The 60948-nt window shown below is 53.5% G+C and overlaps 3 protein-coding genes across 3 annotated transcripts in view; 2 read left to right on the top strand and 1 right to left on the bottom strand.

Moving 5' to 3' along the window:
- The window catches only part of CCR7 (C-C motif chemokine receptor 7), a 2913-nt gene extending 1560 nt beyond the window's left edge, over positions 1-1353 (top strand). Inside the window, exon 2 of the mRNA XM_062595821.1 lies at positions 277-1353. Coding sequence (XP_062451805.1) covers positions 277-1341 — 1065 coding nt within the window. The 3' untranslated portion in view covers positions 1342-1353. The remainder of the gene's footprint in view (positions 1-276) is intronic.
- A 33573-nt stretch (positions 1354-34926) lies between these two features.
- TNS4 (tensin 4) lies at positions 34927-46917 on the top strand. Its single transcript, XM_062595723.1, has 12 exons — positions 34927-35434; positions 40161-40608; positions 40841-41271; positions 42032-42118; positions 42765-42884; positions 43227-43319; positions 43506-43583; positions 44082-44153; positions 45061-45229; positions 45778-45846; positions 46184-46210; positions 46779-46917. The coding sequence occupies exons 1-12, from the start codon at positions 34927-34929 to the stop codon at positions 46906-46908; spliced, it is 2232 nt and encodes a 743-aa protein (XP_062451707.1). The 3' UTR covers positions 46909-46917.
- Positions 46918-52513: 5596 nt separating this feature from the next.
- On the bottom strand, positions 52514-59589 carry IGFBP4 (insulin like growth factor binding protein 4). The gene is made up of 5 exons (XM_062595343.1): positions 59507-59589; positions 56721-57055; positions 53661-53809; positions 53430-53564; positions 52514-53343 (listed from the first exon to the last, which is right to left on the bottom strand). The coding sequence occupies exons 1-5, from the start codon at positions 59587-59589 to the stop codon at positions 53215-53217; spliced, it is 831 nt and encodes a 276-aa protein (XP_062451327.1). The 3' UTR covers positions 52514-53214.
- Between the last annotated feature and the right edge of the window lie 1359 nt (positions 59590-60948).

A 60948-nucleotide genomic window follows, 5' to 3' on the forward strand; every position in this document is an offset into this window, starting at 1 on the left:
GCACTAATATTTCTTTTGGAATTTCCACTTTGACCCCCAAACCCTACATACTTATGGCAAAAGTTTTCAGCCATGAGACCCAGCCAACTCTATTGATGATATCTGCATGAGGAAATGCTTGGAAAATCCCTGGGATTTCTCTGCTGTTTGTTGGTTGGACGCTCCTGCTTGTTTTTATGTCAACTTCAGTTCACTTCCTGAAGCAATTCATGGAAGGGCAAAGGCTGTGCATGCAGAATAGCTGTCTCAATGCACTTTTTTTCTTCCCTGTTCTAGATCTGCACTGGAAACAATGTCACTGATAACTATGACTCCAACACCACCATTGACTACACCCTGTTCGAGACCCTGTGTGAGAAAGACGAGGTCCGTAACTTCCGTGCTGCTTTCCTCCCAGCCATGTATTCCCTCATCTGCTTCATTGGGCTGGTGGGGAATGGGCTTGTGATGCTGACCTACATCTACTTTAAGAGGCTTAAGACCATGACAGACATCTATTTGCTGAACCTGGCCTTGGCGGACATCCTCTTTCTGTTGACTCTCCCCTTCTGGGCCACAAGTGCAGCCATGTACTGGCTTTTTGGGGAGTTTGCCTGCAAAGCTGTCTATTGCATCTGCAAGATGAGCTTTTTCAGTGGAATGCTGCTTCTCCTGTCTATCAGCATTGACAGGTACTTTGCTATTGTTCAGGCTGCCTCTGCCCACCGTTTCCGTCCCCGGATGATGTTCATAAGCAAGGTCACATGCATCCTCATCTGGCTCCTTGCTTTCATCCTGTCAATCCCTGAGCTGGTTCACAGTGGCATAAATAACTCAGCCAGCCAACCCCGTTGCTCTATCATTGCTACTGACTTGCAGACATTTAACACCGGCATCAAGGTCTCCCAAATGGTTTTTGGTTTCTTATTTCCCCTGCTGGTCATGTCTGTCTGTTACCTCATCATTATCAAAACATTACTCCAGGCCCGCAACTTTGAGAAGAATAAAGCTATTAAGGTCATCATTGCTGTGGTAGTAGTCTTCATTGTCTTCCAGTTGCCCTACAATGGCGTCATGCTGGCCAAGACCATCTCTGCTTTCAACCACACCAGCTCATGTGAGGAGAGCAAGCAGCTTGACGTGGCAGATGATGTGACCTACACTCTGGCCTGCTTCCGATGTTGCCTCAATCCTTTCCTTTATGCCTTCATTGGTGTTAAATTCCGCAATGACCTCTTCAAGCTTCTCAAGGAACTTGGCTGCCTGAGTCAAGAGCGCCTCTGGCAGCTGTCTGCCTGCCGTGAGAGCAAGAGGTTTTCCATTGCCATGGAGACGGAGACAACAACCACTTTCTCACCGTGAGGGGAGTTCTCCAGGCAGGCTTTGACTGAGCTGAAGGCTGGCACAGTTTTGTACACTGCCACTATTTTGAATCTGTGATAGAGTAGGACCTGTCACTACTTTAGGAAAGGCAGCTGTAGGCAGGAAATCCAAGAGCCTCCCCACATCTCAAGCAATAAGCATTGCTATCCAACACTCTCACAAATAGACTTCAATAAAGCTGTAACTAATACTTAAGCATGGGAGAGGGACACTGGTGAGTCTAAAATTTATCGTGCCATTTGACCTTTACTTTAGACTTTCCTAGGTGAAATAAGAAATGCTCAAAATAGAACAGTTTTCTTAACAAATATCAAGACAGCAAGTCATCTGTGCCACACAATTGCTTGTTTTAGAACTGAACTCCCAAGAGCATCATCCTTGAATTCAGTGTCGTATTTAACAAGAATGCCTACTGCTCTTTCATATGTACACAAATGATGCCTGCCACACTGACCCAGCCTTCAAGACAAAACAGCCTCAGGCTCCAAGCTTAACATAGTATGCAATATAAGCTATGGAAGTACCCTAGCATGCAACTCAGCTCTGCTTTCCCCCCCAAAAGCTAGAAATTTGCATAATTAATCCTAAATGCATATATGATATGCATAGTTTCCATAATTATGCATACTGTTGTGGCATCTCAAATTTTTCAGGAAAAGAACAACTTCCAATTCACTTCTCTGTAATGATGGTATCTATAAAGATGTATCCTAAGGAACAGAAGTCATTGCATCTCCCTGTGCAGGGCCTGATGCAAGGGTAGCTAGCACATTTTAAACTCAAACTTCCTGCATGAAGACAAGCCCTCAGTGATCTGAGTTACAAATCTGACATTACTGAGACCTTTTCAACCACCAGACATACAAACTTGAATGAAGAAACTGGTATTCCTTCACAAATCCAGACAGATGCTTACAATACATTTTTACTGCTTAGCCATCCACCCTGTCCCAATATCACTCTTATTCTTGACATGGCGAGAGATTGTCTACTTGTATGCCTGATATTAAAGCACGTGTTTTGGTCATGAGCACCAGAATGTTCAACATTTTCCAGAATTAAGGCCAGGACAAGTCTGTATCAGTTTCTATGAGCAAGGCTCTCAATTTCAGGATATACTGGCAAACTAAAGTGGTTGGACGATGGGCACAAGCATCTGAAACATGCTTATGTCAAGCTTTATCAGTTACTGCGGACACAGTCTGCTGATTTTCACATATGTGTGGGGGCTTTCTGTGCTATTGCTTGCTGACCTCAGAAATGAATGTGGTTTTTTTTCTCCCTTCCCCATCAACATGATTTTTTCTAGAAGGACTTTAACAGCTGGCTTTTTACAAGTCAGATATGTATTTCACTTATAAGCTACTGAAAATGTGTTTTGCATTCATATTGTCACTGCTAATAAAGACACCATTCATCATGGCTTGATTTACACACAGGAGACAGTCACATGTTGAAGATTACTGCCAGGGTCACATACTTGAAAGGAACACGGCAGCTGAACAACAGATTATTGTCATGTAAAATAAGACCCTGAAAAGAAGTCCAGAATGTAATGCCAGTTGGTGCGTTTACTAAAAGAATGACGATTCCTCCTGATGGATGAATACCCTGGGAACTGCTGTCATGGGACATCTGAATGCCAACTGGGGAGGAGCTGCTGCAATTATACATCTGTTATTGACTAGCATACCACAGTCCCCATACCACACAGCTCTCCCTGGAGTCAGACACCAATGACCAAAGGTCTTGGCCATGAATTCCGTTGGTGCTAGGCTGTAGCAGTCTAGGTCAGTGCATGTATCCAACCCTACCTTCCAGGGTAGCATTTGAACAGCTCTGATTTGTGGAACCTGTAAGCATGTTTTAGTGGAGACCAGAGCCATGCAGAGCAAAGCATAAACTTCCAAAAGAGACACTTACACTTTTTTGTTACCACTCATGGACCCATCAGAAGTAATCTAAAACTCTATGGACCATAGGTTGAAAAATCATTGTTCTATAGACATGAGAATGTCTAACTGGATTCTTTCCTCAGAAGGTCAGTTTTCAGTTTTGAGACATTGCCATCACCTATACTGCTGGCTACCATCATTAAAAAGTAAAGGATTCTGCTGTGAGCTAAAAGTGAGTAAGAAAATACATTTTGCTCTGCATTACTTGTCTAAATTGAATAATAATCCTAGCCAATCATTTAAAGCATTTTGTTTTATAATGCTCCTGTAAACATGTAACATGTAAAATAAATGTTGTTTCTTTGTCATATGAAATGGGGAGTTAAGACTGACACGTGGAATAGTCATTTGTTCTTGTTTTCCTCCTATAGTCGTTACTCAGATAAGACAAAGCTAATGAGAACGTAGCAAGAGTGAGGAAAACCTATAATAAAACTGAAAAGATCCTATGTTAATTAACGTATATTCAGATATGTAAAGCTGCTTTTCATAGACAATAGAGTTAAGTATGTACACAAATATATACTGGAAATACATTGCTTTAACTAAACATTTTCATGCAAAATACATTCACCTAACTTACTCCAACAAGGAAATCTGCTTCACCAAAATGTGCAATTGTGCTTGTATCCTGTTTGATAAAAGCCCCCTCTGCAAACTGAGAATGCTTTAGGTCTTTATCAACTACATGTATTATTCATAGGAAAAAAAAATGCCACTGCTTACATAAGAATGAGATACTAAAGCACAAGGCTTAGATATTTGGAAAAAAAGAGCAACTTTGAAATTGGTACAATGCCTTCTATTACTCGTCGAGAAAAATTAGATTGTGTAAAAGCATTAGTGCCTCCTAAACAAGACTGTGGTGACTTCAGAGTGAAAGTTCTTCTCAAAGCAAAAGATTAAAAGCCAAAACAAACCTGCCAGTTACTTAAGTCAATGTTAATATGTTTTACCTAAGATCCTAACTTGAGATTCCTCACTGAAATCTCAAAACTATGTTTTGCTATTTCTAGAAAATAAATCAATTTAAAAATACCTTCATTTTTCCCCTTGCATTTTCTCCATAAGATGCAGCTTGCACATATCCTTATAGTTTGTATAATATCCTTCTGGTCCTGTCAAGAGATGTTTGCTGATCAACCTAGCTTCATATCAGTACTGCCCTGCAGGAAAAAAAAAAAGTGTAATACATTCTAATTTAAAAAAAAATTTTTATTTTCCTTATCTGTCAACAAATTATACAGTAACCAGGTCATCAATGAATTTAAAATAGTGGTATTTTTCTTTATTCTAACCCTTAACCTAATTGCCTTAATGCTGCTCCAGTAACAGACGTATCTGATGGCTTCCTATCAATGTTTACATGAAAAACATTTGTACTGTAACATTTTATTGTTCACTTTTAATTAAAAAAAATCAGTAATGGAAATATATCATTGTGCAAATTGTTCACAGCGGGAGGCACTGACCACAATTCTCATGGCTAGAACATCTACATGTAAAGGAATAGTAGCAGTCACCATGCTAGTTCAGACAAGCTCTCTATCTAATACAGCTCTGGAACTCAAACAGGCCAGCATCACATGATTAACATACACAGAACATATCTTCCTGACCATGGCTGATTTATGCTTCAAAGCACAGGGATGGTCACTATCCTTTATAAAAATTTACCTATAATTGCAATCATGCTCATCTTAACAACTTCACCATAGTTCAGTAAATAAACAAACAAGCAAGCAGAGATCTCTTTGTAAAATAATACTAGTGTAACAAACCAAAAACATAACACAGGAGTTTTTTCAGTTCCAGATCTTTTATTCTATCATTGAAAAATGACACATTTTGAAAAGCCAATATTACTGTAGAAAATATTCAGCCGCACACACCTCACTACAAGGATGCAAGTTACACAGACATTTTAAAACAAAATGGTTGTGAACGAAGCCAAATTTGACCATGTTAAATACTTTTTTTTTTCCCTTTCTTTCTTTTAAGTAGAAGAATGCTCACTTCACACTAGCAAAGAATACAAATGTTTTGTGGGGGGAATTTGTCACCAATAACAGCAATATGAAGCGTTTTCCAGGAACGCTTTATACTTGTAGAGGCTGAGCTAACTCAGGTCTCTGATACACTGTATAACCACAGTGTGTTTGGAACCTGTCAGCAAAAACAAAGGAATGGAGTGTGTCATTTTTAAGACAGCTTATACTCCTTGCCCAGTCTAAGACACAAAAATCTGACCCAATAATAGATTCAAAGCAAGCAGGTATGTCCCTACATAAAGCACATACTTTGCTGATGAGGAACTATTCCCGTCAAACAAATATGATGCAAGGTCTCTCCCTATGCCAGAGAGACACCACGGAAATACTGGAAAAAAATCAGAAGTTACCAACTAGCAGTCAGGTTTATTTCATGCCACATTCAAGTGGCCACAGTGACTTAGAAGCATAGCTATGGCAAAGCTGTATGCATTCTGTATCAGTGAGGAGGAAACCCCAGTTAGAAAAAAGGGCCACCTAAAAGCTGTGAGCTACAGCTTAATTTCCAGCCACAGAGCATGCTAAGTCCCTTCCAGAGAATCCTTTGCTTTGGTGAAAAACCACAAGAATGAGAAGCAGCTTCTGTTATTTCATACCTAGAAAGATATATTTGCATCTAAATCCCATGAAAATAAACCATCTTGCCACTTTCTCCTGGGCTGCTAGAATAAACCAAGGCCTCCTGTTTGTCTAACAAAGGAAGGCCATGAGCCACATACTGAGCACCTTGGAATCCAGAGAAAGGAATCTCAGGCAACACCAGAAGACAAGACAAACATGCAGTTTCACGTTCGAATGTCAAAGCAACAAGGATCATTACTGCTTTCGCTAAGTAGTGTGCATCAGTCATGGTTTCTCCCTAGAGAGAAAGTATTAGGCTAGTTTCAGCATCCGGCCCAGAGGCTCAAACAGTGATACAGAGCATCTCAAGACCACGACACCACAATGCTACTCAAGAAAATAAAAGTCTAACCCCAAAACTCCTTGAATAAACATTAGACCTCACTTACCACAACTAGGTCAGAAAGCTCAAATGCACTGAAGTCCATTAAGCTCATTTGTGTAACAGACGTAGCCTGGTGAAACAGGTGCTCTAAGCTACAGCACCACAGAACAAAATTCTGGCTTTGCAGAAAGCTGCCATACTCATTTAACGAGTTCCCTATGCTTCTCAGAGACAACTGTAAACTAAACTTTTAAACAGGAAAATTGCTGAATTTTTAAGTAGCACAGGTTCCAACATACAACTCTGATTCAAACTGGTACAACACACTCCACCGAATAACCAAAGCTCACACCTCAAAAGGCACTGTAAATATCCCAGCCAAACCATGCAGGATCTGTTACTGAAAACAGGTGCATTTCCAAAACAGATATAACTCAATTTAGTATCTCTCATCAGCAAGACAGAGAAAGAGAAAATTTGTTTTATATAGTTCACTGGAGGACTGTGACCAATTTCAGTTTTAAATCTTTAAAAAGTCAGTTCAAATCCTTGTTACAGAAAGGGGTCACTGCTCTGCAACAAACTACACCAAAAGCAAGAGAGAGCTATCTCCTAGTCACAGCCATCTGGACTCCAGGCTGTTTCTGCAATCCCTTCTCCAAGCCATTTTGGGAACTAGTAGAAACCTTTTCATTGCTCAGAAGCAGTGGACTCCTCATTGCTCCAGATACAGGATGACTGCTAAACATTTCTCTCTCCCTTTAAATTTTTCACCTGTGTACATGTGCTTGTTATAAACATGTATTAAATTGCAGTTTAAAAGCTCTAGATACCAAACAGATTGGGAGGGAGAGGTAAACCGGAATCAGGCCTCACTAAATGCAGTTGCTCCCATGCATTTCGTGCAGGCCTGTCTTCTCCCGTTGCATGCTGTCCCAGACACTGCTTCTCACAAGTCATTTGCAAGATCGGTGAATGAACTGATTAATCAAAGGTGAAAGCGAAGCTTCTCCAGGCATGGCTGTGGTGTCTGATGTGCCACCTGCGCAGCTATGGAAGGGAAGTCCTTGTCACCCTAAGAAAGACTGAGCTGGAGTTAAATGAGGCAAAGAAACCCTAAAAATAATGCACGTGGGTGATGAGGAAGGGTGGTGGCACTCTACAGCAATCAGAAAAGCTGACAGTGGGCTACAGTTTCCTCTCCCCATATCTTCTTTTGTATGGAAAAAGAACCCAGCCTTCTGTTCTTGGGTTGGAGGTGTCAGATCTCAGGGGAGAACTCATCCCACAGCCAGTGATTTCCCTCCCCAGTTTGTCAGCTGAGCCACCTTGCCCAGGTGGCCACCTGCCACACAGGAATCAATCTCCTCCAAAGTGACAGGTGAAGGGTTTTGTCACAGCATTTTCTACACCAGGGGATTTCTCCCCTTCCGGCTCAGCAACCCTTGTGTAGTTTTGGGGAAACGTAAATCAGCCCAGGCAGCAGCAATCCTACCAGCACAAGCAGCTGCATGACCTCAAAGTGAATAAATCAACGAACGTGACCAGACTGAAAATCAGAGACTTTTGATGGGCTACAGTACGGCAGGACCAGCTCAGGTCCTATTGCTGGCACAAGAGACAGGACAAGAACATGTAATTACAGGGAAAAAAAATTGGATAACCAAACAGCACCATGCTGCATTTAATGATAGCAGCAAAATCTCCTGTCAGGCTATCTTACCTTCATTAGAGCGCCTGATATGAGTTTGCTTTGGAGGGCTGAAAAAGAAAGCAGAACAACATTCTACATTAGAATGCAAATGACAAACCAAAGACACGTAAAGAGATGGGAAATCTAACAGGGTTTTGTTGAGTTCTTCTTAGACGCACTGTCCAAAACTGTCAGTTTGTTCCTCGTGGAGATCCCTGTTAACAGCAAAATTCACAGTATCAGAAGGTAAGAACGACAGGTGAAAGAAGATGAAAAGAAAAAGTTTTCTGACTAGAGAAAAAAAATATATTACTTAGTATCTGCTCACTAAGAAGCCTTTTCCTTCTTGTATGCCCTTTGTGCTGGCATGAACCTCCAGACTGGCATTGAGCCATTCTATTCAAACAAGATACAGTCAAGTAGCTTCAGTTTTTCCATGTTTCTGCAATGTTTTAAGTAGTGGTACTGCAAAGACAGAAGCAGCTCAATCTGATGCAATGGTCAAAACGTTGGATGAGCATTATAAGTGGGTTCTGTCCCTAGCTTTGCTATCCAGGAATCCAAGTCAAGCCTCCACCTCTGCCTCAAACACTAAAACAGAGACAAAATGTTACTTTGCATACATAATAATGGGAGTACCTAGATATTACTATTAGTACATACAGGAACCTTCCCACCTCCTTGTTGAAATAAAAAAGCAGATCTAATTTATTTAGATTTCACAGAGATTACAAGTCTCCAAAGTGCACAATCCAAGCAACAAGTTAGCTTACTTTCAAGCTGAACAGAAAGTTACTTTTCACTTTCATCTTTCAGTAAGACCCCAATTCTTCAGAGCTAAGATTATTAACCAAAGGAGTAAAATCTTTCGGATATTAAACAAAAACTTGCCACTGCCACAGCTCGTTACAAACACTTATTCAGGTTTGGACAAGTAAGGAGACCTTCAGTTCACCTTTACCACATGCATGGCAGATGCATAGCCAGTCTAGGTATGATCTCACATATTTGTCATTGCTAAACCCATGCAAATCTGCAGTTTGCAGGAACTGAAACTCTAACTTCCCTTCCTGTTGCTTTGTTTTTTAATTCAATTGTCTAAAATAAGATAGTGAGCAGTTATTTACTTTCCTTTCTTTGCTGACAAGCACTGTTGCACAAAACCCTAATTTTTATGAGTAATTATGTGCTTGATTGGGAAATTTCTGAAAACTGAAGATAAATTCTAATGTTTAAGATCTCCTACATTTCAATCTCCAATGCAACATACAGTCCAGTGAGCCACCCAAGATTCAAAGTCTGCATATACCATCCTTCATCAAAATGAGAGCTTTTCCCATTGATTCTGGTTCTTGCCTCTTTTACTCTCTTACCCCTCTTTTATACCTTGGCATAAAATCTGCTGAAACCAACAGGAACCTTCACAAATAGTCCTTGTATTACTTTGGAGTTTTTTGTACTATGCAACAGGAAAAAGAAGAGGTAAAATCCCAAAGAATATATGCAGGCAACTAAGTGAACTTCTGGAAAGGGAAAAAATAAAATAAAATAAAATAAAAGGAGAAGCCACTTAATATGTTTTTTTCCCAGGTGATAAGAATTTTATTGGTCTTAAAACAAAACTAGGAGGATTTCGTACAAGTATCTGCAAGGCTTGAAGAATCCCATGCAATAACAAGAATGCAACAAGTACACTTGCTCCTTCCATATTTTATAGCCATCTCGAACGCTAGCACAAAACTCAAAAGCTGTGCTCTTCTGGGACAAAGTCATGGTTTATACATTAGAATAAAAAGACCAAGAACTTAAAGTGGATGAATGCTCCAGAGAAGGAAAAAAGGTGGTCTTGAAAAAAGGCTCTTAACCAACCTTGCAGTAAAAAAATAAAATGTTCACAACCACAAGTGACTCATAGGTCAAAACGCCTTTTTCCAGAGACTGTTTCAGGCCAGTGTTTCCAAGAGACACCAGCGCTTTCACATTAAATAATGTAAATAAAAAAACCCTCATCAGATTATATGCGAAGACGGTTAACAGAAGGCACTCTCACAACAACATACTCCACACACTAGCAACCTGCTCCAGGCCCTAGAAATTAACACCTATAGAGGTATGAAGCAAGGCTCAGGTGGACTGCAAGTGACCCACAGAGTATACAGAACAAGTCCAATGGCCACAACTGCCCTTTAGTTGTAGTCATACTTACATCTCATACAGCACTAATAACCAACATGAAGTTGAGTTAGACAACTCTGATTTTTAGGAGTGCCTGGGCGTTATCTCCTCCACATCCTTCCATCTAAGCAGCTCTCCCCTCCTCTTGCTTTCAGTAACACAGAAGATGAAAAAGCATACTCTTAACAGAAGATTTTTTCTTCTTCAGCAAGCAGACAGAATCAACAACAGCCACCTCTCTGAGGGATGCTGACACCATGTGGGAAATGTTAAGAAATGTTCAATAGTCCCCCTCTACTTCCAAGGGGGTCACAGGACTCTAGGAGAACACTCAAGAAAATTTGTCTCATTAACCAAAGATATGGGTTGAAAAAGTATTAGTTAAATCACATTAGAGTTGCCTGTGGGCAATCAAGCTAACATTTGAGTCATTTTAGTTTGGTTTCATTTAAATATATTGGAAATTGTTTCAGAACAGCTTTGCTTCAGTTTATTTTACCTCCTAAATCAGTCTCCATGCCCTTTCCACATACTTTCAATAATCCACTTTGAATACTAAATCTGACTATCTTTTCCATGTCTTTCCATAAAGATGAGACCTTCTATGCATCATCTTTAATTAACTTTGTACCCAATTTCTTAAACAACTTTGAAAAACATAAGGAATCTTTTTCAGTATTGACTGACCACTAAATAACCTGCTGGAAACTGCACTGTAGCTGCTAAAGAGCTTATTGGCACTGGCAGCATTTTCACTGAAAGCAGTCCTTTCCCAAATGATGGAGTTCAGATTTTTCAGGCAACTGAAGAAAGCAGGTTTTGACTTCAAAGAGTGAGTGAACATCACAAACTGAAGTTCCTGTTTTTACAGTGAGCATTATAAAAGCAGGTTTTTCCTCTTGAGGTTCTGTTCTGATTTTTAATAACTCCCTGATCAAACCTGAGGAGAGCTCTATTTCTTTTTTAGTACCACATGTTTGCTCTACAACCTGTTTCAACAGCAGCTCTTTGAAAAAAAGGCTATCTTGAACATAACCACAAGTTTTCATTCTACAAAATCCCACAGTGAGCTAAATTCCTCAAGCCCTGCACTGCTTTCCCTGCTCATTATGAAATAAAGCCTCTGTTTCCAAGCTCTTACAAATGAACCGGGAAGAAAACCCTGCCATTTAAACCAAAGTCCTGTTTGATGACTCAAAGAACTAGATATTTTTAAACAGATGAGAACCAAACCTCTTAGACGCCATTCAAGTAAAGGTTACATTTCTATGCTCTTTCAAGATGCGCAAGGTTTAACTTAACTGCATATGCTATTTTTTAATGGAGACTAACATTGTGGCAATTGCCACTTTCAATCCCCTCCATCTGGGCAAGTTTCCAACACTCCCTCTCAGAAGAGGCCTTGCCATGTGCCATCCCTTCTGTCTACAGAGGGGCTCCACCATTCAAGAAATCAGAATGGTGTGTTGCATTGCATCGTGGGGCTCTAAAACATAATTGGCAGTAGAATTCACTGCCTCTATTTCCCTTTCAAATATGTTCATTGCAAACTGAAACCTCCCTTACTCCATGTGGGTTGACCCTAGTAATGCTTCTTTCTCCTGTTTGCATAGAAAAGAAGTCCTTTTCTTGTGGCTTTCTGCAGAACAGAACAAAAACAACCAAGATTGCTCCACCTATGCAAATAGCTTTTACCTGAAAGGGATACAGCCCACACTCCACCCACCAAAACCTTAAAAAAAGTATAGTGATATAAAATCTGTTATCAAGGAAAGTTTCCCCACACTCCCCTACAAAAACATTTCAATATTTTGTTCTACAAGATGCTGCCAACCCGCTTCTTCCTACGCAAACCAAAGTGTGTGTGCACAACAGATAAGGAATCAGACATCCCTTTTCAGCCCTAAAGACGTTTTGCTAAACAGTTTCCAAAGATCTCTAAGAAATGGGATATGTGCAAGCTGCAAGGAATTGCTGCCACTTTCTAAAAGATGTCCAAGCAGACTTCACATTGATTTTTTTTTTTTAAGTGATAGAATAGCTTGTTTCTGCACCAGGCTGCTGCTAGTAAGAAAGAATAGCTCACAGTAACCGAACAAGCACAAATCCTTTGAGGGTTATGCTAGATCTGCCAGTAGAGCAGCCAAGGTCACATTCTGAGATGAGTCCTATCACCACTCAAGAAATGTGGGATTTTTATCACTGATGTCAGTAAAACATCTAGGTACAGGCACTACAAGGTAAACTATTAAGACAACAGAACTTCTATGGGTTGGCAGCAGAGACATGATCCCATTTGCCTTTTCCGTGCTCTTCTTCCAGTTGTATACACACTATAACCAGTTTCCACAGTTTTCACTTCAGTCACAGTGATCACTCACACAGCTTCTGACCTCGTGAGCAAACACAGTGATGCTGAAGGACTCGAGCAAAAGGTTATTCCACTTCTTACCCACTACACTCCCATCCTCTGGAGTCTTTGCTCTTCTTCTGGGTGAAGTGCACTCTGCTGCAGTGCTCCTGGACAATGCACATCCCACGAGCTTTCATGACAAAGCCAACATGCTTTTCGAAGCATGTCCATTGTTCACTCTGCACAGAAAAGACTGCCAACACTTGAAAGCACACAGCCAGTGCATCAAAGGGCATGCAGAAAAAACTTCCCAAATATCAGTTCCAGCTTTAGCTTTTTGGCACTTATTTTATGCTTTTGCCCCCTTCTTGTGACTCAGTTCCCTGAGCAGAGGGCTTAGACTGGGGTGGCTTTTGGAACCAAAGGACTCCATTTCAAGGAGTCTTGATTGCTTCTTCAGCACAGACTCCAAGAATGCGTCAGCATAAAGACAAGAGGAAGACTTATGAGATCTTGTTCCACTCCCAGCTTGCCTACACACTCCCTGCAGGATCCTAGACCAAATACTGAGGAACAGCAGGTCTCAATTCCCATGCTATAAAATGAAGCCATTAACATTTAATTTCTCTCATCCATTGTCTGCCTAGATTGTAAACTCAGTGGGAAAGAGACTATGTATTTGTACAGCCTAGCATGAGAAAGCCTCCAGACATAAATGAAAGATAAAATAATAAAAATAATTTAAAACCCCAGTAGGCAGTTGAAGAAGTAGCAGGATAGAAGAGAAACACATGCTTGCCTTCTAATGATAAAAATAAACACCCTACAGGCAGTCAAGAGACTGCTGTGCTACATAGTAGCAAGGCTTCTCATTGCTTTTCTGGGAAGAGCTTGCTAATCCACAGCTCCAAGGAGACCATGCCAAATACCACCAAGCAGGTTGAGATCCCATTAATACCTGATCAACATCATCCTCTCATTACATTCTCACCAGTATCTCACACAATCAGTGGGTGAAGCTTACTAGACTTAGGGTAACTCTTCCAAGTGACACATTACACCATCAGTACTGCAAGAGCAGCAAATTTCAATCCCGTTTCCAATAAAAGGCAGAATGAAAGAAAATCCAGCTATGCAATTTAACACTGTTTCTGCTGTGGGAAGTAGTTGATGGATTTTGCCTGATTTAAGCCAACAGCGACCAGCCACAAAAACATGCCTAACCTTTCATTTTAAGATTTAAAAGTCTGCAAATTCCACATGAGCTTGGCTTTGCCTTAGTGAGTCAGGAACACTTTCTCTGCAGAGCTAAAGGGCTGCCAAGAGTCCAGTGCTCAACAGCAATTCTACAACAGTACATGAGCACGTGCACACAGAAAGGATGTTAGTAGGGGAACGCACGTTAGGGAGCAAATAGAGACAGATTAATCGGTGAGACAAACGCTTTGAAAAACATCTCCACAAAGAACATTTTTAAGAGCTCAACACAAAACCCAGGAAAGGCAGCACCCACTTTAGCCTCCCACTGCCAATATCAGTACATTTAATACTGATAAGCAGTTCAAGGGTTGCACTTATGAAAAGAATGTGGACTGCTATTATTGTTAGTGCTCCAGCCACCCTTTCAATGTCAGGGTCCCCCCATACAGCAGGAGACAGGGCATATCTCAAAGACCTTGCAGCCTGGGTAGCCAAAACAAGCAGTGTGGCAGGGAAGGGGGAGCACTAACTGGGGCTGCTGAAGCTAACATATGAAGTCTGGGGGAAAGCCAGGAACCAGGCCCAGATTTATCAAATCTCAGGGCAGTGCATGGGTCACTAGAGCATCTGCTCCCATGTCCTGCTCACAGAGAGGCCACCACCTAACACCCAGTGTCAAAGTCTGACCCCAAAACCCAGCCAGGCCCCAGAGCTGCTCCAGGCCTGGTCCCAAAACCCCCATCCCCGGCCCCAGCGCTGCCCTGGCCCCAGCCCCCACACCTCCTTCTCCACCGTAGCGCCATCCTGGCCCAACAACCCTCCTGACCTTGGCCTCAGGCTGCCCCAGCCCCAAAACCCCCACAGCCCCAGTGCCACCCCAGCTCCAGAGCCACATCAGCCCCCAAACCCTCACAGTCCTGACCCTAAAGCCCCAAACACAGAGCTCCTGACTCCAGCTCCGAAGATGGAGCTCCAGGCCCGAGAGTCCCAAACACAGAGCTCCTCACCCCAGAGCCACCACAGCCTTTACACAAGAGCCCCCCTGGCCGCAGAGCTTCCTCAGCCAGGACCCAGAGCCCCCCGGCAGCCATGTCAGACGCTCACCGTCATGGCGCCGCTCCCGCCCTCGCACCCGAGGGGGGGGGGGGGGGGTTGGGGGGGATCACTCGCGCATGCGCGCCATCGCAGGTGTGAGCGTAGGGCTCTTGCACCGGGGCGTGCACGTGGGGGCACGTCACCGCGCCTGCGCGCCCCTCTTGCTGCGCGTGCGCGCACGTGATTCCGGTCACGCGCGTTCCACGTGCACCCCCTCCCCTCCGCGTGCGCACGCGCAGCCCCCCCCCCCCCCCACCTCGCTCGCCCCCTCCCCCCCGCCACGTGCTGGCGCGGGCCGCGCCTCGCTCTGCCCCGCCGGCTGCCGCCGCAGCGCCCCCTGCCGGCCGCTCGCGGGAACCGGCCGCGCGGGAGCCAGGCCACGTGACCGGGCCTCACCATTCGCGCCCTGCGGGGCGGGGGTGGGGGGGGAAGGGCCGGAGACCCCCCCCCAGCCTTTCGCGTGTCGAAAAGGAGAGGGAGGGTGCGGCACCCCCGCGGCATTGGAACGCTCCGCGGGGAGGGGAGGGGCGCGGGGCTATAAAGAGCGAGCTCGGGCGGGGCTGAGGGGATCTGTGTGGCGATGGTGGGCTGGCGGCTGGCGGCGCTGAGGGCGGGTGGTGAATGTGGCGGGAGCCCAGTGCTGGCCCTGCTCTTCCCTCAGCGTTGCCTGAGCGGGCCCGTGCCCTGCTGGCAGGGCCCAGTCGGCACCCACCATGGCGGCCCCGGCCCCTCACAGGGCCCTGGCGCCGCACCCGCGCGTGAGCGCAGCCTGCGGGGTGCCAGGGCTCTCCGAAGACCCTGGAGGCCCCTTAGCACCTGTGGCCTTGCCCGCCTCGGGGCTGGCAGTGGCTTGTGGCTAGGCTGTGCTGCCTCCTCTTCTGTGCTGTGGGGTGCTGGGCTGTGGGCGTGCGCTGGACATGACCAATTTGTAGTGCTGTGCTCAAGCCTCGGGTTGCCGTGCAGTGCTGGGACTGCAGGGGAAGGGAGCTACTTAAAACAGACAAAAAGGAGCGTTAGGAAATCAAAGAGGGCAGGCGGGAGGAGCGTGCTGTCCAGGCTAGCGCTGGAGGTGCCCTCGCCGTGGGGAGGGGGGCCAGCTGCCAGCGTGACTCCTGTCTGAGCAGACTGACGTGATGAGGGCTGTCTTCCTCTGAGCTTGTCCTCTGCAACATGCCAGATAACGTGGTATTGGATTTGTGGTAATGTAATTACATCAGGTCAGAGTGATCAGTCCTTTAGTAGGCAGGGCTGCCAAAGAGGATTTAATCTACTGAGTCTTTATCATCACTTACTGAGCAAACATGGGAGATGGCTGTCAGGAAAAGACAGACAGTGAAGTACTATGACCTGGTATGTTAAAGGGCAACTAAGTTGGGTTTTAGCAGTGCTGAGGGAAACATCAGCAGGAAGAATTGCACCTGAGTGTTCGCACTGCAATTGTGCCTGCAACGTGGTAGGCATTGTACAGTCAGAGGAAAGCAAACACAAATGTAAAGCTCTAATATATGTGAAGAACACCACCATCCTAAGACTACAGTGTGCTGCCCTGCACTCTATCTAGCAGACGCTTGAAAAAGAAACGCAAAGAAAGCTTTATAAAGCAGACCCTTCCATTCAGAAATTTAAACTGGAAAAGGATGTTTTCATGAGCTGACTTCTGTGGAGGTGCATCCTGTGGCCCAGGAGCAAAGCAGGCTGTCACCCTGCACAACATCTAGCCTTCTCACAGATTTAGTAATCTCAGGGGTAGTAGAGAAACTATCCCTCTTTTTTGTCTCCAGAGCATCAGCATCTATGCTTGATGGGCATGGGTTAGCTGCAACAAACCACATGTGCAACACCAGGAGGAAACTATAGGGTTGTCTGGGTTGACCAGGTGGGAAGCATGACTCCTAACTGTTAAAGCTGATGTAAGGAGCACACTGAGCCACGCTTTCTTCCCACTATTTCACTTCTCAGCTAGCAAGGGGAGGTTGTGCTGGGTGCATGTGTGTTTTGCGAGTTACTATCCACTGGAGGGCAACATGAGACTATCAGATTTCTTGCACCCTTGAACCTGCAATAAACGTAAAATGAGCACAAAGGGTAAAAGAAATCAACCCACCATTGCAGAATGGGTCTATTGGGAAGCTGAGCCTGACAGAAGAGTGAGGGAACTGCAGTGTGTTGTAGAGATCAAGCGCTAATAGGCCCTTCATGTGTTTGTTCTCTTACTAGTATTATTTCTCACAAAGTTTCTAAATCTTTGTGCAAGCTATGTGTTATGTTCTGGTTTAAGTGGAACAGCATGGTGCCCTTCATTATTTTTTTAAAGGATCTAAAAGCTCGATTTGATGCTTGAACATCTTGATATTTCCAAAGCTGACTTTTTTAGAACCACCTTTCTTGCTGCTGCTGTAGGGAGTTAGATAATGCCCAAGAAATCCAGAAACAACACATTCTTGGCAGCAGTTGATGTCTTCTCTTTAAAACACAGATTGCACCATAAAAATCCTGCCCCCTCATGCCCTGTCAATGGCCACTGAGGCATTATTTCCATTTGTACAAACCACAAACAATGCAGTGGGAAAGCCTAGCTAGAAAACAAAGTGGAAAAGCCATGCTTTATGTTTCTCTGTACCTTTCATCTGAGGATCTCAAAGCACATTCAGAATGAGAGCCCCAGTCAACCTTGTTATAGACAGCAAGCCAAGCTGCAAATGTGTGTTAAAAAAGGAGAGAAAATAGTCTATAGATACTGCCTGGAAGTGTGGTCAGAGCCTGGAACTCTGCATGTATTTCAGATGTTATGAGCTCACTCTCATGTCTGTTTTGTTGGCAGACAATTGTAGCACTTACATTAACAGGAAAGGAAGTAGTAATGCACATTTCTGTTATTAGAAATGAACAGATAAATAGGCCATGGCATGCATTCAGCACATTAAGAGGACACTATAGTTTGAAGCTGTTTGTTTCTTGTCCAAGGTCTAGGAGCCAGTCCTTTCCTTGTACTGGGGCTGGTGAGCAGTAACATCATGGGTTACTTCACAATTCTGGGCAGAAAGAGGGAGAAAACCTGGGCAAGCAAGCAAGTGCTAATTCACAAACATGCAAAGAAACAAACAAAACCAGAGGCAAACCATCTTGTTCTTGTAAATGCCTGAACATCTCTTTTTTGGTTTGATTTGTTTTCCCATGACACGATTTCATCAATGTCATGAGAAAAGTGCTGAAAAATCCTAATGGCAAAATAAAAATTACAGAGGCCAGCATGCTGTGCTTGATGACATGGATCAAGCCAATCCCCTGCAGCCAAGATCCATCTCTTTACAGGGAGTCTCACAAAAGACCTCCTTTGCAGAGAAGGGTACCAGTGTTATCTGGAAGCATCAGGATGCTGAAGAGGCAGAATAGAAGATACCCAGAGTCTCCAGACTGGTGGTGTTGGCAGCTGAATTTTCCATCCTTCTTCCCTCTGTGGTCATGACTGGAATTGCAGATGTTTCTGTTATAATTTGTTGAAGCTGTGGCCCCAGGGGATGTCTGAGAGTGACAGCAAGAACAACTGTGGAAGTGCTAGTGATCTGCTCACTGCTTTTTTTCTCTTCAAGACAGCTTGTCTCTCTCCCAGGAGAATCACTACAACTCCATTAGAGTCCATTAGCAGCTACCTTTTCTTTTTATCCTTGAAGTGAATTTAGCACTGGTGAAAGGTGTTGTCCTGACAGTCCTAGAGGCTGGAATCTCTATTCACAGCACAGCTCCTGCAGGGAGAGAAGGCAGGCTCACATAGACTAGCCCCACTGATTCTGCCCTATTTGTAGACAGACCATGCCTCAGAGCCAAAACGAACCTTGGCATCTTGTTGTCCTGCCTTTTCCTGCAGATGTGGGCGACAGCAGAGGCAGGTACTTGAAAGAGAAGGAATGATGGGTTCTCCCATGTCAAAACCAAGTATTTCATAAAATGGTATCTGACTGGTTTTCACTTGCACTGCAAAGGGAGGGTTCAGGGGCACTGGTGCTTTGCTGTGAGCTGTCTGTGCTATCAGGCTGTTAAAGAGGTGTCTTAGTATGGCAATCCCAGTAAGAGAGACCTTTGCTTCACTGAGCCAGGGGCAAAACCTGAAGATAAAGTAGCACTGGACCACATGGGACAAGAATCGACTGAACTAGTATTGAGGGCTTTGGCCAGGACAAAAGCACAGCTGGCTCAGACAGGACAGTTTCTTGCAGCACTGCAGCTGTTGCTGGCAGAGCAGAACAGAAGAGATGCCTCTTTATTGCGAGAAATGGCATTGTCTGGAGCCCAGCTGGGGCAACGTGGGCAGAGCAGGGCAAGTGCATTTCCAGTCCACAAATGGCAGGACCATGGGAACTTGGGAACAGTCAAGCAAGGGCACTGCAGTCCAGGATTGGGGCATGGAGAAAACACACAGAGCATTTTGCCTGCTATATTCTGCACTAGGGATGTGAACAGCCTTCCATAAATATCAAAATGCTTTGACTGTGACAAGTGTCAGCAGCTGTGAGTCAGCCCATTGCAATGCTTCAAATGAGACAAACCATGGTTTCATTGTCTCTAGTCCCCTGGAATGTGAGTAGCAGAGAAGCCCACCCTGGCAGTCCAACTGCTTGCCTGGGCTGCAAAGGCCAAGCAAGCACCTTGCCAAGTCCCGGTGCGGTGATGCATGGGCCGTGAGGGAGCCAAGTGGGAGATGCCACTTCCCAGGTAGTGTTTGTGCTCTTCATGCATGGCCAGTACATGGCTCCGTATGGAAGACAGATATCTAAAGCACATCTCGGTGCTCCTGATGAGGGATATTTGGGAATGGCTGCTGAGAAGAGTGTTTGATTCTCTGCTCTTTGAAGGCTCCTGTAGATTTTAGTGGATTTTACCCATCTTAACATGAGCCTATTAGTGCACAGCTGCAAAGAGGTAGCAGACCCCTCCATACCGCCAACACAGCACAGTCCTACTCACAGTCCCTTGGCAGACTTCTAGCACTCAGTGATTCTCACCTATCTCACCATCCTTACCCCTTCATCCCAGTAGTCCCACAATAATCAGCCTATTCTTCTCTAGTCCTTTGCTGCTGCACCCATCCGGAGGCCCTTAATATACTTTGGCCCTACCTTTCCTTTTCCTGTGCTGTCACTTCTTTCATTCCCACTCACTCCTGCTGTTAGCAGTAAGAGGTGTAATTAACCTGGTTGGTTCTCTCCCTACCCTCATTGCAGTAGGGCTTGCAGGTTTTTCCGTTGAGCAAATGTGGGTGCAATTTCCTTGAACTGCCAGTCCCTATCAGTTAGTGGCTTGGGGCATTGCAGCATGAGCAAACAACACTGATTATAGAGAGGAAAAGCAAGTGTGGAAAGCGATTGTTCTTGCTGGCTTCACCCTGATAACAAAGACGCCAACCTCAAGAACAAAAGCTGTTTCACGGTTCCTTTCCCTGTGGTTGCAGGATTGTCATTCCTGAAAAAGGGAAGATAGTCAGTGGTAGTTTAAAATGTAGTTCTAGGGTAGGAAGGATGGTCCAGTGGTCGCACTGAGGGGGAAGACCTAGATTTAGTTTCCTTTTTTTTTTCTCCACCCACTATGAGACTTCAGGCAAGTCTCTTACTATGTAGAAGAAAACCTTTCCATGATTTAGTTGAAAATTGTCAATAACTACAACTCAGAGGTTAATGCCTCTCCTCTTGCAATATGTTCAATGTGTGCAGAAATGCTTCTGCTGAAAGATCACTGGAGCGGAAATAACCGTGCACATAGATAAATGTACCACCTTCATCTCAGCTCTCTGCACTGTTCACACGCTTTGTGCAGACAGCACATCATGCAGTAGACCAAACTGCCATCTAGGTTAGGGCCCATTGTGCTGGATTTCTTTTCAGCAGTTACACGGTGAACAGCCCAGCTGACTGTCTTTCTTGAAATCTTGCCTAGAATACCACGTTCTGTGAGCTGTTGACTCTCAGCTTCTCCAAACTATCTGCGAGGTTTCACCTGCATGAATGTGGGAGATCCCTCACTACTGGCTACATGCTGTTCCCTCTGATGACTTGCGTTAGCAGTGCTTTGGCTCCTCAGCTCTGTGGCTCACTAGTGGATTATGTGAGGAATGCGGCTCAGTCTCATGGTATAATGGTGTGCCTCCAAGAACCACATCAGGTACCAGCTTCTGTTGGTACTTGAGAGAGCCATGATTCAGGCCAATCCCTAAATGATGAGCAGCTTTTGCAGAGATTCTTCCATGAGCTTGGCAGTCAGGTGTGCAGGTGAGAAGAGCTCTGTGGGCCCACTCCCCAAATGACTCACTTTCAAACATCTGTAGATGGTTAGGGAATTGGCAGTGAAAGGGAAACGAAATCTTTAGGAACTTGATCTGCAGAGGAGAAGCCTCTATTCCTTTAGGCAGCCAGAAACACAAGCAGCTCTAGGGTTTCTCCTTCAAGAGCAGATTTCTCCAAACGTTTACTGTGAAATTCTGCAAGCTTTAACTGGCTCTGTAGCTCCCACTGGGCTAGCTGGTGTCTTGCATCTCCCACTGAGTAGCTGAGAGTCCAAGCCAGCTTATATTTCTAATGGTGAAACTGCTGATGTACCAGAGCATGGTAGGTCATGATGCCAGGCAGCTCAGGATTGGAAGTGGCCAGGACAGTTTCACAGTTTCCTCTGGAAACTCCTGGAATTCAGCATTGATAGTTACTGGAATGGCTCCATGTGTTTGGGGTTCTTTTTTTTTTTTTTTTTTTTTTTTTCCAGGCAGCACCTCCACAGCCATGTGTCCATAGTCACGCACAGAAGAACTGAGTAACTGAGTAAGTGTCTACTGAACCATTGCTAATATATTCCTTTGAGGTGTCCCATTCACCTTCTAGCCCTGTAGGCTGGGGGCAAAGCCTGAGGCAGTGCACAGGGACTGGCAATTAAAGAAACAAGCTCTCAGTGTTAGCAGCAAGAGAGAAGGAATCATTATACCCTCCTTAGGAAACAGATGATGTTATGGTTCCATGTCTAGATTGGAAATTCTTGTATTGGCCCATGATCGTGTGTCTTTGCATGGCTTTCATTGCTGAGTTAATGTGAGGTGTTTGGCACAGGCAGTGAGAAGCTCTTCCGATAACGTGAGTATCCAAGCTTGCAAGAGCCCCCATGAACCACTCTGCTGAGGGTCCCCTATGACTCTGCTGGCTGAGGTGGCCAGCAGGACCAACACAAGACTGTGCTGACTAGCAGTAAGAAGATAGTGTTGCTTGGCACAGGCTAAAATGTGTCTCTGGTGGAGAGCCAGATGACACGCGGTCTGCTTCCATGATTCATTCAGCGTCTCACATAAATACAGGATTGTTCACAGTTGTATCCGGGGTGGATCCTAGACATATATTTCTAAGGAAAGGTTTGGACACTGACTTCCATACTTCTGATGGGCAGCTGCTACCGCATGGGCACACCTCATGCCCTGCTGTGTCCCTCTGCCTGCCAGAGCATCACATACCATGCAGCAAGGTAAAAGTGTCACCACAGCAATGCTGAGGCATTTATTCCCTGTGAGAAGTTCCTCACCAGGAATGGTCACTTAAAAGCCACCTCAGGAAAGGGCTTGCTGGTTGAGAAAGGAAGAATCCAGGCCCTAACACTTTGCAACTTAGAGAGCAAAATGCAGGTAGCAAATGCATGGTGCAGAGAGCTGTCTGTGCTCTTTTCTGGCTTTAATTTCCCCATCCTCTGGGAAAGCATACCCCTGACAAGTCGAAGATGCATATCCTGAGTCAGCAGGGATTATATCTTGTGCAGGAGGTGAAACAGCCATACTGTACATGCTTAGAAGACCTAAGCCCAGGATTGGGTTGCAGGCCTAGGCCTAACCACAACTCTCTACCCTGACCACAACTCACCGAGTTTGAACTTGCTGTTTGGGCCACATCTGGCCATAGATGCAGACTGACTGCACAGTCAGCATCGTCTGGGCTGCAGCTCAGCAGGGAGAGGGCCCGTTTGTGTGATGAAGGACAGTGGCTCAGGAGACTCCATTACGTGCAGTGTCATGTCCAAAGTCGTCACTGTCCTTTAGAACAGGGAGCCTCTAGATGCCAGGCTGGTTTTGGGCTTGTTTAGTGCCTAGCTTATGGGTACCTGAAAAATCACCAATGTGCCCCAGGACTGGACCCAAAGCAAAAGCTTTTTCTGTGCTCCACCTCCAAAACAAGGTAATTCCTTGAAGGAGGCTGGCAGGAGCCACCCAGTACTGTCACCCCTGCTTTGTCCGTGTGAGGCCGGCAGCAGACTTACTCCCATCACGTCGGTGGTTTTCCCCTCGCTGGATGCTGAAGGCCTTGTACCGCCTGGCAGGTGGAGACAGATGCAGAGCACGTTGCTGCAAGCCGTGCCTCTGGCACACTCTGTTCCGTAACGGCTGCATCTCGATTCCCTCCAGCACAGCCGCATCCGCCGGCTCGGGCAGCCCCGGCCAGCCTGCACCTCACCACGCGGCTGGGTGCTTGCGTGAGGGAGGAGCGGGGCAATGCTGGTGGCCATTGGTCTGACTCTCACCTTGACTTGGAGCCTGAGCGTAACAGCAGCATTGCTCCTGGGCACGGTGTGGCTTCCGCTGAGGGTTGCTTTTTCAGCCTATGAAATTTGAACTTGAAGGTCTAGAAAACAAAAGGTCCTTCTTCCATAAAAGGAGGCTGATTAATATTCCCTTAGGGGAGCTAAAGGGCCTCGTCACTGCTCTGAGTAAATATGTTTTATTGTTCCAAGAATAAGGGTGACTCACCTGATAGCAGCTTAAGAAGCAGTGGGGTCTCTGCAGGAGAAGCACATGGCTCTTCCAGTGAGCCCTGCGGCAATGGGGTTTAACAGAGCTGTGAAGTGCTGATTCTTAAAACCCAACGCGTTTCCAGCATGAGCCTACAGCTGGAGGTTTTTCCACCAGGCACCTTGTGGACTCACAGACGCTAGACGTGCTCAGTGTTGCCAAGCAGTGGTGGATGTGGTGCCCACGTGTTCCCCTTCTGAAAGGAGGGGCTGGTGCAGCTGAGAATGTTTATAGCTATGTTCAGAGGTGTCCTGCCTTGCCTGGCAGAGGGATTGCTGTGTGCTCAGCAGTTCTGGACCTTGGTAGGGTCCTGTCCCCTAGACCACAGCACTTTGCCACCATGTCAAAGCGCAGTCAAGTGCACAGTAGCATCAAGCATCCCTCGAAGGTTTCCCTCTGCATTGCCTGGGTTTGCTCATCCTATGGCAGTCCTGACCTCTGTCCTAGGAAGCTGATAGATCTCCATAGCTTTTTCAGATAGGTGTTTCAGGGCTTAGTGCATATCTTTTCATCTTTGAAGGTCCAAAATAGCAACAGTTTGTTTCCTACACAGATTCACTGCTTTATCGACTTCCTGTGAGTCACTTTTGATGTTACACTCATGGTTCCACTTCAGTGCCTCTCTCATGTCGGGTTTTTGCAAGGTTTTGTGGAGCCCCTGGTGAGAGGGAGGTGGTCTCAGAGCATAACACCAGGGCACAGGGCAGAGCATTCCTGAAAAACACTTGTTTTGGCAAGGGCAGCTGCTTGGGCCAGCGCAGAAATTACACTGTTTAACTGTCAAATTAATATTTGGTGGTTTATAAGCATGTCCTGGGTAGGGCCATGCTCAGAGAAACCGAGTTTGCACGACAGGTCTATTTTAGTTAATGTGCAAAGAAAAGGCAGAGAAGGTAATGAAGGCGATCTTTGAGGATTCTGCCACTGATGCAGTGGAGGGGTTTTCTTAGGGTAAAGAAGGACCTGGAGGATTGTTCCCTGTTCCAGCCCTTCCACATGGCCTGACCATTGCAGCCCAAGGTCTTCCCTGCTCTTGCTCCCCTGGCCTGTGTCCTTCAGAGGTGCTGGGTGGCTTCCCTCCACTTACGCAAGCAGCAAATCTTCAGGTCTAAGCAGAAGTGACAAATAGAAGTTTTTTTAACCTTTCCTCCTTGTTAGCATGTGCACATTCCAGGGAAACATTCGCAAGTCTTATTCATTACCGGTATTTGTTCCTTTGAAAAGGCTCTCTTACGTTTGGTCAGCTCACTGATATCTGCATATTTATTTTGTTCAAATTCCAGAAGGAAGCAACCATACATTTACAAAGTCTACATGATCCTGAGTATATGGCTATCTGTCTCCCCTGTTATTGAAATAATTTTTCATTCCTTATTTTTCCAGCCTGCTTCTGTTGGGAAGGTCGATCTGTTCTGCAAACAAGCAGTTGCACATCTGGCTGTTGCGGCACTTCTCTGCATTGCCACTGATCCTGCCCTGAGACAGTACCCATCTTTTGTACTGTAATCAAACAGAAGAGCTCTCAGTCCTATGGACTCTCTAACTAGAGAGCCAGGGTGAGAATCCTCCAAAGTGTTGTTGTCTGAAGTATCATCACACGCAGAAAAAGATGGACTGGAGAGGGTTCGGAAGGAAAGATTCTCTCCCAGCTCAACCCGTGGCTACTTCAGTTTTCCTTGGCCATCTCTATCTGCAACATGTGACTAGAGAGATGTCCTCGTGCCATTCTCCCCCTCCTGATTTCTCTCTGCTGGCTCCTGGGGACAAAAGTTCTCAAGCAGGGATGGCATTTCCTGGCTGCTAAATACCTGTCACATTCCTTACCCATCTGCACTGCGTATATAGAGATAGAGATATGCTGCTTACAAATGAAGATTGAGACCTTCAGGGTGGGAAAATTGAAGGTGACCCAGAGGCTTGTTCACAGCAGGATTTTTCATGTAAGTACACCCACACAGCTGATTGGCATGTGGTTCCCTCATAGCCATCCCTGCTTAGAATATGAAACATCTTGAGTGAGTTCAGTGTAACCCAAGTTGAAATAAGGATAAAAACACCCTAATGCAAATATGTCTTTACACCTGTGCAGCAAAAGGGGTGTTGAGTGATACAGCAAGGATAGTGCAAAATATCCTGTTGTGTTGACAAGCTCTCTGTCCACCTCATTCTTTTTTTCATGTTAATCTTCCCCACACACACAGAGTCCAAAGAAGAGCTAATGGCTTGGCGAAAGAGCCACTGAACATCTTGGCTTCACTGCAAAACCAGCAAAATCAAAGCCAAAGGAAAATGTTTTTTTCTGCGGGTCTTGCAATATCACTGTGTTCATGTTTGTTTCAGAGTTCAGGGAGGAGTTTGAAAGTGTGGTAACAAACAGGCCTTTCTCTATAGCAACTGGCCCCTCCAGGACATCTCCGAGTGCCTTACACAATGGAAATGGAAGAGCACTGAGTCGTGAATGCCTCTGCTGCAGATTGAAAGCAACATTAAAAAAAGCAACACAGGATTTCAGTTTGGCTGTAAAAGTGCCAATAGCAGTAACAATTCAATACCTACTGAAAAAGAATTGCATCCTTCTGAGACAGAGAGGCCACTTAAAGCCGTGGGCAAACTGGACAGGATGTTAAAAGCACAGCAAACATCTTTGCATTTTTTTATTTATTGCTGAAAAATAGATGTCAGTGTGTGGAAGCTGCCCTCATTTGTGGATGCCAACCCAGCATCGCAGTCATGTTCGATCTGATTGTCACCTGCTTTCAAATTAGGCATGAACTAGCTCTTAGCTGGTGAGGCCTCCAGGATGAAGCTACGTGCAAACTAATCGAGCAGTCAAGAGCAGAGCGCACTCTTGGACTTGCATGCTCATGTGCCATCTTCATTGGAGGTGCGTAGCCCTGAACAATGTATTTTAGTCTGCTGACAAAGGGTTGAGCTTACCTGGGTTGCAAACCCCATAAAAGAACCATGTGAAAGCCAGATGTTCTCTGAGTGCAGGCTGCAAACCACTGGACCGGAGCATAAGGGCACCTACCAAAATACTTCCGCTCCCACTGCTGCCCTAGTGCTTTCCCATTCTGCACTGTCTCTAGCTCCCACAAACACCTCACTCTTCTGTAACGGGAAAGCTCAGACCTGCAGAAAGATAACACTGAGTAAAATGTTCAACTTGAGGGACCTAACCCGGGTCATGAATGCCCAGTAATTCTCCCTGTCTGCTTCCTCCATCTGGACTCTTACTGCTCATGTGGTGCTTGTAGTAATAGTGATAATGAGTGTCCTCTTCCTGGTTATAAATGCTGTTTTTCAAGTACCTCATCAACGGTGAATTTTACCAACCAGAAAAAAAGAAAGCTGCCGGGAGATCACTCACTAATGCAATCTTGCAGCCGTTACAGAAGAAAAGGGGCTGCGGTGGCAGTTACATTCCATGAGTATCCACTGTGAAACACTGTTTACCTAGGGATGTAAAAGAAGGAAAAACAACCAATGGCTGATAATAAATAAAACGTTGGGAAGATTGTAAAGTGAGATCAAGGAATTATAAGGAAGGCAGTTAATGTGGCGGATTTCCTGATAAAATCGGACATTTCAAAGAGTCACTTAACAGTGGATCAACGTTGCAGTAAACCAAAAGCATTTATGGGCAGCGGAATAGGCAGTTCCCTTGAAGAGGGGTATTTCAGATATATGATTTTAAAGGTTAGTGTTGCTGTGTGGCTCTGTGCCCACTCAAACTAGAAGGAAATCCTTGAGCCAAAATGTACAATGATCCAAAGACATGTTTGGGGTTTATTTATTATCTTCCATTGCATCAATGCTAAATGCAGCAACCAGGCCGATACTGCTCTGGGCTGGATACTGCGCAAACAGGAGTTAGAGACACAGTTACCTTAAAAAAACGTTTTTATCTGCTCCCTATAATGCACAAATCAGATAATTGTTCTCAGGGTGTGGAAAAACTTGTTTTTTTCCGATCTGGCCAGAGTAGCCCCGTGGCAGAGCAGAAGTTTACTGCTGCCCTTTAGCTAGACATGATGGGAGACTGTTTCCCTTTGCACTCAATTAGACAAGTCTCACTGATAGCACCTCCTTTGCCACAGGGGTGGTGACGAAGGGCTAAGGTTCCTCCTAGCCTAAGACAGCAGGTCTAATTGGTGCCCTCTGCACCAGGGAGCAATAGATATCTCTTCTGGAGTGGAGGAGAGAAACCATGATACAGTGCTGTGGTGGAGCTCCAGCTTAGCTCCTCTGAGCAAAGTTAATCAGCCCTTTGGAGCTATTGCCCCTATCTTACCATGGCAGCAAAACACACCCTGGAAAGCCTGGTACAGAAATACTTCCCATGGGCAGGGTCGTGGTGTGGCCTGCACAAATCCTAGCAGCGTCCTTCCCGCGCTCCTGTTCCAGCCCAGTGTTTCTGGGTCCACAGAAACTGGGTGGCTGAGAGAGAAGATCGAGTGTGATGTGCTGAAGGTGGATGGGACCAGAAATGGTCCTCTGCTGCTACACAGGGGTTGGGGGCAGAGTTCCCCCCAGGGCTTGAGCATTCAGTGCTGGGCTTTGGATGAGCTTGCACCTAGTGCTCAGCAGCTGCAGCACTGGGAAGCTCGTGGCATCTCCAGTATGCCTCTGTGCTAGAGCAGCCTTCCGCAGGGTTTGGTAATGACTGCAAGCAGTCTCATCTCTCAGGTCTTCTCAAGGGGAATATCAAAGTGCCTCCACAATGTTTTGTTGTGTTTTTTTTTTCTTGGGCACAGCAGTACCAAACCAGCACCTGTATGTCGGAGGAGTAGGGGTACGGTGGGAGCCGCACAACCCTCTTCCTGCTGTGGTGGCTCCCGTCGCCCAGCTGAGCAGCTCGGCTGCGCAGCCCCGTGTGCCGGTGTGCTCTGGCGGCAGCCTGGCCCCTCGCCAGCGCAGCTCTGCTCTGTTCCGTGTCCCAGCGTCTGGGTCTTCCCTCTTGCGCTGCACCTGGCCTGAGCGGGGCCGCACCCTGCGCATGGAGGGGCGGCCAAGCAGAGCTCAGCCCAGGTGGGAGGGACTGGGCTCCCGTTAAATCCAAGGCTCCAGGAGGACCCAGTCCTTGCACAGACTCACCCTTGTACTGATTTTATGAGATCAAGGTGCTGTTACAGGTATTGCAGCAAGAGCTGTGTGCTGGAGAGGGGGGACAAGCAACTGCAACTCAGGTAGCTACTGAGAGCTGGTTTTAATGGCCATCTTTGCCTTTTCAATGTTTTTTTCAGGTTCTTTTTTTTTTCCTTCAATCTTCCATACGAATGTTGTTTGCAAGTTGTATCTGTTCCTCTCTTCGCTTCCATCACTTCTCTGTCTTTTGCTGCTGCTTTACATTTAGCTGATGATCATTCTTTTGCCTTGGGAGAAATCTACTGCAGAAATCTCAGATTTGCCAAGACAAGGTTTTTCCTGCCTGAACAGTACTGTTGGCTTGCAAAGATACCAAGTAGTGTTTATTCTGGGTGGGGAGGGCTGTTAGATGTTGTGTTAGAAATGGTATGGTTTTATGCTTATTGCTGAGGCTATGGTTTGGACTTTCCTCAGTAATCTCTGGGTTTTATTTTGTTAGCAATTACCTTCCGTATTCATGCAGAGCTTGAAGCCTATTTAACATTTCCAGTGGTGTTTGTTGACTGTGCATCTGTACAAGTGGTGTAAGATAGTTCATTCATTCTGTCGAAGTCTATTTAGCCTGTAGAAATGAGGTACGGTGCGGGCGAATGAGCATATGTGCCTGGCGTCCCAGTGGGAGACTGCACTGCGAGTGTTGGGGATGTTCAAGGCAATAAAAACGCCACGTGGTAGCACGAGGTCTGATTAGCTGGAGGGAGTGGTTCATCTAGGGCTCAGGAGGAAAATCAGCTAGCTTTGCATCGCTCGAATTCAGGTAGGACTGTACTTCCTCAAGCCGTTGGAAATCAGCAAGGAGGAAGTAGGCACCACGGCTCACCTCAGGCAGGTCTGTATCACGAATGCGGTTAAGCCAGACCTGGAGTCCTGAGGATCTGTCCTTGGATCAGGACAGGACAGCAGAATGTGGGGATGATTGCAAAGAAGCTGTATCAGTGTGATGATGAAGGTCTGCAGAGGGGCGGGAGAGAATCTGCTTCCTGGGGTATTGGTGCTTTTTGTCCCTCAGACCCAAGAGAGGGGTGTGGAGCATGGCTTGCTGCTTTAAGAAGGTTTCAGGCCTTTGGTTTGAGAGTGAGTCCAGAGGAAAATGAAAGGTGGTGACTGCAGGCTCCAAAGTTTGGGTTTGTTTTGAGACCGAAGGATGCAGAACCGTGCAGTCTCAGTGGGACAATCACAGGAGGTGTGCAGACCTACAACATCTTCCTGCTGTGTTTAAAGGTCTGCAGACCCCTCTGTGCAGTGGTTCCCATCCTATCCCTTACCTTAGCACCCCAGAAATGCTAGGAGACAGTTTCCGTCATGCTGCGGTTTTTGACCTAATATTACTTGAAACAGTCCCACAGGGGAGCTGAGGTAAGAACTGCGCATGGTATCAGAAGGGAAAAATCCAGGGTGATGCTCCAAGGAGCTTGTTAGGACGTCTAGAAAGTCTCAAGTTCCAGTAACTCATTTCAAACATTCCTAGGATTAGCCAATTTGGTCTATTTCTGAACATAAATCCTCTTCCAAAGATGCTCTCCTTGCTTTCACCTCCCTGAGCTTCCTGTGGCCACTGCTAACCTTGCAACGAGCTGGAGAGAAAACCCTGCTGGCTTTTCTGCAGCTGGCACTCGTGAAGGGGGACCAGGCACTCCTGCAAGAGAGCCTGCCGGGGGCAGCTGCGCTGGGTCGCGTGCTCAGGGGAGCTCTTACCAAAGGGAAGCGCCTCCTGGGAGAGGAGAGAGCATGGCAGTGGGAGGGGAAGTCACTGGAGTAGCAATTTCAACATTACTAATAATCCTCCGCATCCAAAACCCAGGAGACCTCTTTCAGAAGTTTGAAATGTTGCTAAACAAACAAGGCATTTGGGTTGTTCGCAGTGCAGTCGCTGGGGGAGGATGGCTTCTGTTGCTAAAAAACTTAAGTATTGCATTGAAGTGCTTCTCCCTAACGGAGCAGAAAGAACTCCTTTTGTAATGATCACACCAGCTCTGCCCCCGTCTCAGGGCTCCAGGGACCGATCAAATACCCAGAGTTAGTGATGCTGTCTGGAGTTTCATAAAGGCTTCTTTTTGGTGCTGAACTCTTTAATCATTCTTGTTTGAGCAAGGGAAGGAGGGCTGTCTGGCAGTCACCCCTTCTCTCCCCTGACGGCCCGGGGCGCTGCCCCTCCTCAGACACCAGCTGCCTCGCGCTCCAGGTGTCAGACTCCCCCGTAGCTGGAGGTATATTAATATTTGCTATGTGATACCGCTGCTCTCTGAGCTCTGCAGGCAAAACACAGCATAACCATGGCAACTATTTTCCCTAACTTCATCAACACACCCTGCTAATCCAGGCAAGTCACCGAGCAGCCCTCTTACTGATTAAAAAGGGTGTAGTGAGCTCTCTAAGTCCTGGGTGTCCTAGCAGCTCATTCTTCTCTTCCTGGCAAGGGGACATCCGTGCCAGGAAGCCCTATCAGAAGGTTCCCAGGGCTCACGTTTCAAGGAAAAACAACACGGACTTGGCAGCCGGCAGCTGTCATGGTCGTGCTGTTTGGCGGTCTCCGCTCAGACCGCGAGCGGGGCTGTGTCCTGGCTGCTACGTCGTGGCTCCGAACAACCGTGCGGGAGCATCCCGGGCTCCGTGCGCGCAGCTGCCAAGTAAAGCTGAGGGGCAGCGTTTTCGGCACTGCTGTTACCGCGCCCGATCCGCTCGAGCCTGGGGGAAAGCCAGGACAGAGACAGCCCCCGGCACGTGCGGGCGGGCCGCACGGAGCTCGCTGCGTCCCAGCGGAGCCCCGCCGATCAGGGCAGCGGCTGCTCGGGGGGGGGGCGCAGGGGAAGCAGGCGCTCGCGGCTGCGGGCTGCCGGGAGCCTTGCACGGAGGGACTTTGCTCCGCGCGGAGCACGTGGGGCTCGGCTCCGCGTGCCCGGTGCTGCCTGGCTGCGCTCTGCCCGGCGGGTTCATGGAAGGGCAGGCTGCTCGCAGGGCCTTTCGGTGATGTGGCAGCCCCACATGCGCTGCGCAGGCGGTTATCTAACAGCCGGGGTGTGCTGGGCGCAGCCCTGCCCCGGGGCACCCTGCTTCTCCCTGCACCCGCCTGCCCCGCTCCAGACCCAGCGCGGGGCGGCCCCACCGGCTGCTCCAGCTCGGGCCCTGGAGATCGGTGCTGGATGCAGACCCCCGGAGCCCGGCGGCCTTGCTGGTCGGGGAGCCGTGTGCTGGGGCCGGCTCCGGCAGCCCCCTGGGCCGGGATCGGGGGTGAGAGCTGGCGTTACGGGGCTCCGCGGCAGCTCCAGCCTCGCTCAGCCCGCTCTCGGGGAACAGGCAACTGCTGCACAAAGAGCCTTTATAAGCGTGTCCGTCTCCGCCAAAAGCTGTGACATGTTTGTCCCCTTAGACTTAGGGGAAATTCTGTTCCAGAGTCTGTTTCCAGGAGTCAGAAACTCTGTAATTTCCAGTCTAGATGTGTTTGTGGCCAGCTAATTTCCATTCCTTCTTGCGCTGCTAGCCTTGTCTTAGCCTAAACAGCACTGCTCTTTCCGCAGTGCCTCCGTACAGAGCAGTGCAAGCCGAGCCCCGCGAGGCCCGGGTGCAGCGAGCCAGCGCGGGCAGGGGTTCCCGCTGCAGGGTGCACGGCTGCCGCTGCCGCTGCCGCTGCCGCTGCCGCTGCAGGGCCTGCTCTGCCGCTGGCTCCCGGAGCAAAGGGCATCACGTGTGCCAGCGGCTTCCCTGGGTCGGCTGGGCTTCTGCTCCCCGGACTGCGCTAACGGTCTTCAAGCTGGAGCCTGACCCGTTGCCCTGCACAACCGGGGGACAGTTGGGCACTCACCAGGGCTGTGCACAAGGGTGCTGGTATTTCTGATTGCTCTTGGAAAGTCCTGACATCTGTGGGTAGCATTTGTCCTAGGGCTGCACCATGCTGATGGCTAATAGCCATGCTGTGATTAACTGTGTATTCCCAGGTCTTTTTCCTCCCTTGTTCTTTCTGACAGAGAAGCCTGCAGCTGAGTCTCGAAATCTTGTTAGTGTGCAAACTCTCTCTTTAACTAAGGAAGGGAAGGGAGAAATGAGGTTTGGAGGTTAATTCTGGCAGCATCAGACATGAGAAAGATCAAAAACTCAGGGCAGGAGTACAGCAGAGGAGGGAAGCTGTTGCATGCATGCTCCTGAACCCCCCAACAGTCCTGGTTCATGCATGCTGCACATTATTCCTGTACCTACTTAAATTAAAACCAGCCTTGTCTTGCGGGTGCTGACTGGAGCCAGGCAATTCTTCTCTTCAAGGAAGAATCCAGTTTTCACTCCATCTAGCTTGTATTTTTGACCAAGAGTGATTATTCTTTTTTTATTTAAAAATTCTCCTTCCATATCTTGTATCGTGTTGCACTTCTCACGATGCCGGTGCCAGTGGTGCCATGGCAAACACACGTTCCAATCTGGAAATGAGATACAGGGAAATGCTCACCCCGCTGAGGCTGTGCTGCAGGGCTGAGCCGTGAATCAGCCCAGAAGAGCAGCAGGTTACGTGGGCAGCGCAGACGTGGGCAGCCCTGGCTGCCCGCGGGAAAGGGAAACTTGGGTCCTAGCCCACTTCTGCATCCTTTACGTCAGCGCCCAGAAACGCTGAGGACGAGTAACTACCAGGTGCTGGAAGTGGTGTAGCGGGCTGGAGGGATGCTGCGGCTGTGCAGCCGGAAAGCCGCTGCCGCCCTCGGTGCCCGGGCGCCCGGGTGCGGCTCGTCGCCGTCTGCAGTGTTAGTTTCGCGCTCTGCTCGCAGCTCCCCGGTCCTCCCGAGCCCGCTCTGCTCTGGGGAGCCCCTTCCGCCGGGAGAGTCGGGGCTATACGATCCGCAGCGGGCGAAGCCAGCCTGCTTCGAAGCCTCGTCCCGCTAACAGCTCTCAGCCCCCGACGCGGCGTTAGTCACCGCGTGCCAGACATGACGTACGCGCCGGGCGAGCGCGCCTGCCCTCCGCCCACTCCGGCGCTAGAAACCGCCCGAAATCGGTGCGTCTCCTGCCTAATCCTCTGACTCGATAATTAATCAATCCGGGATAGCCAGGCAAATAAGTCAGTCACTCAAGACTGATGCAGGAAAGGACAAATATTTTAACAAGCGTGGCCCGGTGTTTGCACGTATTACGCACAGAGGAGCGCGCAGGATACGAAGGAGCCAGCCGTGAGCCGTGGGGTCAGCTCGTCTCGGGGGGGTCCGTCGGCTGCACCCCCCAGGCGGTCCCGCACCCGCGAGGGGGATCTCCAGGCAGGGGGAACCCGCCCTGATCCCCGGTGCCGCTGGGCGACGTCCTCCCCCTCCAGAGGCTCTCGTGAGACCTCGCGCCCCGAGCCCCCGCGGGAAACGGGCCTTCTGCTGCGCTTCCCTTCCTTCCTTCCTTCCCCCCCCCCCCAGTGGTGAGTTAAATAATATTTTAAGTCTAAAGTGAAAGTAGAGAGAATTCAAGATTTAGCAGCAGTTGGAGTCCCCAGACAGCACCTGGCCTGGGAGCGCAGGCACATACACGGCGTCCCAGGGCTCAGCTCGCGCTGTACCAGCAAATGCAGGGCTCGGATTAAATTAACACCCACTCGCAGAGCGTTGCTCTGGCACGCAGCTCAGTCTTTCTGGCCCGCTGCAAGTCTGCCATGTGTGGCTTAGGGCTTGCTGCCTGCCTTTGCCTGTTTGGATTGCTTCCGAGAGCCAGGATCCCATTCAAAAGTTGTTAGACTGACATTTTTGTTTCATTCCTGACCAAGAAAATAGCACTGTGCAAATAAAGCAGAACATAGCTTTTAGGCCTTTGAATCCTGAGTAGCTGTTGTGGATTAATCCTCTTTGCCCTTGCCCAAATGCACAGTGACACCAGGAACAGAGGGCTGGAACTGAGTGGAAAAGAACGTACAGAATGACTTATTTTCTTACAAGCTGAATTCCAAGTTTGCACTGCAAATCCCCTTTCTTACAGACTTTTCCGCTGAAGCCCGTTCCTGCTCTGAGCACGCCTGTATAACCGTTCCTCTCTCTGCATTCTTTAGATTCTTCTACTTGAGACACTGGATTGAAGAAAGGGTCTGAGGTCCCTGCGAGTGAAAGGTGTGCGGCAAACGTATCCTAAGGACGAAGCGGAGGAGGAGGAGATTTCCTTTGGACTCTAAACTGTCAACCCAGAAAGGAAAAATATGTCACAGGTCATACCGAACCACGTGTTGCGGGTTGGACAGACTGTCTGCGTTGCATCACAGGAAGAAAGCCAGAGCTTACGGCCGGCGGGGTACCCAGACTGCTCTGCGCTGCAAACGAAGTACTCCTACTACTCAGCAGATGGCTGGGCTGACCCCTCCGCCATGGTGCGAGCCCAGGCACATTTGCTTCCTAACGGAGGACTGTACAGAACCCACCCTGTGTTTGAACATGTGGCCTCCCACGCTCAAGGGAAAGGGCAGCAGGATACCTCTTTGGAGAGACCCAGTGTCGCTCGTCAGCCAATGGAGGAGGACACCACTGTGGATCCTGATGCTCATCTGATGTCTCCTACCTTGGATATATCAATAGAAAGTCTCAACCAGCTGATCCTGGAAATCGATCCAACCTTTCAGCCACTCATATGCAAGCCAGTGAAAGATGCTGTCCAACCTACTTCTCAGAGTGACCTTGTTGCAACCAAGAAACAAGATCCAGAGGCAATAGGTGAGACAAAAAATCATCCTCATTTAGCAGAGCCAGCATAGCTCATAGTAAAGACCATTTACCTTAGGAAAGTCCAAGGAGTGAGGCTGTCCTCGCACCAGCCACAGACTGGTGCATGTAGAGTGAGATCCTGTGCACTTGTGAAGGCCTGGAAGTAGGGCCTTGATGACATCCCCCTCCATCCCAAGTGAGGTTGATGTTTCACAGGGGATACTGTCTTCTCTCACATCAGTGCTTGACATAAAGGAGCAGGCGAGTAGATTATGTATCCGGGCTGATTGCCCTTCTGCCTAACTAGTGCACTTAGGTGGTCCTGGTCTGATTACTTTTGAAATGTCTCATGTCCAGCTAGCTCAGCAGGAGCCAAAAGGAACAGGGAGAACAACCTTTAATTCTTGTTTGCCTGTGTGGAGAGAATGTTTCTGAAGAGAAATTACAGCTGTAGCTCTCTGAAAACTCCTAATCCAAGTTATCACCATCAATGACTAGAGACAGGCGCTGACCTCTGCATATGATGTCTGTAATGTGTTTAACCTCGCAGCAGAGTCCCAATTCTATGAAAGAGCACTGGAGCCTTTCCCAGGGTCATACTTGACTTGTGGAAGCACAAGGATTTGAAGCCAGATTTCCTAAGCCCTGGGCTAAGGTACTAATTGTTACACAACCCTTGCAATTTAGATGTTCACAATGATTTTGCAAGGGAAATTCCTTTTGCAGGGCTTGTACACTCCTCCAGCAGCATACCTGGCATACACAACGCTGGACATCATCAGGACATACGAACCCCTCTTTCTGCTCTCATCCCTGGGTGTCTTACGTGAACCCTCTGCAACACCTCACTGTCATCTCTGCAATCCAGAGCTGTGCTACATGTGCTGCTTCTGGCCCAAGCTTTTCTTGCCTACCGCTCTTCCACAGTGTGTTAGCTGGCCAATGCGTTATGCACAAACACAAAGCAGACTGTGTGTTGCATGTTGTAGCACATCTTCTGGTACACCAGCTACTGGAAAATAGATCTCTGATGTGAGTAGTTGCCTAAAGATTCAGGTTCAGTGCTTCTGAAAATCCTTATTGCCTATCTGCATCTTCAGATACCAAAATAGCTTGAAAATCTGTCTCCAGACCTCGTTCCAGAGGAGAGTCAAATGACAGGATATTAAAAGCACGAAACAAATTCTGTTCTGTTCTCCCTGTGCTCTCATGAAAGCTTTTACATGAGGAATGTGGGGTTGGAGGAGGACATGGTGTACATCTTAAAGTGCACTGAGCACTGGCAGGTGTGAATTTACTGATGCAGGAACAGGGAAGCAGATAAGCAGGAGCTGGGGAGTGTGGAGGTCGCAGTAGTGTGAGCACGCAGCTGGACTTGGGCATTTCTGGAGCAAGCTGTGTACGTGCGTCCAGCTTCCCCGAGACAGAAGGGGGTGGCCTTGCAGATAAAGTGCTGTGACAAAGTACAAGTTCAACTCCTTGCTCCTTATGCTGGGTTTTAGAGACATTTAGATGCCCCTCTTCTAGGCATCACACTCAAAGGCTGGATGATTTTGAAAATCTGGCTCCAAGTGTGGAACTGAACATCTGGAAATCTGGCCCTGGATTCAATGGGAAAAGTCTCACTTCAGCTTTCAGTGTCTTTTAACCTCTCTTCTCTTTTCCATAAAACTTCTACTGCTGTACTCCAGCCTGAAGAGCTTGAGGGAGGCACGCACTTCACTCAGGGTTTCTTGCTGCACCCGGACAGTCTCTGTCTACACTGCTGTTCCCACTGGTGCTGTCGCTCCAGCTGCCACCATAGATCTGCTTCATGAAGGCTCCCTGCCTCAATTTCCTCCTCTGGGCAGTACAGGGAAGGACTCTACAATTCCCCATTGCACCTTCTGAATAATTTCTATGCCTTTCCTTTCTGCCTAAGGTGTGAAGATGCAAGTCTGTGAGGAACTGAAACCAGAGACAGCTACTTTGTGTGTGTGTATGTGTGTATCTGTATGTATTTATGTGTGTATATGTTTATTTGCCACCCCATCCCATGTTGGTTCGAATCCACTGTCCTTTAGTGAATTACTTTAAAGAAAAGAGGCAGGAGGAGCTGATGGGAGAGTTCCCTGCAAAATGGCCAGCTGATGTGAAAGCTGGTAGGAGACGGATGGTGCCCAAGGAGTACCTGAGAGGGGTTTTGTTCTTGTCTAGTGGAAAGCATGCTGAGGGCTTTTAAATTTTCCATCAAGAGAGAGTTTGCACACTAGATGCTGTAGTAATACTAGACAAATTACCCCTGGTGCTAATCGTTCTTTAAGAACAGGAGACCAGTCCTCTCAGCTTGCGTGAGAGTCAGACTTAGTATTTGTGGGACTTTTGCCACTCCTTGATGTTGAAAGAATTGCCAAGATCCTGAGCAAATATGTAAGACTTAACCACATCTGATAAGCAAAAGCCTCAGCTGGAGGCAAAGGGCCTTGTTAGCCCAGTACATAGATACTTTGCAGTTATTTCTATAAAGGAAAATTAAAAGACACATTTCTTTTCCTCTTTTGAGGGGGACATTGACAAAAAGTATCCGGACAAGATTTTGTTACGAGGGCTTTGCACCCTGATACCAGAACTACGTGGTCCAGGAGCCTGTCCAAGAACCGGCTTTGAAGGATCTACTGCTGGCTTTCAACGGCAATAAGGGTGTGGGACAGGGAAGGCTGCAACTCTGATTCGTTCCCAATGCACAGTCCAGCTGCGTCCCCACTGGAGACCACCAATTCTGGCTTAACTGGGTTCCTCAGCTGCTGTCAGCTGGCCGTGCCGATTCAGTCCTGCGCTTAGGTTGGCTTGGAGAAGTGGCTCAAAGAGTAACTTTTGTACAGGCTTTTGCTTTTCCTAGTCATCAAACTTATGCCCCAGAGGTCTGGTTGTTCCTTATAACAAACAGTGATTGCAGCGCTTGGCAATGAGCAGTTAGCTGCTCTCCCCGGGCTGGATACTCTTAACTGTAGGTTCTAGGGCAGGGTTTAGGTATATAAAATAAACTGCAAAGAAACTCAAGATTTTTAAGATCATTTTTAATTGCTACAGCAAAAAAATTTTCCCTCTCCAACAAACCTTTAAGAATGAGAGCAAGAAACCTTCATGAACTTCATGGCAGAACAGGAGCTGAAAAAAAAAGCTGAACATGTTCAGGCTAGAAATAAGGTGCACAATTTTAGCAGTGAAGGTGATTAACCACTGGAACAACTTCCCTGGGGAGGAGGTGAATTTGCCATTGCTGCAAGTCCTTAAATCAAAGCTGAGAGTCTCTTTCTAAAAGGCACCTTGTAGCTCAGTAAGAATTTATGGCTTTGTTCAAGGTGAAAATCCCTTTGCAGGGAAGCCAGAACCAATCATTAGATTTCCCTCTTGGCTTAAAATCAGTGAGCCTGAGCCCAGCCTCCAGAGCTCTGGTTTAGACCTGAGTCCTTTGAACCTAGCGTGTCTGTGGGAGACAAACAGCCGCTTTCTGGAGGAGGGGCCCAGTGCTAGGGTTGATACTGTGGCCTGTAGCTTCGTCTAGCTCGTCTCCTTTCCACTGTACGCGCCCTTTGCAGCGACAGAGGTGTCCAAAGCCCCGTGCGGCAGGCGGGGAGCGTTGGCCACTCTGCCTGCAGCTTGGCCCCGGGGAATCGGGCGCAGCGGGGCTCTGCGAACGTGGCCGGCTCCGCAGAGCTGGTGCATCCTGCGGCTGGCGTGCAGCAGACACGAGCCAGGCCCTCGTGTGCTGCCTGTGAGCTTTCCCTGAAGGTCTGGCAGCAAGCCGTGCCCCATGCTCCATCCAACGCGTTACCTGCTAACGGGGCCTAGGAGGTGCAGTGCCTGCCCCGAGCATGCTTGGAGGAAACGCACGACAGAACGTGGGCACAGAAACTGCCTGGGAATTGATTTTGCTGCTGAAGGGACTCCGCAGGCGGGAACGGGGGGAGGGAGAGGGCCGTGCCCTCGCTGTTGGCACACGTGGTCCCTTACCTGGTAGCCCAAGCCGCATGATTGCCCTAGTTCCATATGACTCCCCGGCACCATCAGCTCCAAGGCCACGGCGCAGATGTCCAGCTGTGCCTGGGGCCAGGTGACGTTCCTGCTGCGCTCATCCACCCAGCGAGCCTTAAATGGGTGTGCAGGGACTTGCGTTTCCCCCAGGAAGCGCCGGCTGCCTTGGGCATCCTCTGAGTCTGATGTAATCCCTCGAGGGAGCAGCCAGATGTTTTTCTCTTGAGTCAGGTACAAGCAGAGCTGCTGCTGGAGGAAACACCCGCCACTTGCTGCAGGTCTCGGCAAGCGCCAGCTGTGTAATCCTTGCAAGGGGGCTCTGTGCAGTCAGATACGACCGTACGTAACCCGTTCTCCCGCAGTGCCTGCCAGCGCTTGGGTGGGTCGCTGTGACTTGGCACCAGTGAAGAAATCAGCCCTTTTAGGGGCGTAATGAAAGCCCAGCGTTGCGCCGTGTCGGTGTCTCCTGCAAAGCCGGGCGATCCTCGCCGGGAAAGGCAGCCCTGCAGCTGCGCACAGCGACGCGGCTGCCGAGCCGCCGTGCAAGCGGCGGCAGGGCCACACGCTGGGCGAGTGGCAGCCCCCGCCCTCCCCGCGGGGGCTGGAAACTGGAGCCAAAATTAATAACAAGAAGAATAGAGACGTGTATCCCCCACGGAGCTTAGCTAACGAACCTGACTCACACGCTGAATTGCTAACAACCTCCTGTTTCTTCCTCCAGACATCAAATACATAGAGATGCTGCCTGCTAGAGCCAAGTGTCCCGAGCTGCTGCAGGGCTCCCCAAGCCCGTCCAGCACGCCGTTCTCGATGTCCCCCCAGGGCAACGGCTTCCTGCCCCAAAAAGGGGGACTCAGAGGCAACTGCAGCACGAACGGCAGCGTGGTCTTCTCGAGCTCCCCGGGGCCTGAGAGCCCCCGGGCAGGTGCCCTGGGCTGCGCTGCCTCCCAGGCCTGCAGCAAAGCCTCGGAGTGCATCGCCATCCCCCAGCGGTGCGCTGCTGGACAGAAGGACAGCATCTCCTACGGCCCAAGCGCTCTCCTCGGCACGTCACCGGGCCTGGACAATTTGCTGAAGCCTTTGCAGGTTGTGAGGGCACAGCAAAGGACCAGCGGGATCTCCCTGCTGTCCACCAGTCCCGGGTCAGACACCAGTTACGTCCTTGGAAGGTAAATGCAGCCTTGTGTCTCTGCCTGGGGCTGGTGATGGGAGACGAAAGGGGCACGGGACAGCCATCCCCAGTCCTGTTGTCCAGGGCCCTCCTCCTCCTCGGGGTGGGAGTTAATATCTAAGCAGGGCTGAGCTCTCCTTGTAGTTACAGTCTCTGGGGTGGTCTGTGCATTAGGTCCTGACTAAACAGCTCCTGCCAATTGCCTTCTACTCTGTGTCTTCCTCTTGCAGCAGCACCCACTCGCTCCACAACGATGATTCAGATGCTCACCCTGCTGCTGGCCGCTCAGCTGACTGCCCATCCCCTGCGGGATCCCTTGGCAGCCCCTACCCATCTTCCCCAAGTGTCAAATCTCACACTGGAGAAGCTTTTGGCCTGGGCTCCCTCCAGCCAAGGTCAACCTGCTCCACCAAAGCCAGTATGTCCCCATCCCAGAAGGGCCAGGCCAGCAGCTGCCCCCCTTCCATCCTCAACTCCACAGCTGACATCCCAGTACTGCTGGTAAACGGGTGCCTGGAGCGAGGAGACGCATCTCCTCGGCTGACCAGAGGTCCTGCAGCCTCAGTGAAGCAGAGCCCTCCTCCCAGCTGCAGTCCGTCCCTTGGGCTCAGCGGCTTGAACAACGCGCTGTCTGCACCAGTGCTCTCCTGTGCCTCCGACAGTAAGTCATCTCCCTGCCGCAGGGCAGTTTTCAAGGGCAGAGGAACACTGCATCAACCATGATGTTTCCCCTATCAAGATTCTAGGGCACATGTTCAACAGACAGAAATGTCCTGGTGCAGGTGAAGGAGGTGCAGATATGCTCATTTATAGACACTGAAAACAAGGACCGTAATGTTGTCGTTTCATACTTTTGGGGGGACTCAGAACATGTGGGGAGGAGGGGTTAGGGATCCAGTTTGCTCTGGAGGACGTCGAAAGATATCCAAAGTTTATAAGGTCCTCCATTCAAGAGCAAACAACAGGGCTATTGTTCGCTGGAGGAGATTAGCAGAGGCAGCTGTCAGGGCAGAGTGTTTTAATTGGGATTCTCATGGGAAAAGGAGGAGGGCTGTAGCAGGTCAGATCTTCAGCTGGTGTAAATCACCATGGTCCAGTGGACTTCTGTAGGGTTGGGCAGACTGGTGCTGCCAGGGGACTTCGTGTGCTGCCTCTCAGCTCTGTCACAGCATGCCAAGAAAGATAATTATGTGTAGAATGAATTATTCTGAGTAGCAGGGAGGAAGCTCTGATCAAAAGGATTGAAAAAATACTTCAGTCCTGGCCAGCTTGAAAAAGAAACATATTTTAGGGCTCTGTTCTCCTCAGTGATGTCTACTGAAAAGGTCTTTAGGGTTTACATCCCTGACACACCACCTCTGCTTCTCTGTGAAGAGGATGCGTATTGCTTGCTCTGCTTGAGGGAGTTACATCTCTTGTAGGTCCCCCCAGAGATGGGCAACCAACCATGAAGTTTGTGATGGACACATCGAAATACTGGTTCAAGCCAAGCATAACCAGGGAACAAGGTAACACAAGTGTCTTTGCTGGCATAATCCCATATTAAACTTGCTCTCTGCAAGTTGGCAGGAATACTGGCTATTCCTCAGAGTGGTATTTGCTTCTATGCAGTAGATCAGTTCAGCTCCTACCCGTGCTGAGGTCTTCAAGTGACTTGATGATGGCAATGAAAAACATGCTGGGAGATTCGATCACTATTCAGGATGGAAGGCTTAGAGATGCAAGCTGTGCCATGACTAGATCTGCACCCTCCCGGTCTAGGAAAGCTTGGCCTGCTTTTGTAACTGTGGCATTAATCAACACAGCTCTGAAAGGGGCTGAATCTATTCTGCAGATCCCAGAGTCTAAGTCCCTGAGCCCCTGCGGATAGGTGACCCGCAGGGGTGAGCCAGGGCCCCTGAGACAGAAAGTACCTTTACTGCTAGAGCCACACTTGCAGGCAGCAGGCTACTAGCCGCTGCAGAGCTGCCCAGGGCTGTGGCACTGCGGTCTGTACCTGCACGGAGGACGCCTCAGTGCTCAGCAGACTCTCCTGGTTATTTCCTGCTGCTGCCAAGGAATGGCTCCCAGCGAGAGCATCGGCAGGATGCTAAGTGCAAGGAGGGGAGGTTCCACCTGTTTTGCTTGGCTCAGTCTCTGCCTGTGCTTTGACAGCTATCCAGCTGCTGAAGGACAAGGAGCCAGGCACGTTCATTGTGCGAGACAGCACGTCGTACCGGGGGTCTTTCGGACTGGCAATGAAGGTTCTTGTCTCTCCATCCGGCAGCCAGACAGGTACAGGGATTCGCCCACACAGGTGGTGTTCTGCTTCAGGGTGTTCAGTGAAACTGGCCGAACCGTGCGGTGTGTAAACGAGCCAAAAAGCAGCAGGACGCTTGTTCTGCGGAAGAGGCTAGAGCTGGCATCTGTGCGTACCCTCTCACCCCCGCGCAGGGAGCCCTGCACTGCTCCTGCCACGAAGAGCACCGGCTCCGGCGGAAGCCGTGGGGCAGCAGCACTGTGCACGGCCCCTGCCCCGGCCGCCTGCCGCAGTGACCCCGGGGCGGGAAGCAGAGGGCAGGGGAGAAACAACTGCACCCGTGCTGGTGCCGATGCCCTCTTCAATCTTGCCTGAAGGTGACGACAGCAGCGACCTCGTCCGGCACTTCCTCATTGAGTCGTCTGCCAAAGGGGTGCACTTGAAAGGAGCCAGCGAGGAGCTGTATTTTGGTAAGGACGATGCCACCCCCGGGAGCAGCCCTGGCAGTTTTGTGAGGGTCTTTCAAAGCCCCCAAAGCACCAGCCAGGACCCGAGCTCCTTCGCAGCCTCGCAGTGAGCTTGCTATGCACACGCTGGCTCGGGTGGGAGATTCCAGGCCCCGGGGCCCTTGCTGACCACACGGTTCTGTGTTGCAGGCAGCCTCTCCGCCTTTGTGTATCAGCACGCCATCACACCGCTGGCACTGCCCTGCAAGCTCAGCATCCCCACCCGAGGTAGGTGCCGGAAGCGGGAGGTCAGCGGAAAGGGACCACAGGCAGGAGAGATGCTCCAAGTGTCTGGGGCCAGCCTGCGCGCCTGGGGAAACGGCAGAGCGCAGGGTGACCTGTTAGCAGCGTGTGGTCGGGCAGTGGGGAGAGGGCTGAACAGCTCAGGTGCCCCATGGGAAGGGCCAGCAGAAATGTGGCTGATTGCTCTGGCCCTAACAGAGCAGGGAACCGCAGGTCTTGACTTGAGTATGAGACAGTGATGACTTGCTTTTGCTGGGGCTGGAGGGTGGTCAACCATGTACATCAGGGAGGAAGGGCTGCTGAGTGGGCAGGGAGAGGAGGAATGGGGAAATCAGAGATGAACGGCACTGGGAGAGCCATGGAAAAAGGGGATAGAGGACAATTAAATTAGTTGCTACTCTGAAAGCCTGCAATTAATCCTAGCCCTGATGTGAAAAGGAATTTCACCATGGACATCAGAGCTTCTGTTTGTTGTTTGTGCAGACCTTGCCGATGGAGAAAATAGCCCTGACTGTGCTCCAGAATCAGCGGTGGCCCTGCTGAAGAAAACTGCTGGTGAGAAAAGGATTGGGGTCTTTTGACCAAGGAACAGTTGAATTGCCCCTAGCTAGAGCTCAGGCTTGAAAAGATAGTTCTTGAGTTCCCAAGCCTGACAAAAGACCCTAAACTTTTCTGATTCTCAGTGTCCCCTGATTTTTTAAGCCGCTCCTAATTTTGTCTAGCTGATGGGTTTTGAATATCTGGAGTTTCTAGGACAGGATAGTGCTCTCTGGAGCTCTTTAAAGCCACTGCTTCGTTATTCTGCTGAGGGACGTTATGGGAGATGCTTAGGTTCCAAAGAAGGCCTTTGCTTCACTTCTGCACCCTGGTGTCCAGAGCCCGTCCATGTTCAGCAGTGGGTGGGCTTCAGGTGAGAACAGACAGCGACAGGGAGGAGACAGCGTTGACTCGGTCACGGTGTAGTCGTGGGAATCAGAAACCGCTTTGTTTTGCTGGAAATTCTGAAAAAATAAGTTGGCAAGCTCAAAAGTTTAGTTTGACCCAGAACAATACTTTAAACATTTCAATCAGCCTGAAATGTCATGTTTTCAGTTGGACTTGAGCAGTTAGTCAGCTTGGGGTATTTCTGCTTTTCATTAAAGGAAATATGTAGTAAACAGAAAAAAAAAAAATCCAAATGTGACATTTAGAAACCGGAAATTAAATACTTCGACTTTTAAAACAATCAGTGCAAAGAATTAAAGTAAACCAAAATAAATATGTCTGAGTCACCAAATCTTTAATTTGCATCTGACCCCCCAAAATGTGTCTAGTTCTGCATGATGATGCCTGGGACCTGGTTCTGGACTCAACACTTTTGTGCTAGGTGCTGTACATATTCGGAACAGAGAGATGCTGGAGTAACGTCCAGGGGGTTGTGGGCGCCTGTGCTGCTAACCTTGGCTCTGTGTTGTCCTTCCAGTGTGCAACGTCTTGTACCTTAACTCGGTGAACGTGGAGACGCTCACAGGAGCCCCGGCCATCCAGAAAGCCATCTCCTCCACCTTCGAGCTGGAGACCCTGCCCACACCCACCCTCGTGCACTTCAAAGCGACCGAGCAGGGAATCACACTGACGGACATCCAGAGAAAGTACGAGCGGCAGCAGGGGCGCATCGCCCTGCCCTGCGGTGCTCTGCGTCTGACGCCGCAGCCAAGGGCTCACTGAGGGCAGGATCCTGGTGGGAGGGAACAGGAGGAAGGTCAATGTCTTATGAAAATGCAGCTCATTCTTGAATCCTCAGATCTGAGCACAGCTTTCTTCCTGCCTGTTATTCTGCCCACTTGCTATTTTAGAGCCTATCAGAAAAAACTGGCCTGCTAGGACAAATCCATGTTGTAATCCGGGGATGGACTTGACCCCTTATTTTTACAGCACAGGGCATGATTCTGCTTTAAGTGAAGCTAATGGCAACATTTCAATGGTCTTGCAGCAGTGGGAAGTAGGACGAGGCTGAACGCAAGAACCGCGCGCGGTTTGCCAGCGGTCAGCTCCGAGCCAGCCCTCGGGAGCAGGGCCTCCGCACCTCCCCTTTCGCAGCAGCCAGGAGTACTCAGAACAACTTTGCAAATGTCTCGTTCTCCCACCAGCCCTATCCAGGCACTTTCTAACGCTGCCTTCTCCTCCTCTCTCCTGACAGGGTGTTTTTCAGACGACACTATCCCTTGGCTGCCATCAGGTTCTGTGGGATGGATCCTGAAAACAGAAAGTGAGTTAACTGCTCTGTGGGTTGAGACCATTTGTGCTAGTAAAAGCCGTTGTGGAGTAGTGCTCGTTCTGCCGTGGTTCCCCGCAGGGCCTCAGTGCGTCTCTGCGCCAGGGAGAGCAGGGTGATTCCCATGGAGCTGAGCATGGCCCTGGGGCCAGACGCCCACGCTAGGATGGGCTGCTCCAATCCCCTGCACTGCTTAAATTCCCAGACAGCAAGATGTGCAATCCCCCACCTCAGGCAGGGTTTCTAGCTAAATATAAACCTTGACTTTGCAGCTACCTGAATCAGTTAAATATCACTCTTCTCAACAAATCCAATTCTGTTCTTCTTTCAGGTGGCAGAAGTACTGCAGGGCTTCAAGGTAAGACTCGCACGAGGACCTCCTGTAACATAAGCATGCCGATGAAAAGCTGGGGGGGGATGGCTGCTTTGATTCAGCCTTGACTCTTGAGAAGGGTGCGTTGCAAAGAGGCAACAAAGAACTGGAGCTTGGAAATGAATAGGAGATGCAATAAGCATTAGCATGGTGGCTGGAAGAGTTGTGGAACAAATGAGTGAAGCTTTACGGAGTCCTTGCTCTGAAGGGTTAGATGCGAGGCTGAGATAATGCCCAACGTTCTCTGCGTCCCCTTAAGTGGAAAGTACCCACCCAAATCCTTAAACTTTCCCAGAGTTACTTGTTTGCTCTGGACGCAGGAAGTGAGCTGATATCTGGCTCTACCTTGCGTTCAAGAAACTTTTTACAGTTGGGAAGGCCTTGCCAGAAATACTTTTCCCAATTGTTTTCCTTCCAAGTAAACGTGATTAGGGAACAGGCCAAGGCAGAATTGTTGGAGCTGGGATTTTGCTTTGTGGCCGGGGCTAGTTTAAGCATATTCCTTTGGATTCCTGAATGGGAACTAAGTAAGACTCTCTCTTCTTTTTCAAAGAATCTTTGGGTTTGTGGCCAAAAGCCAAACCGATTCGGAGAACCTCTGTCACCTGTTTGCAGAGTACGACACTGTGCAGCCAGCGTCTCTTGTGATCGACTTTGTCAGCAAGCTTCTGCCAGGCCCGTAGAGGACGTAAACCCTGGGACAGCTCAGGGCTGGCAGCTGCCCACATACTGCGGAGACGGTTCCTCATTTTCTACTGCTTTTGGGTTGCATTTTGGCAACAGCTCGTATTTATATTTTTTTGTTACATACTGTTGTGTCAAGAGTTTCAGTTAAAGATTTTATATTCACTGCTCGGTTCTTGGAAGCCTCTGGTGGGATCAGATGTTCTTTCAAGGCCTCCATGAGGAATCATATGGAAGCATTCACTATGATGGCAAATGCATCAGGATCCCAACCCGCGGAAAGCTGTGCCTGGCTTGGGAGTAACCGCGTGTGAGAGGAAGCTGGGCTTGCCTTACGAAACTGCTGGCTCGCTCACCTGGCACGCACGGGTTTATTTTCTCCATGGAGGACTGAAATAACAGAAGATTCCTACCAGTAATGGGGGATGCCTTGACTTTGGGTGTCCAGTCTGAGGTACTTTGGGGGGAGCTGAGCTCCCACCTGCAGAGAATCAGCATTAGTGCCCCGCTCTCTCCCAATGGCGAGGGAGGGAAGGTCTGTTAGAGACAGGGAGATGACTCTCTCTCTGCCTTGAAGACAGACCTGTATCACAAGGCAGTTTTGCAAATCAAAGCGTATAAAAATCACTAGACCCTTCTGAAGAATCCTGCTTTCCTAAAAGAGCAAGAAACATCAAAAAGGCAGAAATGTCAGAACAGCGTATTTTTGCCAGGTGCTGGTAAATTCTCTTGCCCTTTTTTGCAAAGCAGGGTTACAAACTAGCTCAACCTATATGCATTGTGATAAGCTGAGAAGTAAATGTTGACATTTTCATGACAGTAAAACACTGGGTTTTTGGATGTGACTTCCATGAATTTGGGCCAGATCCTCAGATGACGTAAATTGGCGTAGCCTCGTGGAAGTCAGTGCTGCTGTGATTTACACCAGCTGAAGATCTAGCTCTTGCTGCAATGTCAGAGTGGAGTAGAGCTGCTCTGAATCTAACACATAATCTCTTCTCCCTCTTGCTTAACGTGTACCACTGTATTGTTTTAATTTGGGGCTGTGTGCTAAGAAACCCTGCTTAAGGGTATTTTCAATAAAACCAGCGGATCATTTATCTCACCACAAACACGGAGATTTTAGCAATTGAAATATGCTACTTCGCTCTCTTAAACTGCCAAGTGTATGTATGCAGTGAACATAAGGAAAAAGTCACCATCCTCCAGCAAGACTTTGAAACGGCGTCCAAATGAAACAGCTCTTTGGCAACGAGGAAAATAACTCTGTGAGTTACTGAGACCTGCTGTACCGGCGAGGGGGGAGCAGCCGGCTGCAGTAAGAGAAACTAAAGGTTTTGTCAGGCTCGGGTCTGCGTGCGTGCGATGCCCGAGGCGCGAGGGAGGCGCCGCCTGGGAGAGCGGCGTCGGGAGGCGGCAGCGTGGCCAGCTCGGCCCCCAAGCTCGCCGCAGCCCCGCGGCCCGGGCAGCGGGCTCCTTCTCGGAACTGCGGCTCCGTACGTGCCGCGTTTCCGCGGCGCGCCGGCGGAGGCACGCAAGGCTGGAAGCGGGTGCGGGGCCCGTCCGCGGTGGCCCCCGGGGGAGAGGTGCCACGCGGCAAACCCGGAGCCGCGGAAAGCCGTGATTGCTGCTCGGCCCCTGCTCTTGCCCCGCGCAGCCGTGGGCTCGCGCGTCCCTCGGCTGCTCCGCATCCGGCCCCCTTCCTGCGGAGACGCCGGCGTCCTTTAGGAACGGCTCCCCTGGCGCTGCCCGGGGACCGCGGCACCCCGCGCCCGGGCCTCGGGCGCGCAGGATGGGACCCGGTGCAGTGCGGGCTGCGGCCAGCAAGGGGCCCCAGCAAGACACCGTCCCTCCGTCCATCCTGCCCGTCGGCTGGGAGCCGTGAGTAAGGGCAGAGCTGCCGGCTCTTGCAGAGCTGTTTCCATTAAACACTTAACTACTCCCGTGGCTGCTCGCAGCCTGCAGGATCCCGGCGCCCGGGACGCGGCGCTCGCTTACACAGCCCGCGCGCGAGCCCCGCTGCAGGTCCCTGCCTGTACGAGAGCAGTGCTTCATGCGGCCGGCTATCGGCGCGGCGGGAACACGAACACCCGCACGCTTTGGCCCCGAGCGGCAGCGCGTCCCCCGGCACGCGCGTCTCCCCTAGCACGCTTGTGAAATCCGCCTCCCTTTTGCAAGACTCCCAACAGCAGGAGAAGCAGGGTTTGTTTGTTTTCTGGGTAACGGGGGCAATGGTTGCTTTTCCCAGTTCAAACCTAGAAGATTTTGGAACGGGGAACCGGCCCGGCTCCAAACTCCATCGTCGGCACTTGGAATTTTCAGTTCATTGAAAGCCCTTTTCCCGTGAAACGTAGCTGAAACATCGCTCTGGGATAGTTCAGCCAAAACCACCTGATTCAGGAAAAAAACAAGCAATTCTCTGAGCTCCGTGATTTCCAAAGTCTGTCCCAGGCTTCCTGGAAGCGCAGCCCTCGGCTGGGCTTTTTGGGTCCGGTTCCAGCCATTTGATAACAAATCCGGGTCCCGTACGGGCTGCGTTTCCCGGGGGTTCGGTGCGAGGAGCCTCTGCGGCGGCGGCCGGGCGATGCCCTGCGGCGGCGGCTCGGCATCGGGACGCAGCCACCAACAGGCAAGATCCCGAAAGCCGGAGCGCCCGCCGGCGCGGAGGGGCGCCGCGGCCGGAGCCGGCAGGACTCGGCGCGCGGGGCGGCACTTGCAAACGAAGACAACGCTTCTGCTTTTTAACAGAAGTCCAAGTGTTCCCAGCCGCGACGTTTTCCTTTCCGCTCTCTAATTGCTTGAAAGGAGTTTGGAAACGCAAGGAAAGCAACCCGCCGCGGAGGGGGGCCGGAGCCGCGGCGTGCAGGGCCAGCTCCCGGCGCAGGGGCCGCTCCGAGCCCCTACGTGCTGCTCCCCCGCGCAGCCGCGGGCTCCGCTTTCCCGCACAGAGGGAGCAGGGAGCCGGTTCAGCTCGGGGGGGACCAGGCAGCACGCCGCTTTGGGGGGAAAGTTTTTTTTTTTTTTTTTTCCCTAGCATTTTGGCTGAGGCCGAGGATGCAGAGCCAGGGCTGAAGGGGCTCAGCCTGCCCCGGGGGGCCGCCGGAGCTGCAGGAAGGCCGGCGCTCCGGCCCGCCCACGTGCACGCATGCGCGTGCAAAGCGCTTCGCTAAGGGGCTCCCGAGCCCGGGCACCCCTGCAGCAGCCCGGGCTGGGGCTGGCGGCAGAGCCCGCGCTCGCCGGCCAACCGGGCGCCGGGCCGGGCTCCAGCAGAGCTGCCGTTGTCCCGGGGCCGGCTGCCGATGCGCCGCGCCAGCAAATTACAGCGCTTGTCTACATTGGCTGCAGCCACCCGCCCTCGGGCCCGTCTGCTCCACAGCATTTGCACAGCCCCAAGCACCTTCAGGCCGCTGCGCTCCAGCTTCGTGCTGCACCACTGGCCCCGGGGAGCTGCACCGCGCAGCAGCGTGCACCGCCAGCCCGAGGCAGCCACACTGCACAGCAGCGCGCACCTCCAGCCCCCGTGCAGCAGTGTGCACGGCCAGCCCTGGGGAGCTGCACCACGCTGCAGCGTGCACCTCCAGCCCCCGTGCAGCGGTGTGCACCGCCAGCCCTGGGGAGCTGCACCGCGCAGCAGCGTGCACCTCCAGCCCCCGTGCAGCAGTGTGCACCGCCAGCCCTGGGGAGCTGCACCACACTGCAGCATGCACCTCCAGCCCCCGTGCAGCAGTGTGCACCGCCAGCCCTGGGGAGCTGCACCGCGCAGCAGCGTGCACCTCCAGGCCCCGTGCAGCAGTGTGCACCGCCAGCCCTGGGGAGCTGCACCACGCTGCAGCGTGCACCTCCAGCCCCCGTGCAGCAGTGTGCACCGCCAGCCCTGGGGAGCTGCACCGCGCTGCAGCGTGCACCTCCAGCCCCCGTGCAGCAGTGTGCACGGCCAGCCCTGGGGAGCTGCACCACACTGCAGCATGCACCTCCAGCCCCCGTGCAGCAGTGTGCACCGCCAGCCCTGGGGAGCTGCACCACGCTGCAGCGTGCACCTCCAGCCCCCGTGCAGCAGTGTGCACGGCCAGCCCTGGGGAGCTGCACCACGCTGCAGCGTGCACCTCCAGCCCCCGTGCAGCAGTGTGCACCGCCAGCCCTGGGGAGCTGCACCGCGCAGCAGCGTGCACCTCCAGCCCCCGTGCAGCAGTGTGCACGGCCAGCCCTGGGGAGCTGCACCACACTGCAGCGTGCACCTCCAGCCCCCGTGCAGCAGTGTGCACCGCCGGCCCCGGGGAGCAGCACCACGCTGCAGCGTGCACCTCCAGCCCCCGTGCAGCAGTGTGCACTGCCAGCCCTGGGGAGCTGCACCACGCTGCAGCGTGCACCTCCAGCCCCCGTGCAGCAGTGTGCACCGCCGGCCCCGGGGAGCAGCACCACGCTGCAGCGTGCACCTCCAGCCCCCGTGCAGCAGTGTGCACCGCCAGCCCTGGGGAGCTGCACCGCGCAGCAGCGTGCACCTCCAGCCCCCGTGCAGCGGTGTGCACCGCCAGCCCTGGGGAGCTGCACCACGCTGCAGCGTGCACCTCCAGCCCCCGTGCAGCAGTGTGCACCGCCAGCCCTGGGGAGCTGCACCACGCTGCAGCGTGCACCTCCAGCCCCCGTGCAGCAGTGTGCACGGCCAGCCCTGGGGAGCTGCACCGCGCAGCAGCGTGCACCTCCAGCCCCCGTGCAGCGGTGTGCACCGCCAGCCCTGGGGAGCTGCACCGCGCAGCAGCGTGCACCTCCAGCCCCCGTGCAGCGGTGTGCACCGCCAGCCCTGGGGAGCTGCACCACGCTGCAGCGTGCACCTCCAGCCCCCGTGCAGCAGTGTGCACCGCCAGCCCTGGGGAGCTGCACCGCGCTGCAGCGCGCACCTCCAGCCCCCGTGCAGCAGTGTGCACCGCCGGCCCCGGGGAGCTGCACCACGCTGCAGCGTGCACCTCCAGCCCCCGTGCAGCAGTGTGCACGGCCAGCCCTGGGGAGCTGCACCACGCTGCAGCGTGCACCTCCAGCCCCCGTGCAGCAGTGTGCACCGCCGGCCCTGGGGAGCTGCACCACGCTGCAGCGTGCACCTCCAGCCCCCGTGCAGCAGTGTGCACCGCCAGCCCTGGGGAGCTGCACCACGCTGCAGCGTGCACCTCCAGCCCCCGTGCAGCAGTGTGCACCGCCAGCCCTGGGGAGCTGCACCACGCTGCAGCGTGCACCTCCAGCCCCCGTGCAGCAGTGTGCACCGCTGGCCCCGGGGAGCTGCACCACGCTGCAGCGCGCACCTCCAGCCCCCGTGCAGCGGTGTGCACCGCCAGCCCTGGGGAGCTGCACCACGCTGCAGCGTGCACCTCCAGCCCCCGTGCAGCAGTGTGCACCGCTGGCCCCGAGCACTTCCCAAGTGCCCGCAGCTCCCACCGCTGCCACCACGACCTCGGCTGCAGCGAGGCGGCCGGAAAAAGAAGCTGCCGAATGTCTTTGCCGGCGGCTGACAGCGCCCGTCAGGAGAGCGAAGCCCCAGGGCACTGTTGCTCGTCCTCTGCTCTGGATATTTTCTTTAAAGTGACGCAAAGATAAAATATGCTCGATAGAAACATATCAAATAACAGTGAAAATTAAATACAGCAATTATCATCTTCCCTCCCCCCCTTTTTGACAATACAAAGCTCCAAGGTTACTGGTAAAAGAGGGACGCGGCGGCACACGGACGGAGCCCAAACGGCAACGGAAAGCTCGTGCCGGTGCGCAAACACGCGCGGGGCAGGTAGCCTTAATCCGGAATAACGATCTCGTGTAAATACAGCCTTAAACTACCGGGGGAGACAGGGCGAAACGTCAGCGCGCCAGGCGGTGGGCAGCGCCCGGCTCCTCGCTTCACTAAAACTGAAACGTTTCCCTCCGCGCCGCAGCGGGCTCGTCCCCCTCTTTGGCAAACTTTCCCTTGCGACCGAAAGGGCAATTTGTCACCCCAGAGTCATCGAGATGAGCAGTTCCCAGCCCGGCTGGCTCCCGCGGAAGCGCTTTGGGGGGGGGGGGAAAAAAGCTGCAAAAAATAGTGAAAAAATTTTCAGCAGAAACCTTTGCGCTGGCAAAACCCACAGTTTTTGCGTCACTGAAGCATTTCCGAAATTCATCTTGGTTTCGCCCAGCTGGCCAGGTCGGACGGCGCGGAGGCACAAGCCGTTCGCAGAGGCGCCCCGCCGCTCGCGGCCGACCGGGCCGAACAGAGCCGGCGGCAAATCCACCGGCTGCGCTTCCTAAACGCGGCAAGTCTTCGGCGCGGGGCGGCCGCGGGGCGCTCACATGCTGTCCGCCGGCTGGTGACAGTCCAGGTCCCCCTTCAGCTCCAGGAAGCCCGGCAGCTTCACCCCCGTCTTGCGGTCCACGCACCAGCACTTCCCGCGCCGCCCGTCCAGCGCCGGGTGACACTAGGGAGGGGACGCGGCCGGCTGAGCTCCGCCGCGCCGGGGCCGCCGGCTCGGCCGAGGGAGCGGCGCCGCGCGCGCTCGCCTACCTGCTTGGGGTGGAAGTTGCCGTTGCGGTCGCAGTTGGGGATGGGGATGACGTAGAGGTCCTCATGCGTCCGCGTCGGCGCCGCCGCCAGCCGCTCCAGCGCCCGGTGCAGCTCGCTCTGGCACGAGCCCTGCGCCTGCGGGAACGGGGCGCTGAGCCGGGGCCGGGCGGCCGCCGGCGAGCGCCGCCGCCCCCCGGCCACCCCCGGCCCCGCGCCGCCCCCCGCGCTCACTATGGGCCGCGTCTCCTCGCGGTGGTTCCCGCTGTTCCTCATCCTGTTGCCGTTGCTGACGCGCTTGGCCTGCTGCTTCTGCAGGCACTTGCGGTCCTGGAGGCTGCAGGGGCTGAAGCTGTTGTTGGGGTGCTCGATCTCCTCCTTGTCTGCAAGGACAGAGCCCGCTGCGGCTCAGCACCGCGGCTCAGCGCCGCGTCCCCGCGCGCGTCGGCGGCCGTCGCGCCCGCACCCGCCCCCGCCGCGGCTCGGGGAGCTCCGCGACTCGTGAAGCCGCGATGCACCACCGCGGCGTTGCAGACGGGCCCGGGGTGCCCACCGCGTCCCCGGAGAGCCCGGGGCAGGGGACGGCGGCCCGGGCACGTGCTCAGCGCCGGCGCAGCCCCGCGTCCCGCGCGGGGACACGAGCGTCGTCAGCCGGGCTCGTGCCAGGGCCGTCACGGCTTTGCCTCCCGGCTCCCCGCCGCTCCGGCCCCAGCCGCGGCTCCCGGCGGCCTGGGGAAAGTTCACGGCGGAGCCCTGGTGACAAATCCTTCTGCTGCATTCGGGTGCTGTTTGCTTTTCGTTTAATATGTCATGTTTTTTTCCAGGAAATGGCTCAGGTCCTTGAAATTTGAAACACAAACCCAAAGCGCCGCCCGGCTCCCGGTGCGGAGCGGTGCCAGCCCCGGTGGCGCGAGCACGAGCCCCGCGCCGTGCCGCACCGCACCGTGCCGTGCCGCACCGCACCGGGGCCTCGGCTCACCAGAGCCACTCCGGGAGCTGCCGCCGGGGCCGGGAGCCCCGCGCCCCCGCCAGCGCCAGCGCGCGGACACCCCTCCTCCCCGCCGGCCGCTGCCGTGGTGTCGAATCTCGTGGTTTAAATAAAACCAGATGCCAATAAGCTTTTCCTAAGGCCGCGCGAAGCAGGCGGTGCCGGGGGGCGGCCGGGCTTCGTCGCCCCCGTGCTCGGCACCGCGCCGCGCTAGCGAACTCCTCCGGCTCTACCAGCCCAAGCGCTCGGACGTGCGGGCTGCAGCCGCGGGGTCCCGGACGGCAGCTAAATCGCTCGTAGCCGCTGGCCGCGCGCTGGGGAAAAGGCCCTCGCCTCCCGCAGGATGCCGCGGGCATGCCCGGCCGCGGCCGCCGAGCAGGGAGCGACCGTCCAGCCCCTCCGAAACCCCAAGCTCAGCCCAGCCCCCCGCCGCCGATTCCCGAGCCTCTTCCCTGGAATGCAGCATTCCCGGCGCCCCCGACAAAGTGTTTACTGTACTAGCTGCACATTAACCGCTTCCCGGCCATGGCTGCCCGCCGGCGCACGCCGGCCAGCGGGCGCCTCTCGGCCCGGGAGCCCGGGAGCACCTGCTCCGGCCCGCCGGCTCGGCACCCGCCGGGATGCGCCTGGCTGCGGCGGCACCGGGCCAGGGAGCCACGGCTCTGGCATCCCGCTGGGATCATCCTGCCGGGGCTGCAACGCCGACGCGCTGCAGAGCTTGCGCCCGCTGGGCAAGCGGGTGCTGCCTGCTCTCCCTTCCCCGCAGCCACGGAGCTGCCGGCAAATTGCCCCATTCCCGCGGCCGGATCCCCCCGTCCCCAGCCCGAGTCCCGAGCAGCACAGGAAGAACGGGACAAACACTGCGAGTCCGCTTCCTACAGGCTCTGGAAGAAACGCCGCGTTACGCAGGCCAGAGCCAAAACCAACAGGCCTTGGCAGCCCGGCGGCGCCCCGGGCCCGGGAGCCAAGGCCGCGTTTGCAGGATGTGGGATGGGGACAAGCAGCCACGGTGGGGGCGGGGGGGGGTCTCCGCAGCTCGCGGCCCCGTCGCGGTGCCCTTCCCCAGGGATCTCCGCGCCGGTGCGGGGAGGAAAGCGGAGCGGGACTCCAGAGCTCGCGGCAAGCCACCGGCACGTCCAAACCGCTGCGGCCGGCTCGCGGCCCGTCCCGGCGGGACGCTGCTCCCCGGCTCTGTCCTGGGAGACCTCTCCTGCCCTCGCCCGCTGGCTCTGCCGGGGCTGCGAGGCCCGAGCCCGGCGAAAGGAGCTGCTGGGCCTCCCGCGGGCCGTCTTCTCGCCAGCCCACGGCGGGACAAGCCAGGCGGCAGCGGACGTCGACGGAGCTACAGACACAACAGGCTGTGCCCAGGCTCCCGGCGTGGCCGGACCCTGGCCCCGGCAGCGGGACGGGATGGCGGGCATCCAGCCCCCCCGGCGGCCCGGCAGCGCTGTCCGGAGCCCTCCTGGACCTGTCTCCAGGCTGCTCCGGCGCTCAGCCCCCGGGACGTGGTCCATTCCCGCTGCCCGAGCTGCCGTGTGGCCTAAGCGGGTCCAGGGCAGCGCTGCCACCTCGGCTCTGCCGCTGCGCCCAGGACCCCGCGCCAGCGGCACAGGGGGCAGAGGGCGGCACGAGCAGAGCCGGCCGGCGCGGCGGGGCTGCAACCCCTGAGCGTCCCCCGGCCCCTCCACCGGCGCAGCCTCCGTCACAGCCCCGGCACGCAGGCAAGCCCCAAGCGGCGTGCGGAGGGAAGCAGGTGCCCCGAGGCCTCTTTCCTGTTTCCTCCCGGCGGTGCTGCCTCCCCAGGAAGGGGGGAGCACGGGGGGCACCGTGCAACGGGAGCGTCCTCCGGGCCACGCGTGGCTGCAGGATGCCGCACTGCCCCGCTGGTGCTGGCACTCCGCAGTGAGGGCTGGGCTCGGGGGAAATAAATGAGCCCTTGCAAAGCGCCGTGCCCCCGTGCACAGGCTGCATCCCTGCCTGGCACCAGGGCTCGCCCGCCGGTGCCGCCGGCCACGGCACTGCCGCACGGGGAGCTGCTGCGGACGGCACCAACGCGGTACCCAGCCGCGGGAGCTCACGCAGCCCAGCACCGCTCCAGCCCGCGGTGCTCCTGGTGCACGGCTGTCCCGTCCCGTCCCGTCCCGTCCCCTCCCAGTGCAGGCACCCGGCTTGCTCCCAGCCTCACCCGTGCCGGGCGAGCGGGGCCGGAGCGAGCAGGCCGCTGCGAACCAAGCGGGCGGGAGCTGCCCGGGGAGCTGCCGGCAGCCTCCCCCGCCGCAGCCCCCCGCCGCCGGGGCCGGCCTTACCTGTCGGCTGGAGGCTCTCCTGGATGGCCTCGACGTCGGCCAGGTCGGTGCAGACGCCCTGGCCGTGCATGAGGGTGTGCAGCGGGCGCGGGACGCCGCGGGGCGGGTAGCAGCGCAGCCCGGCGCCGCAGCGCGCCGTGTAGACGCCGCAGGCGGTGCCGCGGCCGAGCGCGCAGGTCGCGCAGCAGCCGCAGCCCGGCTCGCGCACCAGCTCCGCGCAGCCCTGCGGCGCCTTGCAGCGCGCCAGCCGCTCCTCGGAGCACGGCGGGCACTGGATCGCCTCCTCGCCGCCGCCCAGCCCCGCCGCCGCCGCCGCCGCCAGCAGCAGCAGCGCGCGCCCCGCCGCCCCGCGCATGGCCGCCCGCTCCGCTCCGCTCCGCTCCGCGCCGCCCGCTCCGCACCCGCGCTCCGCGGCGCTGCAGGCGGCGCGGCCCGGCGCGGCGCGGCGCGGTGCGGCGCGGCCCGGCCCGGCTCGGCTCGGCCCGGCGCGGCTCTCCGCTAGCAGCGGCCGCGGGGCGGCGGCGGCTTTATGCGGCCGCTGGCCACACCTCCCGCCGCCGCCGCCACCGGGGCCACCGGCGGGGCCGCCCCGCGCGCCACCGGCACCGGCACCGGCGCCGGGGCCAGCGGCCGGGCCGCTCCCGCCGCGGGCGGCGCTGCCCCGGCCCCGCGGGAGCTGCTCCGGCCCCGGGGGGCTGCTCCGGCCCCGTGGAGGATGGTCCGGCCCCGAGGGGGCGGCTCCGGCCCCGACGGGGCTGCTCCGGCCCCGCGGAGGATGCTCCGGCCCCGACGGGGCTGCCCCGGCCCCGAGGGGGCTGCTCCAGCCCCATGGAGTCTGCTGCGGCCCCGTGGAGGATGCTCCGGCCCCGGGGGGGGGATGCTCCGGGCCCGAGGGGGGATGCTGTGCCCCCGAGGGGGCTTCTCAGGCCCCAAGGAGGCTGTTCCGGCCCCGAGGGGGCTGCTCCAGCCCCACGGAGGCTGCTCTGGCCCCGAGGAGGATGCTCCGGCCCCGAGGGGGCTGCTCCGGCCCCGTATGGCGGCTGCTCCAGCCCCGAGGGGGGATGCTCTGCCCCCGAGGGGGCTGCTCCGGCCCCACGGAGGCTGCTCCGCCGCCTGCGCAGCAGCGGGGCCGCGGGCAGAGCCACCCGCTCTGCTCTGGCCCTGCGCCCCGAGCGAGTGACGTCGCCGGAGCCCCCGGGGCTGCCCCACTGCCCCAGGCTCGCACACTCCTCCCTGCCCGACAGCCCCCATCACTGCGGCCCCCGGCCCCACAACGCCGTGCCCTGCAGCCCCCCACAGCCCTGCCTGGAGACCCTCATTCCTATCGCCCTCCACAGCCTGTCGAGCCCTCCTGGCACAATCCCCCTGCCCTTCTCCTCGCTCCGTAACCCCCTTGCAGCCCCTCTGCCGCCAGGATCCCCGGCAGCCCCCCCCTACCAGCACCCTGTCCACCACGGCCTGTCCGGTCCTGAGAGCAACTGGGATGAACTGGGAAGCACCTGGGGGAATGCCTGAAGCTCGCGGCCGTGCTCAGACCCAAGGTCCACGCTGGGGACAAGCAAGCTCTGCCCCGCGCGGGCCCCGCCGGGCCCCACGCAGGCTCTGAGCCGCGGGTGCGGAGGTGCCAGAGCGCCCGGGGCGGCGGCCGGGCCCAGGCGGGCGGCGATGCGCCCGGCGCCGGCTGCAGCCTGCCGCTGCCCCCCTCCCCGCCCCCCGGGCCGGGGGCTCGGGCCGGCTCGGGAGCTGCTTCCCCGCAGCGCCCCGCGGACGGGCGCCCGGCGCGACCCGCAGCCCCGCTGCACCGGCACCGCGCAGGGGAGCAAAAGTTGAAAGCTGCCGGCACCTAGCGGCTGTTTCAGCAAATCGGGAGGAAGCGGGGAGAGGAGCCCGGAGCATCCCGCGGGGCAGGGCCGCGGCTGGCTGCAGCACGGTCAGCCCCGCCGGGCCCGGGCGGCCGGGGGCCCCCGCTCGGTCCCTCTCCCGCAGGGTCCCCGGCGCCGGGGACCGACCGCGCCCGGGCAGAGACCCGCAGGGCTGGTGCCACGGGCCGCCGAGGAGCGGCTGCGCGCTGCGGGGCGCCTTCGGACCCCGGGGCGCGCTGGCACAGGGAGCAGCCCGTTCCCGCGCCCGGCCACAGCGCAGACCCATGGGTGCAGAGCCGAGCCCTGTTCCCACCACGGGGTGCTGGAAGATGGGGCCCAGCCCCAGCCCCGGCCCGTGCGGGGATGCGACGCACCTCGGCGGCCCGGCGGGCCCCTGCCCCGGCGCTGCGTGGGCACCTGCGGCTTGTGGGTCACTGCTCCAGCTCCTCGCTCTGCCGGCCGCGCCACGCCGAGCCCGTCCCCAAGCACCATGCCGGGGGGATGCTGCCATCCCACACGGGCAGCTCGGGGACCAGCTGCAGGACAGACCCAGACCCGGACCAACCATCCCCGTCCGGAGCCGGCGAGCAGCAGCAGGGTTCGCAGAGCCCCGCGGGGAGGTGCAGAGCTTGTCGCGGATCGGCCATTGCAGCTCCGTGCCAGTGAGTCCGCCCGGGAGACAGAGCCGAGACGCTCCGGGCCGGAGCTGGGTGATTTCGGGAGCCCGGCAGTGGGCTGTGGAGCTTGGCAGGACGCTCCATGGCGAGGGCCCAAGGGAGGGCAGCACTGGGGCCACGTCTGGCGTGGCTGGGAGGGACGGGAGCAGGCGCAGGGCGCTGCGGGCTGTGATACTGGGTGCCACCTCGGCCCCCACCCCCAGCCTGCAAGGCAGGGCCCAGGCTGAGCCCCCCAAACTCATCTCACAGGTGATCACATCCAGCACTCGAACCTGCAATTTGCAGGGTGCTGCCGACAATCGCCGTGGTGCTGAGAGCCCCCAGGACCATCTTCTTCCTCGTAGGGGCCTCACACGGGGGTGGGCACAGCACGGCGGTCTGGGGCAGGCGGTGGGCAAGGGGCTCCGCAACCCCTCCCCAGCTCCGGGGCCGCCCCGAAGCCCCTGCCCCAGCGCGGCCGCACTGCTGGGGCGCGCGGCGGCCGTGACGCGGGCCGCAGGCGCCAGCCTTGACACGGTGTCCGAGCCCAGGGCCAAACCCAAACAGGTGCCCGGCCCCGCTCGGGCCGCGGCACCTTATCAGGCCTTGGCAGCGCTGAGCACCCGCTGCGGAGACTGTTGTGTCTGCGGGGCCGGAGGGAGCGGGGCCGAGCGGCGCGGATGGGGCCGCGCTCACTGCTCTGCCCCCGGGCACTGTGCTCCCTCTCCAATCGGGCACGGCCCCCCAGGTCCCGCTGCACCATCCTGCGGGGTGGAGGGGAGCCGGTGGGCACGGAGCCCCCGGGGCGCCGATGTGCCCCGTCCCCAGCCCCCCGGTGCGCCCTCCCCCCCCAAAATCACAGCGGTGCAGCCCCGCTCTCCTGCCTGCGGCCGGGAAGCCCCCACGCTCCCAGGGCTCCGGGCGCTCCGGGCTCCGTTCCCTGGGACCTGTGGGCTCCCCGAAGCTGGGGAGGGCCCAGGCTGCCTGCTGCATTCCCACGACCCATCCTGGCAGGGTCTGGAGCCATCCCAGGCCTGGGGAGAGGCTGCAGGTCAGGGGAAGGGCTGGAGACCCCCCCCCCCACCCCAGCAAGGGTGGCCCTCCGAGGCCAGGCTGTCCCCAACGGAGTGGGAGAGACACGTGGCCATTTGTGCCCACTGCGGGATGCAGCGGGTGCACACGCCGCAGGGTGCAGTATCTGCGCCCACGGTGACTGCGCACGCTGCCGGCGTTGCACCGCTGCAGGATGGGGTGATTGCACGTGCTGCAGGGTGCAGGTATTGAGCCCGTCAAGGGACACAGGTGTTGTGCTCACGGGGGGATGTGGGGCTTGCACCGTGACCCCTTGCAGGATGCCAGTGCCTCTCTCGCGCGCACACATGCTCCCGGGGCTCTCGCAGCCCTGCGCCACGCTGCAAGTGCAGTTCTGGCTGCCCCGTCCCCGTGCCAGGCCCCCCAGGCCACAGGGACCCACGGGAGCCAGCCCAGCTCCCCCTCGCCCGTGGCCGATGCCCCTCGTGCTCCGCCGGCCCTCGCCTGGGCTCCCCTCCTTGCTGGTTTTATTTCCCATTCCCAGGTGGCATCTCCTCCCCCAGCTGCGCGGGCGCTCAGCCCCCGCCGGATGCGGCCCTCAGGGCGCGGGGCGGGCACGGAGGCGTGTCGGGGGCCGCCGTGATAACACCCGGAGCCGAGCCGGCCCCCCCCGCCCCT

The sequence above is a fragment of the Rhea pennata genome, chromosome 26 (assembly GCF_028389875.1).
Source record: "Rhea pennata isolate bPtePen1 chromosome 26, bPtePen1.pri, whole genome shotgun sequence".
NCBI classification, from domain to species: Eukaryota; Metazoa; Chordata; class Aves; order Rheiformes; family Rheidae; genus Rhea; species Rhea pennata.

Excerpts from the sequence above, each read along its gene's own strand:
- TNS4 (XM_062595723.1), top strand. The coding sequence starts at position 34,927 with ATGTCACAGGTCATACCGAACCACGTGTTGCGGGTTGGACAGACTGTC. Across the intron at positions 35,435-40,160 it reads ACAAGATCCAGAGGCAATAG|ACATCAAATACATAGAGATG; the intron begins GTGAGACAAAAA and ends TTCTTCCTCCAG. Across the intron at positions 45,847-46,183 it reads ATGGATCCTGAAAACAGAAA|GTGGCAGAAGTACTGCAGGG; the intron begins GTGAGTTAACTG and ends TTCTTCTTTCAG.
- IGFBP4 (XM_062595343.1), bottom strand. The coding sequence starts at position 59,589 with ATGGTCCTGGGGGCTCTCAGCACCACGGCGATTGTCGGCAGCACCCTG. Across the intron at positions 53,810-56,720 it reads GGAGAGCCTCCAGCCGACAG|ACAAGGAGGAGATCGAGCAC; the intron begins GTAAGGCCGGCC and ends CTGTCCTTGCAG. Across the intron at positions 53,565-53,660 it reads GCGAGGAGACGCGGCCCATA|GCGCAGGGCTCGTGCCAGAG; the intron begins GTGAGCGCGGGG and ends CCGTTCCCGCAG.